The following is a 72,089-nucleotide window of genomic DNA, read 5'->3' as shown; positions in this document are numbered from 1 at the left end:
TGGGCCTGTTTAGTGGGCTTTTTAAACTTAACAATTTTTTCAATTTTTTGTTTGATTTTTCAACTTAATGGGCTTTGATATTTCAACTTAATGGGCTTTGATATTTCAACTTAGGGTTTCTTATTTTTTTTAAAAAGATTATTTAATATTAATAATTATTAAATATAATATAATTTATAAATTATAATTTAATATTTCGGTTTAAACCGAAATACCGAATTCCAAAATAACATGTACCGAAAACCGAACCGAAATGCCGAAAATACAAAAAATTAAACCGAATACCGAACCGAAAACCGAAATACCGAAACCGAAATTCTGAAAAATTTCGGTTCGGTTCGGTGTTTCGATTTTCCGATTTTTATGCCCACCCCTATATTAAATACTATTATATAAATATCGTTGTTATTTATAAAGTCGTTTTATAAATCATTCAATGATAAGGCTAAGCGAGTAAAAAAAAATATTTGTATGCCATTAATTAATTATGTTGAAGGACGAGCTTGATAGCTAGGTATTTTCCTGTGTAGCATGATGTTATACATAGAGAAAGAATGATTAGAATTAGGCAAAAGACAAAAATTTTACATTCAACTTGTATCGAAAAGTCAGTTACACGCTTAAACTATTAAGGTGACCTATTACACACCTAATTTTGTTCAAAGTGATATTAAGAACGTGGCATGAAAAAAAAAGTGTTTTCACCTTCCTTAAGGTGCGTGAGAAGAAAAAAATATATGTTAGAATGAAAATTTTGAACACATGGCACTATTTTATTGGTCATTTTACAATTTTGTATTACAATTTTTAATATATCAATTATTTCAATTTTCTTTCTTTTTTAATCTTTTTACTGGCGGACCCAATTTTTTTAAAGTGTTTACATTTTTTTTAATTTTGGAGTTTTTCTTCTTAAGAATCACTAGATTTGTCACCATTGATTGTTTGAAGGAAGCACATCCAACACTTTACCCTCAAAAAGAAACTTATAAAAAGAAATAGAAAGGAGTGAAGAATATGATGACTTCAAAAAAAAAAGTTAATAATTTTCAACATAAAAATCATGATTTTTCGTTCGAACTTGCCGGAGGATTCACCGGAGAAGATTACCGAAAATAATTACGAGAAAGATAATGATTTTTATTGAAAATCTTATAACATTTATGCATAAAATTCATGATTATATGGCCTTAATTTATCAAAAATTCATCAAAGAAAGTGATTTCTCCATTTTTGTCTTCTCTATTCTTGCTGGAGCAATACCTACAATCACCACAATGTCATTTTTATGTCTCAAATCATCAATAGACTCTCCATAGCTATGGTTTGATAATTACAATTCGTAACTACATGTTAAAGGGAGGAGAGATGAGCGAGACTGGAGAGAGAGGAGAGAGGAGAGAGAAAGCAAAAAGTGGAAGAGAAATGAATTGTATATGTATATTGGTTAGATAATTGTATATTATACACATGTATTTGTATATATGGCAAGCGAGATTGGGAGAGAGGAGAGAGGCGAGCAAGAATGGGAGAGGGAGGAGAGAGGCGAGCGAGAGAGGGCTGAGAGTGGGAGAGAGGTGAATTGTATATGTATATTGGTTAGATAATTGTATATTATACACATGTATTTGTATATATGGCAAGCGAGATTGGGAGAGAGGAGAGAGGCGAGCAAGAATGGGAGAGGGAGGAGAGAGGCGAGCGAGAGAGGGCTGAGAGTGGGAGAGAGGTGAATTGTATATGTATATTGGTTAGATAATTGTATATTATACATATGCATTTGTATAAAAAGCAAGCGAGATTGAGAGAGGGAGGAGAGAGGAGAGAGAGAGGGCAGAGAGTGAGAGAGATGTGAATTGAATATATATATTGATTAGATAATTTTATATTATACATATGTATTTGTATATTCTGGCGAATTATACAGATGCAAATGTGGCTAATTATACAAATTAGAAGTCAGTTCACATAATTAATGTATAATATTAGTTGTGGATGATAGTTATAGCAAAAAGGCTATGATGAGTAATTAAATAGCACAAATTTGTTTAACCACATAATTTTTCCCTTCATTATCTTATACTATACATTTTTTTTTAATTAAAGGATTTGTTCTCGTCTTGTCAGAGTTGTTATCAAGTGTTAAGAGAAGGATGTATGCTAGACATATATAAAGTAACTGACATATGAATTAGAAAAATAAAAGAACGAACTAACAAACAACTAAGCATACACTATTAGCAACTTTCTCAACAATGAGAAATCAACAGCGTACTCCTTATGGCCTGACCTCAAAGAAATTTCCACTGCACACAGATTAAAATTTGTTAATGAGGGACAATACAAAACACACACTCTAATAAATGAGATTCAAATCATGCATACATATATAGAATCATGAATACACTTTAAACTACGAAATTAAAAAAATAAAAGAAATCACTGAACTCTTAGTGTAGTGAATTAGGGCATTTTCAAACCGCGAATCTACACCCCTTTGGCAAACAGAAATAACACTAACTTGAACAAGTTAAAAGATGCAAGATCTTTATTGTGGTTAGTTCCAATAAAGACAAATAGAACAAAAATAAATTTATACTTTGACAAAAAAAATTTATAAGAATATTGAGGTCTAGAAATGATAACAGGGGTATCAATTAGTTAACAAAACTCAAGAGATATGGTAACATGAAACTTTTTAAAATTCAAAAATTTTGTAGCCTGAAAAGTCACAAATAAGAGTTGGTAAATGGTAATGGTAAGAACAAGGCAATAATAATGATTGTTACTTTCACCAAAATATCAAGGCTAATATGCAGCCTAGGAAAGAAAAAGATAAATTAAGGGAAAATGATGGATTTTAAAATCTGGTCAAAATCACGTGTAAGAAACAGTATTTGGGTTAATAGTTTGATTTAAAATAGAGAACTTTCACATATAGCCACTTAAAAATAGTTTAATTATTCTCTATAGTTATAGTTTAATAATTACAATTCGTAACTACATGTTATAAGGAGAAGAGAGGAGAGTGAGACGGTTAAATAATTATATATTATGCATGTTATTTGTATATTTGGCAAGCGAGACTGGAAGGAGGAGAGAGGCAAGCGAGAGAGGTGAATTGTATATGTATATAATTATATATTATACATATCCATTTTGTATATATGGCAAGTGAGATAGGGAGAGGGAGGAGAGAGGCTAGCAATATAGGGCATAGAGTGAGAGAGAGGTGAGTTGTATATGTATTTTAGTTAAATAATTGTATATTATACATATATATTTGTATATTCTGCGAATTTTACATATACAAATGTAACTAGTTATACAAACTCAAACTCAGAACATGTAATTAATGTATAATGTTGTCGCGAGTGGTAATTATTACAAATTATAACTTTGATGAGTAATTAAATAATATAAATTTACTTAACCACGTAATTTTTCCATTTAAAAAATAATGATTATTAGATTATTAATTTTGATGACTAGAAAGACTTTTAGAATTGAATTGGGGGATGGATTCGATTTTTTGGGGGATATTGGACCAAGGATGGGTTTGGTTTGGATCAAAACTAAGTTGGCCAAAAATGTTGGACTTTTTTTTTTTAAAAAAAAAGTAAAAATTAAGGAATCTCATAATGAAATATAACAATTACAACCTGTCTCGACTAATTTAATATTTACAAAAATCCTTAAAAATGTCATCGCGTGATACATTAGTACATTGTGATACATGGTAAATGATACACAGTAATTTAATAACTGTTGAGATAAAAAGGGAGAAAAATGAAATATTTAAGTTTGTTAATTAATTCAGCTTAAGTTACGGTAACAAAGCATTAAGAAACAATAATTCAGCACGTAATTGAATCACACTTTCGAATTTTGAAAACTCAAGATTATATCATCTAGGTTGAAGACAATTTTATGAACATCCAATGAAAAGGCGAAAAATACGAATTAGATTTCTGTTATTTTGGATGATACATGATGAATACATCAAATACATCAATTTTGATGAGGCATTCAGGAATTTGGGTGAGCGAATTGCAGTATGAAAGTTATAAAATCGACGGAATTATTGTTGGAGATTCAATTTTATTTTCGAATCTCAAAGCAGCAATTGCAGTCGAGTTGGATATCGATGTATCAAGAAAAGATATTGAACTTCGTTACATTGTAGAAGGTAACTCCTGTCCAATGAAGGTTAAGAACGATATGGGTGTTAAACTATATTTAGAACTGAAAAAATGAGCCAGGATTTCCAATGTATCCATTATGTATTGACACAATTGAAAAGATTGGTGGTACTGTACATAACTTTGATGGAACAAGTGGAGAAATTACATCTGTAGAAGGCAGAACACATGATACAGAAGCTTTGGCAATGGTTGAATCTAGTTTATTTGATTCGTATGAAAAATCAGAATTTGGAGTTACAAATGTTATAATCGATTCAAAGAGTGTAAAGGTGAAGACAGGTCAGTTATATAAGGATAAAGCAACACTTATAGATGTGATGACGAAATATAAGATAAAGAACAACTTCAATTGCAAAGTAAAGAGATATGATTAACAAAGGTCTGATAGTGTTTGGAATTTATATATATTTACATGCTGATAAAATTAGTACATGAAACATTACTGTTTTCTATAGAAACCTCAATTTATCATTACTTCGTTGATATTTTGAGTTAAATCTTTTTTAATCTATGATTCACAATTTTGTTAAGTTTATTGATACATTGAATTAACTATATTTATACTTTAATATACTACTGCTGATATATTAAGGATTATATCAATTTAAACAAGTATAGCAAAAAGTTCTGATACGTGTAAAAATAATTTTCTTCGAAAATGATAGATACTTTCGTGTAATTCATTGTTTGATTACTTTAAACATTATTGTTGTATATATTATATGATGTAATTGCTATAAGTATTAATATGAGGAAAAAATGTACGCAGCTATGTGTTGGTATGCTTTTCAGACAATTGTGGTTGGACTATGAAGGTGTCCTGCGGGAAAAAATATGATATTTTCATTTTTAGAAGTTTCAATAGTGAACATACGTGTCCAGTAAGGGAGAGTTTATTAACCAAAGTCCAAGCAACAGTCGAATTTGTAAGTGGAGTTACTGCTCCAAAATTGGTCAATCATTAACGAATTTATACTCCGAAAGATATAATTAATGATATTAGAGAATTCTATGAGGTTCAAATATCTTACCAGCAAGCATGGAGTGCTAAAAAAAGTGCACTCTTCATGATTAGGAGAAAACCATCTGCAAGATATAGACGGTTGCCGCAATACATGCACATGTTAAATACCGTGCATCCAAATTCTTATATAAGAACGCAGAAGACTGAGGAGGATGAATTTATGTATCTGTTTGTCGCCTTAAGATCATTTATTAGGGTATTCAATTACTATCATTCATTAGGAAATTCAATTACTGCAGGCCAATAGTTGTTGTAGATGGTGCACATCTATGGCTGATAGTGGTACCGGTACTGGGAAACCGGTAAAATTAGTAATGTTTCATCCTGGTCCGGAAGAGAACGGTAGTAAACCGGAACGGTAACCGGGACGAACCGGTATTTTAAAAAAATATTTTTTTTAATTGAATCTAATTTTTATTATAATAATTAAGCAATTAAAAATTTAAATTTCAAACTTTAAAGTTATAAATTTAAATTTTCAAACTTTTAAAGTTTGAAAATTTTAAATTAAAATTTTAAAGTTATAAAATTTAAATTTCAAACTTTAAAGTTATAAAATTTAAATTTCAAACTCTTAAATTTTGAAAATTTTAAATTCAAACTTTAAAGATTTAATTTAAAATTTTCAAAATTTTAAAGTTTCAAATTTAAATTTTCAAACTTTAAATTCAAACTTTTAAAGTTTGAAAATTTTAAATTCAAATTTTAAAGTTATAAAATTTAAATTTCAAACTCTTAAAGTTTGAAATTTTTGAATTTAAACTTTAAAGTTATAAAATTTAAAATTGACTATATTAAAAATTAAATTCAATATAATAATGTTAAAAAACAAATTAAGGCGAGTAGCCTATATTTTTATTAATATATATTTGATATTACAATTACATTTACAAAAATATTAGTTTGAATTAAATCTCGAATTATCATACTTTTACTAATAGTTGGTGCCACCATATAAATCCTTTCGTAAATCATTCAACATTTCTTTAGTAACATGTTCGGGAATAGGTTGAATAGAAAGATCTTCCATTGCTTCAATCCCGTCGTCACTATAATCCTGCATTACTTCATCAACGTCATCTTGAAATTTGGTCGGTAGTGGTTCACGATCCAAATTTCTTCTCTCGGCATTAATCCAATCTCAAAATGATACCGATATCTCCAAGTTGTCGGCTGCTAGTGAATGCCTATGTTCTCTAAGTTGAAACCTTGCTGCACTAAAGACGCCTTCCGAAGCTACCGACGATGCTTGCATTGCTTATATATCTCAAACCATCGGTACTAGTTTTGGAAATCCTTTGGTGCGATCTCTCCACCATTTGAGAATATCTTCAGTAGGTTCTATAATTTTATTAATATATGCATCAAAATCATTTCTATTATCGTGAGAAAGTTCAAGATAATCCTCTAAATAATTATCAATATTATTTTCATCAAATCTAACCCTAGAGCTTTCAGGTTCATTTTCACTTGATAAATTTATATTAGCATTATATAAATCATACAATTTTCTAGCTTCAATTTTTATGTTATCTTTAACTTGTTGATAGCTAGGAATTTCTTCTAATTCATCATTAATATCTAAGTTAAAATATATTTTTTCAACCATTCTTGATGAACCGAAATCTTTATACTTAGGGTGTAACAAACATGCAGTTAAATAAATTTGAGGAATAGAAATATAATATTTTTTAAATTTTATAATCATTTTTTCAATGGTTTGTTGAAATCTTGGTTTATTTTTAAATTTATATAATTTAGAAGAAATCATACAAATATCAGGCAAAACAATACAAATTGATGGACTATAAAGTACATAAATTCTTTTTGTAGTTAAGTAAAAAACTTTTAGGAAATCTATAAGTTCATTTATATCACGCCAATCATTATCATCTAGTCTATATGTCATATCAGAATTATGAGCATTCCAAACCATTTGTAAGGGTATTCGATATTCATAAGCGACTACAAGCATTTCATATAAAGTATTTCATCTAGTAGCCACTGTTTTTGGAATTTTTCTAGGTGAAAGATTATTTTCAAAACAGCGATTTTGAAAATTTTTACGCCGAGACTTAACTTGACATTTAAATATAAAATGACATGCATTTTCAACTTTCGTACATCCGTTATCATACATATTTACACCATCTCTAACCATCAAATTATGTATATGTGCACTACACCTAATATGATAATTATCACCATAGAAAGGACAAACTGTAGTTTTTAAATATTGAACAGCAGAATTATTACTTGAAGCATTATCTAAGGTTATACTACTTATTTTATCACATATTCCATAACTTTGTAAAATATCTAAAATAGTTTGAGCAATATAACTACCGGTTTTTTGCATTTGACAACATTTATAACCTAAAATTCTTTTTTGCATATACCAATTTTCATCAATCCAATGTGCAGTAACAGTCAAATAATCGTTACCATTTACACTACGACCCATATCAGAAGTAATAGCTATTTTACAAGTATTATAATAAAATAAACAACGAAGATATTGAAAATGTTGTGCATGATAATCGAATACAACCTTTTTTATTGTATTTCTAGCAAAACCTTTAAAATTTGGATTATATACAATTTGAATATAATGTATAAAACCGGGATTTTCAGCAAAACTAAATGGCAAACGCATAACACATATCATTTTAGCTAGTTCTTCAAGGTCTTTTTCTCTACTATATGAAGGTAGTAAACTAGAGCCAGAAACATTAGACGGATTTAATTGTGTTTGTACCATTTTAGAGCCGCCTACTCCTACATTTTCAGGAAGGGGGGTACCGTTTTTTTTAGCTTCCGCTACCGCTTTAGCATGCAAAAATTCATCTTTACAATAAGACATTAAATGACTACTCAAATGTCCCGTTCCGCCAGATTTGCCAACAGTTTTATGATTTAATATATGTGTACATTTGTTACAAATAGCTTGTGTTTTATCTTCGTTTTGTGTCATAAATTGCCAAACAACTGATTTTTTTAACACGTTCTACCTTAGGCCTAGGATGTACTGGGGGAACTGGGGCAGGACAACGAAAGGGAGCGGGACTGGGAGTATTAGTAGTCGTAGGTGGCTCAGTTTCATCATAATCATCATCAAAAGTAGGCGTATCAGTATAATTATCAATATCATTATCATTATCATTATCACTAGGCAAATCCTCATCAAAATTACCAAAGCGACGTTGTAAATGTTCATGATAAGGATCTAATCCTGAATTACTATCAATATTAAAAACTGTATCATCAACATGTGTATAATCATCCGTATTTATTCTTAATATAGTAGATTTTTTAGTTTTTGATTTAGAAGAATTACCGGTTTTTGCATTATCGGAGGATGTAAAGTTACAAATATTTCTTATACGCTCTAATGCACTTTTTCTCCCTTTCCTTTTTGAACAATATTTTTGCCGAAATCCATATTAAAAAATTAAACGTGAGATTAAATATAATATGAAAAATGTTATGCAATTATGCAAATAATAAATCACAAAATAAATAAATAATTATTTAAATATAAATGAAATGTAAAATAAAAGTTAGAACGCATGTACCGAACGTCTACTTAAAAAAGTAAACGTTTATGACCGCCGAAAGCCGAACGTGGAAAGTTGAAAATTGAATTTTGAAGCTCCAAATCTAATTTCCAAAGACCAAGTAAGGCAACACCGGAATTTAAAATATTATATATTATAGAATTAAAGATTAGAGATAGAGAGTAGACAGTTGAGAGAGTAGAAGATGAATAGATGATTTTGTGATTTAAATAAATGAAATATAGGGGTACTTATAAGTAAAAAAATGGGTTAAAGTGTAATTTTTAAAATTTTAGGGTATTAAAAAAGTTAGGGATGGGGTAGGGCTCCTATTGGATGAAATTGTACTCAAATAGCCGTTGGGGGCCCACTAGTCATTACCCAACGGCTAGTAACGTATCTATTTTTTTTTAAAAATTAACCGGACCGGTAATTACCGGAACCGATAAATTCCGGTACTTATCGATTTCCGTCCTGGTATCTGTTTCGAAACCAAAAATTATCGGTCCTAAACGGTACTAACAGGTACCGAACCGGACCGGAACGGACCGGACTGGGACGGAATCCGGTAGGTACCGATTCCGTTGCCAGGCTTATGCACATCTAAGTGGAGCTTACAAAGGGACATTTGTATCAACAAGCACACTTGATGGCGCAGGTATGTATTTTTTTGTAGTTGTGATGGTTTGTATATGTTATGTATCAAATGATATAATGTGTGTCTGTAATCAGGTTGCATATTTCCATTGGCATATGGTGTTGTTGACACCGAAAATGATTGTTCGTGGACATGGTTTTTCGAACAATTTAAATATGCATTGGGCGAGAGAAAAGATATGTGTGTCGTTTCAGATAGGAATGAGAGTATTATGAAGACTGTGAGGATTGTGTTGCCAAATGTACCTCCTTATGTATGCATATGGCATCTTTGGAAGAATGTATGTGGCAACTTCAAAAGGAGCAGAAAGGCGATAAGTGATCTATTCTACTCTATGGCCAAGACATATAGAAAGAAAGATTTTGATAAGTTGATGACTAAGGTTGATAGAATTGATCACAGGGTTAAGGAGTACCTTGAAGATGCAGGTTACGAAAAGTGGTCAAGAGTTCATGCAACAGTAAATAGAGGTAGAATGATGACTTCGAACATTACAGAATGTATAAATGGTTGTCTTGTTGAAGCACGTCAATCAACTATATTAGAATTCTTGGAAGAAGTTAGAATTCTATTTGGTTCTTGGCATTGAAAAACAGAAAAGTAGCCTCAGATACAAAAGACACATTGGAAAAAAATTTGAGGAGTTGTTGATTATAAACGCGGCTAAAAGTTCAAAGATGAAGGTATGTATCATTATATAATATATTATATTATATATATCTAATTCATTGTATCATTCTGCAGTTTGAACATGATTTATTTTGAAAAAATTATATATTTAAAATTTTTAATGTACACAGGTTGTCCATCATCTGAATTTATTTTCTCGATTTATGAAGCTAGAAGAAGATGTATTGTCTGTCTTGAGCGGAAAGTATGTTCTTGTGGTAGATTTCAACTAGATGAGACCTTGTGCACATGAAATTGGTGTATTTAAAGAAAAGAATGTCATAGATATGCATTCATATTGCTCTGATATTACAAGCCTGATGCATTCGCAAAAACATATGAAATTCCAATGGTACCAATGCCAGATAAGGAAAATTGGTCATATCTTAATAATGTGGTAGCTGAAACTGTTTATTCACCTTGATACAGAAGATTATCTGGACGATCAAGAAAATGAAGAACAAAGAATGCAGATGAAAAGATTTCAGTGAACACAAATTGTTATGGACAAGAAGGACACAACAGAAGAACTTGTACTTTCTTCCCAAAAGAGAAGTGAATTAGTCGTAATGTTTCTAAGATATTAATATTTTTTTTGAATAATATATAACGTAAACATTTATCATTTTCAGTATTCATTTCAGTAGCAATTTAAACACTTTTGATTTTGATATATATACTTATAAATAACCTGTGTTAATTAAAGTTTTAAGTTGCGCTTTCAATTATAAATATTTTTTTATTATTTGTGTTGAAAAATATACTTGTGTCAATATTTATTTTTTATATAAATTTTGTAATTTTTATGTTACACTATGGGATATAATTCAGGGATTATTGGGTAACATATCACACATGATACATATGTTTTAGCCAATGTATCGTGTACTTTTAATTCAAAATACAAATGTGTATTTTGGATAACGCAATACACATGTATTATGTGCTTTGCCCAATGTATCATCTACATTTAATTAAAAAAATACTTATTGAGGTTACTGTGTACATTACAATGACTTAAATCACGTATCATGTAATTTATATTATTTAACTTGTGTAATGCTTTATTTTATATACTTTTACTTGAATATACAGTAAATAACTTTACTTTTACAGAACTATCACACTTCACACAACTATAATATTCATTATAGCTAAATATCATGTAAATTTAGTTTTCAAATAAACTTTTTATTACTAACTATGTTTAATTAAAGACTTTGACTACACTTTATTAAGCCTTGTGACGCCATAATACGTCTGATATTTATGTTTTCTAAGTAAAAATACTTGTTCCATAATGTAACAACAAAAAAATCTTCAAGGAAATTGACAAAATTATTAAAATAACATTAAAAACATCAAATACTTGTTCAATAACGTATCAAAACAATAAATATAACATTAAAACATTGTTAATGCATAGATGCTACACTATGTGAACCAGATCTTCTTCTGGTGGTGGTGTGACTATGCCTTTAGATTTTGGTGGATCATCATTCTCACTAACGTATCCACACTTAGCTTTCTCGCTGCCATAACTCCACAGCAATGCTCCATATCTTTGACGTAGGTATTCAGGACGAATATCAGCATATGATATATTTATTTGGTCACTCATATACTCGGAAAATGCAGTAACATATAACTCACAGTCTCTACAAAAAATGCAGAATATAAATTAAAAACTTAATGATACATGATTAAGAACAAACGAATGAAATTCTTGATATTTACAGGCTATCACTATTCTGTTGAGCAATGTCTTGTGCAAATTCAATCATGAAAGGAACTTGAGGCTCCAAAAATGAACCAGTAATGTTGTCCTTGTACGCATGACAATCACCAAATTTTGTTCGCTCAGTTTTTTCAAAGAATCCACTGTCCAGTAGGTAAGAAGGAAGCATTTTAGAAAACATTTTTATCTCATGAGGAATTACTTTTTTCCTTGTGCATATTAATGAGTCAAAAACTCTTATCATCATGTTTTTCAACTAAACAATTGTCAGCACCCAATGGATTCTTGATCGCAGTTAATCGTGATGTAGACCTCATCTACAAGATGCCATGGTAAAGCAGCTGGAATTCCAAAACATTTTATGATGTTAATTATTGACCTCTCATATACAGATACAACTGAAGCGCGATCAACATGTTCTTGTGTACTAATACTATCATCATCATTATCCATGTAATACCTATCATAACAATTTTTTACATGTGACATGAACAAGCAGTGGGTTGTTGTGTATCTGTATTGATCCATGCTGCAGAGTTTTAATTTTTTACGAATGTAGTAAAAAATCACATCGATGTACTATTAAAAAATGATAACATAATAAAAAATTATATACATCTAAACAATATAGAACAATAAAATTATTAAATATTAATCATAAATTTTGCTAATTAAATATTATGATACTTCTACAGAATGTTATGTTATAATAATATGAGTGTAACTGATGCACATTTGATAATTAGTTTAAGAATTTTACCTCATCAGTCCAACAATTGTTTGGCTGTGACATGGCATAGAACCAACTCTTGTTCATTGGAAAAGCAATAATAAAGTCCATCATCGTAAATCCAAAAGAAGAAGATTTTGATCTGTATTTATCGTCTTATGAATTTCTGCATACATGATACATAATGTTTGAGTATATGTATATTATACATAAAAGTGACTTAATTACAAAAAATGTAGACAAAGTATCATGAATTAGTTATATCAAAAATAATTAACCCAAACACTTGCAAAAAAATTATATAGAACTTACTTATTGTTATGATTTTTTAGGAGCCCCCTTGACAATCAATTCATATAATCCCCAATAAGTTTTGGGGAAACTTGATCTGTAATGTCATATCCTTCGAATGGGAAATGAAGACGAGCCATATCCTTTAATTTCTCTTTTCCCTTCTCGCTTGACCCAAAAGAAGTACAATATGGAGATTGAATATTTCTCTAAGGTATTCTGTTTCTATGCGCAGGAGTGATTGAATCAGTTCTAACTCCAATCTTAGTTATTGAAATGTCAGTGGGTAATTGACTATTGATCAACAAGTACTGGATGCTAGTTATATTCTGTGGATTGTAAGAATACGATGGTCTAGCATTAGTAGGATCTTTCCCCAAATCTTTGATAAGTGCATCTATTGTTGCTTGAGTTGATGGTGATATTGTTGCTGAAGTGGAAGATTCTATATAATATGATGTAATGATTTTTTTAGTAAATTTGTGTGTAATGAAATTGTGTATCATAAAGCCAAATTGAAAAATCTACTGATGCATCCATTGTTGTTTTATCGGGCAAAATATGAGAAATGTTGTGTTAAACATTGTCATCACCATCTTGATCCATAATAGGTTCATTTAAATCTTGGTGCGATTGATGTGCGTCGCCATCCTGAATATGCAGTTTTTATGTGAAAATCGTTAATATAATTTGTGTTAATACATAACAGTGTTTATACTCGCATGATACATAACAAAATGAGTATATGTGCATGATACATGACATCAACTAAATTAAAAATCGTATACAATGTATCATAAAACATACCTTTGTAATAGCATTGACTTGTTGTTCACCCTCTTTAAAAGAAACACCAACACCATTCTCAGCGACATTCCCCGCATCGTCAGTGACTTAATTTTCACCATGGTTATCAGAAACACCAACACCATCCTCAGCTACACCACCCTATCAGAAATATCAATCCGTATTTGTGGAGATGTTTGTTTCTCAGACTGAAAAAATGTGTTTGTATTAGCCTCAACATTGATGTTTTCCTTGCGTCAAGATTGCATCAACTGGGAGTGATTTTCCTTTATCAATATAATCAGTTCCTCAAATTTCTTGTCAACCTGTAAATTATAAATACATTTAGGATAAAAATAAATTACATTTGATTAAAATTATCAAAATAATTAACTTATGTAATTTTTTAAATGTCCTTTCAACTTTTAATATCTGGAATTACATAGTTAACTTTCTAAGAATCTGCAGAACCATGTACATCAGCAATCGGGTTCAGAGACACGTCTGGAATAGAACCATGTACATCAGCAGCCGGAGTGGGAAGCAGATCTGGAATAGAAACATGTACATCATCATCCGGTGTCGAAGACATATTTGATTGATCAGGCTGACTCGATTCTGAAACTTTTTTTTATGTATAACCACTTTTTTTCTTGTTTTTGGGGGTGGTGGAAGGGATGTATCAGACACATTAAATAGTTAAGACATATCACAATGTATCACAAGACATAAATAACGATATTAAATAGACAAACTTGAAATAGTTTATTCTAACAGTAAAAATTGATTCAATTTTACCTCTTGAAAAGTGTTAGACATAAGCATTTCAAATTTTGTCTTATCAAACACAACTCTTCAATTGCACATTCTTGGGATGACATTTCGTTCTTTGACAACAATTTAAGGATTTAACTGGGATGAACATTCGTATATCCATATGTTAAGTTCATACGGCAGCCTATATAATCAATATAATTTTTTGCTAACATTAAAATCCTGTCTAAGTGAACCAATGAGTTTTGAGAATGATAGTTGATCCCAAGGATAATCTTGATATCTACCATCTTACACCATTAGAAAATCCACAATGGATATAGTTGTATTATCAAGAGTAGCCAATACAAATGTATGAATAAAGAACAATATAGACATTTGGAGTGAATCCTGATCGTTCTCCCAGTTACCCATCTTAAATCGTTGAACTAGTTGATACTTGGTAACACTATTCACTTCACCAGGAAAATACTTTTGGAATAGCATACAATTAGTTGATTTTGGGTATTGGAAATCATTGGTATTGCCTTTGACTTTAAGTCCAATTAATATTCAAATTCATCTATATCAAATTTCAGGATACACCCATTTATATGTCTAATATGCAACACATTAGGGTTGTCTTGTTTCAACTCTAACAACAGCAAGCACTTAGTGATTTGGCCCTAAAAATTACATTTAGTAATATCTAAAAATGGTCCAAAATTGTATCCCTAAATAGTTGAATTACATTCTCTATATATTGTTCAAAATCTTTCAAAAAAGTGTTGTTAAAATTGACAGAAAACCTTATGGGATGCGTTGGTATCTTTTTTATCTTGTACTTGAGTGGCTGCAATTTGAAAAAAAAAATTAACGATATTGAATATAAATCTTATACTAAATAAACAACTAATTCCTTACTGATACATGATACCAGTTTTCAAAAAGTTCATACTATATAAAAAACATATGATATACATCTAATTCATGTATCAATACATCGACTAAACACTATAACACACTGAGTCGATATGTATTAAACTTATTGTCTGATATATGATAACAATTTTTAAATACTCATTATACATTGAAAATCATCTAACACACAATTAATTCTTGTATCATGAAATCGAATAAACATTATAACACATTATAACAATGTTTATCAAATGTACTATAACTTCAAAAACAATTTTAAAAGAAGTATAAAAAAAGACATACCCGAAGTAATGTTGGCCTGGCAATAATGGTTGTTGATGCTTTTCTATTTTGTTTGTGTATTTGTGCAACCTTTGATTTAGAGGATTCCGGAATATCTTTGTTTGAATCCTTCCGAACATCCAAAGGATCATGTAAAGACTTTTTTCTATTTTCTTTTCAATTTTCATCGTCCAAATCATAAATTCTCCGATTCGTAAAAGGATCCATTAATATGATCTAATATAATGATGAACAAGAAAAAAAGAAGAATAAAAGAACAACGGATGATGGAGTAAGAAGAAGAAAAAGAACCAAAGAACAATGGTAGTTCCAATTTTCACAAATTTCATATTTTTGAATTTTGAAATTCAAAATTGCATAGTAAATGTTGTGAAACATGTTTGATTAAAAGTAATAATTCAAAATTCAAAAAGTGATTCAGAAGATTGAGTGTTTTAGTGGAGAAAAAATAGGCATGATATTGGGAAAACGTGTATCATAGAAGAGAGAACGTTATGTATCTCTAAACTTCTATTAAAATTTAAAAAAAAAAGAGAGAATTATGTAATTCATTAAAAAATAAATAAGAGAATAATAAACTTATAATTGTGTATTTAAGTTATTTGTACTTTAAAAATGGGTTGGACCTTTTCCTTCTTTGTTTGTGTATTTATTTGGCTAGAATATTGTTTAGTTACGTAATATAATAAGGGAAAACATGCAAATACACTATAAAAGCAAAATAATCATAAATATATGTTTTTTTATATTTATACCTCACTAAATAATTACACTATATACTCTTTCAATTAATTTTGTTTAACTCATACTAAATCAAATACCGTATGTATCAAAAGTTTTTTGTTTAAAAATTTCTCATTAGTTAATAATATTATAATGGTATAAATATATTTTTTTGGTATCATTAAGATTTCTTGTTCACACCCTACTCACTAGTCAATGATTTTATATATATATATATATATATATATATATATATATATATATATATATATATATATATATATATATATATATATATATCGGAAAATCATATTGTAAAAATATATATTACCAAATGTATCTCTAATGCTCACAAATTCAAAAGTGAACGTGATGACACTTGTCTTTTCTCACCAAGACAAGTCAGTTTCGATCCAACGAAAACGAAAAAAAATTAGAAAACAATAAAAACAAGAACAAGTTAACACGAAAAAAAATTCTTTTATTAGAACTCTTCAAATCTACTTGTTACGTGTACAAATCTTTAGAGACATAACTATAAAATTAAAAAATAAATATAAGTCTCATTTTTTTTTATTTTTTTTAAAGCTAACAATTGATGGAGACTGGACTATATCGGGGACCTAAATACCGATAAGATTTCTCACTATTAGACATGTTCCTTCCCACCATAAGGCTATGAAGTGATTACACCATCCATTTCTTCTCTCTGAATTGTTGCTATGTGATACTCAACGTCAATTTGACAGGAGATGTTACCTTATGGCTGCCTAACAACCCATATTGAAATATTAAATTAAATTGTCTTGATATTAATTAATTAGCTAAATATTTGAATTAGACATAATTAGCTAGGTTTAAGTATCATTAAGTTGTATAAATATATGGTATGAAAAGTTATTTAGATGGGTATCTTTTAATAATTAATTACGATTTTAGCGATATTTTTTTATTTAATATCATTTATAATAATATTATGTTAAATTTGCAATATTTTTAAAAGTGAATTAAATATGAAATATATATGTATTATAACTATTTTTAAAGGTATATTCTGCTTTGGTCAGAAATTGATCACATTCTATCGTAAGTGTATTATATGATAAATGTATTATCTATCAATAAAACTTGTATTATATGTGAATAATAAATTATTCTTTGTAATATAAATTACTTCCTCTATTTCAAAAAGATTGACCCTATTTCCTTTTTAGTTTGTTTAAAAAAGAATGACTCCTTTCTCTTTTTTTTTGGCAACATTTTAACTTTAACTTTCAATGTGACATGTTTAAGACCACAACATTAAAGAACATTTTGGTACATTTGACATAATTTTAATTTAAAATCACAAGATTAAAAAGTCATCTTACTTTTCTTAAACTCCGTTCCAAGTCAAACTAAGTCATCTTTTTTTAAATGGAAGAGTAAGATTTATTATAAATATATTAAATTGATCAAGTGAAAAAATATTATTACTATAAATGATAAATATTTTTAATTTATAGTATATTTATGTAAGTTTTCATGTATTGTATTGTTCTAGCAAGTAGTTTCTTTATTTTAAAAAAGAACGACCTTTTTTTGGTCTGTTTAAAAAGAATGGTCTCTTTTTTTATAACATTTTAATTTCATCTTTTTACATGATATATATAAAACCAGAAGATTAAATGACAACACTGTTATTTGATATAACTTTAATTTTAAGATTACAAAATTTAAAATTTTTTTTATTTTCTTAAATTCCGAGTCAACTCAAATTAGATCATTTTTTTAAGGAAACAACGAGAGTATTTAAAAGAAAAAATTGTCACAATTCTTTCCGAGAGTATGGGCAAATTAGGAAAAACAGAGAAAGAGGAGAGATTCTTTATTGAGTTATTCAAAATGTCCATGACAGCAAAGACATGCGTTAATCATCACCAAATTCACGCCTATATTTTCCCACTCTCACTAAGAGAGAGAAGAAAATCAAACAGATATTCTGGGCCCAATTAAATTACATCAACTATAGAAAATGATTCAGAATCATAAAGGGGCTTTAGCTCACCGGACTCATACTTGTTCTTACAGTTATTCCTGATGGCCGTTAGCTTATACGGCGAAACATCAGTGCCCAGCCACTGATTCACGGTGAACAACTGCTGGTTGCATTGTTTTTTAGCTCCGGTAACGGTGACTTCCACGTAGTTACAGTACCATCCATGGTGTGGTCCAGTACCATCTGAAGTCAAATTCATTTTACAGATCGGTCCATTCACACAAGGACCTTTCCCACTGAAGATATCCAAGTTTCCTCTTTCAAAGTAGTTGTAACCTGGACCCATAAGTCCACCCCAGGCCTCTATGTTTTTTATTCGAAGTCCATAGCCATTGGCATCGTAGAGAGTCAACGAAATGTTTGAATCGGTACCAGCTTTTATGATTGAACCAGTGCGAATGTAAGCTGTGTAAACACAATCTTCCTGCATTTCCCCTCATCGAATAAGCAATTGCAAAGTAAAAGTAAAATAGAATAGATCTAGCACAATTGTATGAAGAGTAGAGTAACTTACAGCAGAAATAGAAGAAATAGAGACGAAGAAGAGGACGATCATGAGATTGAACCACATTTGGTTAACTTGAGCTGCTACTCCCATGGCGCCTTGTGCTCTTTCTCTAGAAAATGAAAGGATAAAGGAAAATTGATATTGTGATAATAGTTGTATGATATTGATATAGGAGTAGTTTTTTTATTTAAAAAAAGATATAGTAGTAGTTTTTTTATTTAAAAAAGATATAGTAGTACTTTATTTATAGATGGGATCAAGCTACAGTGGACCCCTTATATATATATTATAAAGTACTTGCTTTTAACTTGAAATATTCTCTAGTAAGTAGTCCACTTCAACAATAACTAAATTGATAGATTTTCTCTTAGCCAATTATATTCAAATTTCAAGAAAGTTATTAAAATTTTCTTTCATTTTACTTTTTCTACTTGATAATTTTAACGAAGTTAATTGTTCATATTATAATTTAATTTAAACTATTTATTTTTTAAAAAATAGTTTGATATTAAGAAAAAGAGAGTTAAATTCATGTCCTATTTTTTTTGTTCTTATTAGGTTTATATTTAACAATTCAGTTAATATAAAATATATGAAATGAAGAAAATTTAAAAAATCACAATTTACTATATCACTATTCGATTATAACAACTTTAATGTTTTGAAGTTAATCAACATAACTTAATTAATAAAGTAATAAAAATAAATTAGAAATTATTTCTTTGACTTTTTAAATTAAATGAAGAAAGAAGTAGATGGGAATAGGAACGCCTATACGTGAAACAGGCGTTATAATAAAGTAGGAGTAGATGAATAAATAATAGCTGAACGTGCTTAATAATTTCGAGGTGCTTTTCCCATTACTCTAATTAATAATTTAAGCACTATGCCTTTCGGATCTTTCAACCTACCACAATTGTCAATTAAAACCTGCCAGATCTTAAGCATTAAACACGGGGATCTGATATTAAAAAATTCATCTCAATCTCTTCAGCAAAAAGCATAAAGTATAAAAATATTTTTAAGAGAAAATTAAACATTTTTAGTATAAGATTTTGGGCGTGTTATAATTGAATTTGGTGAAATTGAGTATAATTATATTATTTATTGTGTTTACTTGGACATGTAACTAGTTAGTATTCAGATAATTTGTGTAACTGGCAGGAGATAATTACACTGTCCAATTTATAAGGAGAAATTATTAATATTAGCTAATTACTTTTTAATTTCTTTTTTTTTTTAGTTTTACTTCTTTGTTTTAACTTTTTTATTTCTATTATTTTTTAAAAAAAATTAATTCTCTAAAAATTCTAAAAGTGTTATAAACATACTTGTATCATAGTGAATGTCTAATTATGTGGAGTCCTTTTAGGATATGGTTAGAAATTCTACCTGGAGATCTAGTTAGGTTTCCCCTATAAATAAAGAGATATTCCTTCATTGTAAATAAGATTTGAGAAAGATCTATGAAACTTTGAATATATTTCAAGATGAATAAGAAATCTTTTCTCTTCTCCCTACTTTATTCTTCTTCTAAATTCATATAGTTTCATAACACGTTATTTGTACGATTATTTTATTCTTAAAGAATGATAACAAAGAAGACGGGAAAAGTGCAAAATAGATCTTGCATAAGTTATGCAATAATGTTATTATATCTTCAAGGTATGATTTATCTTTATGTTATAATTATTTATGTGACAGATCTGGACGTACCATCTAAAGTAAGTATTTAAAGAGACTTGTCGACTTTCTATACGTTTAATTTTAACCGATTGGGAAGAGAATTCCTTAATTTATTTCAATAATTAAATAAGCACAATTTAGTGAAAGATATATTTTCAACCTTTATAAGAGGTACGTGATCTATAAAGCTATGTCTATTAACTATTAATATTTTTTTTTATTATTGGAATTAACTATTAATATTGATTATAATAAATCAATAATCTCAATTTTGTGTGTAATTATAATGTACGATCATATTGATGATCATCAAAAGTGATAAAGTTACTATTATTTTGAAGGCTTGAGGTTGAGCCTCATTGTGGATAAGACGGTGAATTTAATTTCTATCGCACCAAAAACATAAGACGATGGATTCATGTCCAATTGCATCAAGAGGGTAAGACATCATGAGTCTTGATGCTCTGTGATGAAAGATGTTGCGTTCAAGTCCCTCACTGATTTATGACATAAGACGTTGAGTTTGAGTCTCAATGCACCATATTGATTATATAATGATGACTAAGGCAAATAATGAGTTTTTGATAGAAATTAGTCATGAAAAATATATCTCGTTGAAGAAGATTCATTTTTCGAAGTGAATGTAGCAGTGCATAAATGTCTAAAAGAAAACAATTGATTAAATGATGCACATGAATATGGAATGAGGTACTAAGTTATCAAAATTTGATGTTTAGATGATTGTGTTCTATTCATGAAGAATGAGAGCTTTTAACAAATGGTAAAAATACAGATCCCAACCAGTCTTTAAAGTGAATGAGGTGTAAGGCATCATGCTAGGAGTGAAAAAGATCGCAATCTTTGATTGTAGATGTGGTATCTCCAAGATTGTCTCTTGGCAGACATATGTTAAAGAAAAGTTTCATACTTTGTCTTTTGACTTTTATTGGATAGTAATTAGTGCAATTGAGGCACATTCTAATACAAATTTCAATACTGTTTTACTTTTGCATGATTGTATGGGACATCATGAGTCTATAATGATAAGGTGAATTATAAATAATTTGAATAGACATCCACTAAATAACTTACAGATTCTTTTAAATGGTGAATTTACTTGTACTATTTGTTATCAAGGCAAGTTGAGAAGAAATAAATCCAAAAATTACTCTCACAGTAATAAAATTAAAATTTACTCCTATAATAGTGAATTAGAAATTTACTAAAGCAAAAGGCATTGCCACAGTAAACTTTGAGTTTACAAGTACTAATATTTTTATTCGTCGACATGAATAATTGATAATACCAAAGTTGTGCATACACGGTGATGGACATACATTAGAGAATTTGAAATTCTTCAAGAATTCTATATGTTACTTGTACTTGTGATAAGTTGATTTGATCAACTAATGTTAGAACTAAATCCCTGAATTCTGAAAAGTATAAAAGGTGAATATGGGTTTGTTCACCTATCATGTGACATAATAAAAAGATGCATCTATAAGATAATCACATGTGCGTTTGTTGTCAACCTGTAGTTTGACATTCACAAAATTGTTTGAGCAAAAATAATTGAGTTAAGAGCACAATTTCAGAATATGTAATCAAGACAATTTATCTTGATAATATTGATAAATACTGAAGATGTTGTGACATTTAATGTCTGAGATAGTGAAATCATTGCTTATGAAAATAAAGCTCCATGTGTTGATCTGAAATATGATACCGCATACAAAATTAATTGTATGCATTAAACCAACAAATTACGATCAGATTTTATTTCAATTGATTTGTGGTCAGGGAACAAATATTTTTCATCTGATTATTTTGAGATGTAGTATATAATCAACGAATATACAATGATGCACAAAGATAGATTCTCCAAAAATTGTGATATATGTTAGTTTGTCTAACATAAGGGGGAGACTAGAAGCAACACAAGAGTTGTAAATACATCTATGGAATGTCCCTTAAGGATAAAGTCGAGTTCGAAGCCTAAAGGGTAAAAAATGTTAACAAAAATTCTAAAACGATATATGAAATTTCTTTTAAACCAAAAGGGCAAAATCGCTCGCGAGGGAGCAATTTTCAATTTTCAAATTTTTTTTTATACCTTTTTAAGTAAGTCGCTGCTTATGCAGCGACATTACCTTAATTTTTTATTTTTTTTTTTTGCTTTTTTTATTTAAAAAAGTTTAAATGAAAAAAATATTTTTTTAAAATTACATTGCTGCAATTTTTAATTATTTCTTTTTTAATTTTTAAAAATTAAATCACTAAAAAAATGGCAGCGATTTATTTATTTATTTTTTTTAAAAAAATTAATTAAAAATCATTGCTTTGGCAGCTATTTGATTTAAAAAATTGATTTAAACTTTTTTTATAAAAAAAAAACAAAAAATATTAATTAAAAAAAATTATACACAAGTCGCTGCCTAAGCAGCGACATATCAAAAAATATTTAAAAAAAGATTTTTATTTTGAAAATCGCTTCCGAGGGAGCGATTTTGTTATAATTTTTTTTTAAAAAAAAAAACAAATTTAACAAATCGCTGCTATAGCAGCGATTTTACTTTTTTCAGTGGACAAAATCGCTACTTCGCGAGCGATTTTGCCCTTTTGGTTAAAAAGAAATTTCATATATCGTTTTGGAATTTTTGTTAACATTTTTTACCCTTTAGGCTCCGGATATGACATGCATGAAGCATGATAGAATAATCAACTCTAAATAAAATAATACTTGAAAAAGGGGAAGGATCAAAGAATCAAAATGATCATAATAAGGAGATAATGTGCTCTTGGAGAGCCTACGACACAACACTTTATGAAACCTCATGAGAGGGGTAGCTACCTAATAATAATAAAGTGATGAGATCTCAAGAAGTTATGTCGTACTGAGAATCGATACAAAATGATATATCGTTGACGATATCTTTGATACCATGACGTGCAATATTGTAAAATATTACGATGATATGAATTCTATATCTATTTAAGCATGCTGATGTAGAAATAATTATCAAGTGAAAAGTGGAATGATGCATCTTGGTAAGCGTAAAATTTATTTGACTTGCAATTTAGGCACTAGAAGATGACATACATCTAATATTGAATGTTGTCACTTGACAAAATTGATATGAAAATATGCAATGTGTTCAAAATCTAAATCATATACAAGTTTTTTGGAAATTTCTCTATCATCCTTATAAGGATTAAATAGATTCAAAATGCATAGAGCATATACAAGTATTGTTATGCAAGTTGATAACTATAATTGAAACTCTTAAAGAGTTTTCAAAAGGGAATATATTATTTGTTTAAAGAAGTTAAAGTAAGGAACTTGAAGAAATCTTTGAACCTGAAGGGAAGATTCATAAAAGGAGATAGAAGGAAACATATTTCATCAAGGTTTTTAACACTCATGAGCTCCCAAGAATGGTGATATCAACATGCAAGAGGTTTGTTCAAGTAATATTACTGTTGATTTATTCACCAAGTCTATACCAACTACAACTTTCAAGAAGATGGTGCACAAGCTGAAAAACAAAGATTCTAGTCTCTAAATTGATGTTGTCAGTAGGGGGAGTTAATACGCGATGTACTCTTTTTTTCTCACAAGGTTTTGTCCTCCTGAGTTTTCCTTGTAAGGTTTTTAATGAGCCATCCATAATTCGTATTATTAGATATGTGTACTCTTTTTCTTTCACTAGATATTTTTTCCACTGGGTTTTATCTAGTAACGTTTTAACGACGCACATAATCTACCGACATTCAAGGGGAAGTGTTATAAACATATTTATATTATAGTGAATGTCTAATTATGTGGAGTCCTTTTAGGATATGGTTAGCAATCTACTTGAAGACCAAGTTAGGTTTTCCCTATAAAGAAAGGGATATTTCTTCATTGTAAATAAGATTTGAGAAAGATCTACGAAACCTTGAATATACTTCAAGATGAATAAGAAGTCTTTTCTCTTCTTCCTACTTTATTCTTCTTCTAAATTCATATAGTTTCATAACAAAAAACTTATTTTTTTTATTTTATATTATTATATTTCATTTTGTTCTCATTCTTAACCTTCCTTCACGTGATTTTATATAATTTTTTTGTATTATCTATTTATTTATGTCATACTTGTTTTCTCATTAGCATAGTTTTATTAGCATTCTAATTTTTAAATTAAATAGAATTTATAGTTAAGTAAGGTTATAGACTTACATTTTTTAATATAAAAATAGTAATAACTAAATCATATTTATGTATACTTTATTAAAATTTGCAATAAGAGTATCATGTTAATTTTTTTGTTTCGAATTTATGACTTATGTTATATTTTCAATTTAATTTGTTTTAGTAATATTAAGTTCACATTGCAAGTCATTTTCTAATTAGATTATCTTTTGTCAAATACTTTAGCAATTTATGACATTTTCTTATATATTATTATTTTTATCAAACATGCATTTTATGATGTTCGTAGAAACTTCATACTTTTAGTTTTATGATCAATTCAATTGAAATATATTCATTTGAAAAATAGAAATCAGTTATTTTTCATAATTAATTAAAATTATATGCTTATTAATTATGATATATCTTGAATATTTAATTTAATATCATTTATAAAGTTTCTTAATTATCTAGTATACATTTTAAATAATTAATCTTTAATTTTAAAATTTAAATTATGATTACAGTATAACTATTAGACTATGTAATTGGTAGGATGATAATTACTATCCTAATAGTTAGACCAACTTTCAATTATCAGATTACTTTTCAAACAGACCCAAAATATTAGCTTAATAGTTGAGAGGGTCCAAATTTACTTTAAAATTTTTAGTTCAAACTTTAAGCATCACTTCTTATTTTTTATAAGTTTTTTTCAGTAAAAATTATAAATCCATAAATTTATACTTTAAAATTTTTAGTTCAAACTTTAAGCACCACTTCTTATTTTTTATAAGTTTTTTCCAGTAAAAATTATAAATCCATAAATTTATGAAAATAGACAAGTCAACATCGTGGTGGGGTGTGCTTTTGCTGCATTCTAGTGTTCCCTCTGCCTAAAATCATTTTGCTTGTTTTCCTTTTACACTTCTCTAAAATATATGAATAAGAATGGATTTTGATTATTCTACGACCATAAGTCATGTTTGAATAGCAAAATTTCATATAATATCTTTTTTACTCAGGGGCGTATTTAGGCCCATTCAAAATAGTCACGTGACACGACTTCTTCAAAAAAATTTATCGAATATACCTATATTAAAAAAAACAAAAAAAAAACTAAAGTATAAAAGAATATACAATACACTCTTTGTAATATAATTTGGTTGGCTCAAATGGTAGATGCAACATATTTTTGGGGTCGACTCCTTAAATCTTTGTATTAGTATATTTGACTCGTGAGTTTGTTCAATTTTTTCCTTTTTTTTCATCAATCATTGTTATTCGACATCTCGAATTTTCATATCAGGGTAGTATTTTTTACTATTTAGGTTTTTTTAATTAGGGGCTTGAATTTTTATTTTTATTTGTTCATCATAATAAATTTATTTTGTACTATCTACTTGTTACAATGAAATAATTTAGTATTCATTAAGTTGATCAAAATTGTCTGCAATCCTCTATTATTTGATACTCAATTACTTATTGTGTAGATCAAATCATATTAGCTTAAATTTTTAATGGAGATTTATTATTCTAAAAAAAAAGTTCAAATGTTCAAAGTCAACTTTAATTAACGACTCAAGCTTCAACTTACTTGAATGAACAAGCTAATGAGTTAATAAAGATACCGGCGAAGTGAAGGAGTTGATTTAAATTCATTGTTGATTTATTTAATAACATGAAAATGTGAATGATTTTTAAATTTTTACAATATCATCTAATTAAAAGGGACCTCAAATATTCGGAAACTTAAAATAAGACTTCTTCGATTTTCTTCTTGAGCTATTTTTGTCCTTGTGACACCGCTTAGAATGTTTTTTGCGTACACCACTGGTTTTACTGCCTCTCCCTATTTATTTGTCTATTTTTTTTATTTGGCACACTTATTAAGAAAATAATAATTGACATATTAAGTTTACTATTTTATTTTTATTAATCATAAAATTCCAAAATCAATTTACTCATTAAAAATGTTCTAGCTTTTTCAAAAATATTAGCTCTCTAAATAAATTGAGGACATAATAGATAAATAAATATTATCTTTTTTTTGATTTGTCAAAATTGAACAAGTAAAAAGGGATCAGTGGAGTATTAAAGTGTTTATAAATCTTTCAAAATAATTCTGTTAATGACTAAGAAATAAATATCTTCGAACTTCTAAAATGAAAATAATTTGAGGTACTAAAATTTTTTATTTAAAAAAAATAATTTAAGATGGAGTAAGTTAGAGTAAGTATGTCAGAGCCAACTTGGTGTGAGGGAGTTTATCCAAGCACCTTTCGATGGAAAATTATTCTATTCATATAAAATTAAAATCATTTTTCATATATATATATATATATATATATATATATATATATATTAGATATCGAATCACTTCGACTAGTTCATGAATTGACTTCTGCAAGTTAACTTTAATCTTCTTAGTGAAAATCTTAATTCTATTACTTGAGAAGTACTTCCTCTATTCCATAAAAAGTGAATTTATGAGACAATGCATACATATTAAGAGAAATATTTATGAATATAATTGACTTAAGTGATCGGCAGCCACTTAAAGTTGTCCGCATAATTCACTTAGATACTTTAACTAATAGTTGTACCTATTGAACATATAAGTTATTCAAAATAAGTACCTATTGAACACCTTTCGATGACATGGCACGAAAAGTGTATAACACCGTTACTTAGCGCGTGAACATATCTTCTTCAAAAATGTACCTCTTTATTTTCCTTTTTTCTTTGACCATATCTTCTTCCTACAGGGCTACACCATTATCAGTTCAACCGTGCACCTCGCTGGCACCATTTCCACCGCGCTAGCGCCACCACCACCAATTCTTCTCTTTTCTGTTAAGCTCAAATCAAACAATTTTTAAATTCTTCAAGTAATTTCTTCCAAAAAAAAAAAATTCCACCATTAACTTGATGAGAAAAGGAATAGAAATGAATAAATCGATGAACTTTAAACAAATAGTTTCAGAACCTCTTATTTGGAGTTAGAAAATCTCTGCACAAACACTTCCATTCCACCATTAATGGTTGAATTTCCTTTAACTTTCTTTTGCATTAGAGAAGAAAAATGAAGAAACTAAAGAAGAGTACGTAGTTTGTTATTTCAAATATTCTTTTTCTGTAGACCACATATTTGAATTTATTTTTAGTTGAATTAATAAAAATAAAGATGATGGATTGACAACTGAAGGCGGCGACAATAGGTGGATGAAACACTTTGAAATTTGAATAGAGGAGGTAGCAGGGTCGAAGGTCATGGAGAGGACATAACCTTTTCCATTTTTTTCTTTTTGATTTCTTAATAAAATTTAATTATTATTTAAACTCAAATTGCCACGTGTATGTCATTAATTTGTTAGCTTGCCACGTCATAGCGAGTGTGTTACACACATTTCGTACTTTTAGCTGATTGTTAAAAAAGTGTTCAAATGATTTAAATTCAAATTGGTAGAGATGTTCAATAGGTATATGGTTAGGTTGAGGTGTTCAAGTAAATTATATGAACAACTTTAAGTGGCTGCCGATGACTTAAGCCAATATAATTTAAATTTTTTTTCATTATTTCCCATTGTGAAATCATGAATATAACTTCATCAGTAGTGTGATTATCTTTTCGAAAATACTTAGAAAACTTTATGAAAGGAAAATCAAATATAAAAAAAATAATCAAATATTCATCTTGAATTTTGAACAATTCAATTATGTAACTTATTTCCAACAAAAACTTTACATGAAATTTTTAAAATTAACATATGTAAGACCAATTATTACTAGTTATGGCATTATTCATTATGTTTCAAGTTTTAACACTCAACGATGATGGGTTATAACATCTGTTAAAATAAGAAAAGGTATAAGAATGGAATATATATTAACAAACAAATCAATAATAGTAATGAATTAATAATAGACATAAGATGCAATTAAATGCAGTGTTCTTTTTAAGGGAAAACTTGTTATTCCTTTATATCTCTAGAAATTAGTTTCTATCGCTTCTCTCTAGAATACCCTGCTTTATTTTCAAGCTTCACCCCCCTCCCACATGTTGTCTAATTCTCCAGAATTACCAAGAACACAAATTCCCCCTGATAAATGTGTTCTTACTTCCTGAAAAGATAGTTTTAAAGAAAAATTATTAGCAGGATAATACATCTCCGACGTAGACATGTATGACTACAATAATACAAGTTATTTGAATTCCTTAAACGTACCTAAGGAAGTCATGTCAGAGAATAACCTCTCTAGCAATATAAAAACAATTACTCTTTCCCAGGATGAAAGTGAAAGGGTCTGGGACCCGTGGAAAAATTCTGTCATAATTGAACTTATCGATAAAAGAATCGCCCAGCAATACTTAAAAGCAGAAAATCCAAGCTCTCTGGCGGCTACCCGAAAATTTTTCAATCATTGATCTAGGTCAGATTTTTTCACGGTAAAACTAGCAGACGAGGATAACGCTCTTATGTCCAGCAAAATGGCCCGTGGTTCATTAATGGTCATTTCTTATCAATTCAAAGATGGGTTCCTAATTTCAACCCAGAAAAATCCAAATTAACTTACACGGCTGTTTGGGTGCGTCTACCGCAACTTCCTATAGAGTTTTATGATTGTATACTATTAAGACGTATTGGCAACTCTATCGGTACATTCGTGAAAATAGATGCCTGTACAAGTGCTACTCTGCGAGGGAGATACGCAAGACTATGTGTACAGATTCCAATGGAAGAATCGGTCACTACATCCATTCAAATAGGAGGGCATAAACAGGATATTGCCTAAGAAGGAGAAGGTTTCCTATGCAAGAACCGTGGGAGACTGGGACATACTATCCCTATATGTCCCTACAACTCATCATTAAGTTTCGATAAAAAGGAACAGAGTGGGAAACATTTGGTGACTGGTATATCAAACAAGTCGAAAACAACATTGTACACTGAAGGACACCATGTCAAGTCAATGGCTTACAGTAAAGTTCCCTCGCAAAAAGCGTCAAATACAAAATCTTACGAAGAATGCAATCGACCCTGCTAATATAAGCAACCCAGGTAAAAACGTCAAATTTATGTATACAGGAATAGGTAAATTCTTTAGTTCCCATGATTTCCTCTGATCAATGCTCCTCCAGTCCTAAACAATTTGCTACTACTGTTGTTTTGCAAAATTCTGATAATTTTAGAAACTCCCCAGTTATTCAGAACTACTCTCAGACTCTTCTAAGGATTGATAAGCAAAATTTTGACAGTTCCTCGATAAACAAATTCGACATCTTGAAAAATATGGAGGAAGAAAATATTAATAATGAATTCAGAAAAGATTCAATTACTTTACCCCTACTAATGATCCCGACTCTCTAGATTCTGAGGCGACATGCTCTAGGCAAAACTTTTCAATTCATCCTACAAATTGCAACGACGTGTCGACTTCTCAATTAGAAAAATTATTAAATTCTAATTTTACCCCTAATACTAGTAGGGTTGACATAAATACTAAGGGTGCCCCTACTCAGGTTATACACTTGGCTAAGATAACTGAACAAGTGGATATAGATAATAACGTTACAAATTTTCCAAAATTTTCCTGTGCTATCGACACGCCAATGATGACCAATCCCCCGTCTATTATATCTTCCATTGTTGATACTCAATAATTTCCCAACTCTCTTAACTCTAATATCAAAATAAATCTTATTAAGAATGTTCAGAGCTCCAATTCCTATTCATCAGAAAGTTCGTCTCCTTCCCATCTCTCGCTCATCGAGAAACCCATTCTCTGCGATGAGCAATCCTTACTTACTCCCCAATACCCCAGAGACCCTCTAAGCTCCCCTTGTATTCGCCATTCGCCACTCAACCAATTCACCCTCTCCATCATCCCCAGTCATGGGTGGAGACAGCTCTCCCATGCCATGCAGCTCTCTTCTCCATGGACATCAATGGAGTAAAGACGATAATAATTCTACAAAACTCAAACTTTCTGGCGCAGTTAGTCACGGAGGGAATGAAGTTAGCCATGGAGAACTTTGTAAGCCAGATGCGGGTGACCAATGCAATGGATCTTCTTACGCTAGCCGCAACTCCGGAGTTCTTCAGCACCATGCAAGCACTTTGGAATTTACCCCATCATCTAAGCAGTTTTTCAAACATGGAAAGTATGGTGCAGATTCCCTTCTTCACCCAATAGACATAATAAACTCTACTCACTGTTTTTCCCCTGACAACCAATGCTAGTAATTCAAGGTCAACCTATATGAATCCCGGATCCAACTCCCATGAACTCTCCGTCTCAACGAACCCAAATGCCAAACGAGGGAGGGGGAGACACAATGTCGGGGGGCTCGTTCACAAAAATGCTAATTTCATCAAAGTTAGATAATTGGTGATTTAGTATAAATAGGTGTAAGGCTTAAAAGCAAGTTGACAGTGTCGATTGAGATATCTTAAGCAACATAACAAATACCTGAATGTGTCAACATATGGGAACTGGTGCAACATCTGTAATGCAAGCTAACATCAAACACAAGTTAGATTATATCCGCTCATGTGGACTACATGTTTATGAGTCTTTTTTATGACTAAAACATGTACATTGCATACAAATGACTAAACCTAAATATTGAGCACTCCTTCTTCCCTTGTCTTCCTTCTCCAACTTCATTCGCTACTCGAAATTCAAAGCTTGAAGATGATGAATTAATTAAAGTTGAGGATTGTCTATACATATAAAAATAAATCTGAAACAAACTTATTTGTACAACTATCAATTACTCGTGTATGACTTTCTTCTTCATCCCTACTGAAAAATATATTGTAGGAAACTTATTCATTTCACACTCAAAAAATACCAGCTAATTCCTCAATGCAAAAATTTTGCATTAATGCTTTTAGATAGATTTTCAGCTAAGATATTGCTTGAAAACTAAATAAAACCCTTCTTTAATGCAATAGTTGGTCTCTTTCTGCCTCACAAAAAAGTAAAGTATCATATGCATATAGAAAGCGTAAGCACAATTTCTTCCTCTCCATTCTTGCCAATGCATAGGCCCTTAAACTATCCCAAACTCTCTACCATTTTGAATGTTAAGCTTGGATTTTCATCACGAAGACAAAGAGATATAGGATAAATGATCACCCATCCTTAAACCCCTTCTAGACTTGAAGAATCCTTAAGGATCACCAACTATCAATATGGAAAATCTGACTAAAGAAATGCAGAATCTGACCCACTCTTTTTCAGTTATAATCATTTTCACCAGCACAAACAAAAATAAAAAGCATAGACGCAAAGTAAAAGATAATGATAATGTAAAACCTTATCTCATTAAGAGATCAAAATATTTTCTGTTAAAAGTTGAAATTCCTTACTAACCTGACGAAGCGCTTTAACTCAACTTCTATATGTGTAGAGCACATAACCCATTTCCTTCCCCTCTTGTGTAAGTGTGTTGTGTGAACAATTTCAGCAGCATAATGATGATACAATTTCTTAACACATACCAATTAGTTAATATCTTAAGTGTTTTCAGATAAATAAAACCTAAATGCAACCACATTACTGTACTCTGCCAAATTCATTTTGGAACGTTAAAAGTAGTAAAATGAACACTTTTCAAGTAGTTAAGATACTACTTGAGGTAGTTTGATTTCATGGTGGGCTATACTTCCAGAAAGGAAGACCTACAAGGAACATTCACAAGGACTTGCTCAAAGGGAAGATCAAGCAACTGAATTACCAATTACAAAGAAATGGAGGAAAAACTGAATTAGAACCGAAAACCTAAAATAAATGTAAAAGTGATATGTTACCGATTGGACTAATAGTTGCACCTCTTTTAGCTGAAACCCAAAACACCGAGCCTTGTACCTCTGCTTGATCATCCTGAAATTATAACGACAAAGGAAGAAATTCATCAATTAGGAAAACATGCTCACTAAAAACAATTGAATTTTCAAAACAGTGTTAATAGAGTTTGTTATCTCTAGAGAAAATATGGATAGTGCAGTTGTGGCTTCTTCGATCGGAACTGCCATTTGATGTGAGAGAGATTGAATGTGTTTTACATGGGGAACTGGTGCAACATCTGCAATGTAAGCTACTCAGGTTTATCAGAAAATTAAAAATTAAAGCATATCCCTTCAACTTAACATAAATGGGCCTTCAGCATCTCAAATAATAGGTAAAACTTAATATTGATTGAATAATAAATAGATACAAACTCCAAAAATCAAATTTGAATATATAGACTCAGTTTTGAAATTTAGCATCCTGATCAAAGTAAAACAACGAAACTCATGAATTCAATTCGAGGTATCTCAAACTCCATTAGAAACATGCAAGTAAAAAGTTAGATCAAAATTAGAAAATTAACAAAAATTTTGAGTCGAATTGCTAAAAAAAAATTTAGATCTTGAAAGAGAGTGAGTTGGGAGAGATTGAGAACTATAAATCTAAGTTGAAAACTTTGAATTACCTTAAATCTGTGAAGCATCCAATAGTTGTTGGGTTTATTTATTTGAATTTTTCTACATAATTTTATTTGAGAGAGATGTGAGGATTCGGAAAGGAAGAGGAAGAATGAGGAAGATGAAGAAGAGGGTAAAGAAAGAAAAATGTTGACTCCGATATAACACGTGTTTAACATTTACTTAACTCATTTGGAACCTCTGCAATTGCAGGTAAAATACCTAAATATCCCTCTTTTATTACAATTCGCCTTGGATTGTGTCCAATAGGGTTATGCAGTAACAATAAATGAAAATGGAGGTGGATAACAGTTGTATCCCACATAGCTAGTAAGAATACTAAAACACCCATCTAGAAAAGGTGTACGCCTGGTGAATTTTAGGAAATTGCTAGTACAAATACTATTTCCTTGGGTACAACAACATGATACATTGTTGGTCCTTTAGAAGTGTCACTTCTAAATAAGGAGGACAAGAATGAAGACGTTGGAAGAGAAAGTGAGATTCATGTGGGTTAAAAAAGAAATCGTCGTGTGTATGTAGGAGTGGGGGTGGGGTGTTGCAAGTGATGGGTTAAATAATCACTTCAAAGATGTACTTGATAATTATAAACGTATTCTCTCTCATAAAATTTTCTTTCTCTGACCTATTAACATTATATAAATTTATAAATATAATTGATTAATAAATTAAACCTGATTTTTAGTACTTGTAATTAAAATTTTATAAATAGTTAAAAAAATATATAAAGATAATATATTAACCCGTAAATAGATGCGTGAGGTGATTTTTTTTTTCAATTTTAAATAATTGTGAAATCATTTTAATCATGAACCAAAAATATGGTCCCAAAATCATTCTAAGGACTAGTTCAATAATGTTCGCGAAACAATTTAAGGACCAATTTCACATTTCATTCTTAAGGACCTAGTAAGCATTCAAGCTCACAACTTCATTGAAGAACCTTTATAGAGAAAGCTAGAACATGAAGATGAGAGAAGAGGAAATTTTGTATTGATCTGTTAAACTCCTTACATGTGAAATCCTTTCACTTCTTATATAGCAATCAGAAACAGAGAAAGGATGTACAAAATATCTACTAACTAATTCTTATTAGCACGATAAACGAGGCAACAAACTACTTTAACTAGTAATCTGAAAATTACAAAACAGAGCTACTAACTAACTTTTGAATTGTTAGTTATTTAACTAACTAATATTCATTAACTGTTTTTAACACGCCCCCTCAAGCTGATGAGTACATAACATTGATCTCTCTAAGCTTGCCTAAAAGATGCACATGTTGAACTTGACTCAATCTTTTTGTCAATATGTCTGCAAGTTGTTGTTGTGTATGTACATAAGCAGTGTCAACCTCGCCTGCTTTAATCCTATCCGGGATAAAATGACAATCTATCTCAATGTGTTTTGTTCTTTCATGTAACACTGGATTATCTGCTAACTGTATAGCTGATTTGCTGTCACTGAAGATAATAATAGGTAACTGAACATCCACTCCTAATTCTTTGAACAAGCTTAGAAGCCATGTGATTTTTGAGACTGTTGAAGCCATACTTTTGTACTCAGCTTCAGCTGAGCTTCTTGAAACGGATTGTTTTGATTTCCAAGAAACTAAGGACTCTCCAAACTTAATGACATATCTTGTGATGGATCTTCTTGTGTTAGGACAAGCAGCCCAATCAGAATAACACCAACAAGTAAGTATGTTAGCAGGTTCAGAATGTAGCCAAACACCTTGACCAACTGATCCTTTCAAATATCTAATCACTCTAGTAGCTGCTTCCATATGTGATTTCTTGGGAGATTGCATGAACTGGCTGAGTGTTTGCACTGCATAACTTATATCTGGTCTAGTGATAGTAGCATACAACAATTTACCAACCAATCTTTGATATGGAGTAATGTCATGCAGCACAACGTCTGCAGTGTAGCCATTTGCTTGATCATGCTCTACTGAAGTCAATCTCAAATTGTACTCCATTGGTGTGGATGCAGGTTTGGCACCGGTCAGGCCTGCATCAACAATAAGTTCCAATATATATTTCCTTTGATTCAAAATAGTTCCTTCAGAGGACCTCAATACTTCAATGCCTAACAAGAACTTAAGTTCACATAGATCCTTCAATTTGAACTGTCTGTGTAGACATGCCTTAACTTTTGTAATCAATTGTGTTTTACTTCCTGTGATCAATAGATAATCTACATAGACTATAACAATGACAAGATCTTCCCCTTTTTTAGTGTGAATAATGAGTAATAATGAGCACTCTGAGTAAAACCTATGGCTTGTAATGCCTTTGTAAGTTTTAGGTTCCATTATCTTGAAGCTTGTTTAAGTCCATACAAAGACTTGAGTAACTTGTATACTTTGTTTTCACCTGGTCTTGCAAAACTTCAGGTATCTCCATATAGACCTCTTAATCTAAATCACCTTGCAAGAAAGCATTATAGACATCCATTTGGTATAATGTCCAGCCTTTTGATAGTGCTCATGCAATGACAGATCTGACTGTCACCATCTTGGCAACTGGAGAAAAAGTGTCATGGTAATCAATCCTTCTTGCTGACAGTATCCTTTTGAAACGAGTCTTGATTTAAACCTTTCTATCTCACCATTTGCCTTGTATTTTACTTTATATATCCACTTAGAACCAACTGTATGCATGCCTTCTGGTAAGTCAACCACTAGCCAAGTATTATTTTGTTCAAGAGCTTTGATTTCCTGCTGCATAGCTTGTATCCACCTTTCATCTTTTGCAGCCTGACTAAAATTATTAGGTTCCACACATTCTGAAAGCTTACTTACAAAACTTCTGTACTCAGGTTTTAATTTGTCATAATTTAGAAAATTATCCATAGGATGTTTGGTGTTACTATGTCTCTTAGTAATGGCATAATCTTTCATCCAAATTGCCTCTTTGGTGCTTCTTGAATTTCTTCTAATATGAGAGTCAACTTGTGATGGTACTGCATGAATATTTTCAGAAACTTCCACTGTTGGACTAGGCTCAGGCATCTGATCTACTCAAGAATTCTCAATCTGAACATTCTGATTATCTTCATTGACTGTGATAGTATCTGCAGGCTCCCTATTATCTTCATTATCAATCTTATCCTCAACAACTTGACTTTCTACTTTCTCTAAAGGTGAACCATGCACAACAACTGAGGAATCAAGTTGAGGTATCACCTTAGAAAATGGAAAAACTTCTTCATGAAAGATACATCTCTATTCACATACACCTTAGTATAATGGATGTCCAATAATATATAACCCTTATGTAGTTCTGAATACCCTAAGAGAATAGCAACATTAGCTCTTGCTGAGAATTTATCCCCTTTAGGCACTGTTGTAGCATGGCAAAGACAACTTATGACTCTTAGATGAGACAAACTTGGTTGTTTACAATGAAGTAATTCATAGGGACTGTTGTTAGAAATAGCTGATGAAAGTAATCTATTAATTAAGTACACTGCAACCTTGATGCAATAACCCCAAAATCTGATAGGCAAATGAGCTTAGAATCTGATAGCTCTAGCAATATTAAAGAAGTGTATGTGCTTTCTCTTAACCACACCATTTTGTTGTGGTGTGTGAGGACAACTACTTTGATGCAATACTCCTAGATGATTGAACAAATCTCTACATTTTGAATTAAGAAACTCTGTGCCATTGTCAGATCTCACAATTTTGACATGAGAATCAAACTGAGTCTTAATCACTGAAAATAAATTTTTGATAGCCACAATGGTTTCAGATTTTAACTACAACAAATGAACCCATACAAATCTACTATAGTCATCTACTACTGTCAAGAAGTAATGCTTTCTATCTATAGTAGGGGTCTTATAAGGTCCCCATAGATCCATATGAACAACATCAAACATCATGGATGCTCTAGTAGTACTAATAGGAAAAGTAAGTCTAGTTTGCTTGGCTAAAGGACAAACAGGACAATGTGTATATACTTCATCACCTTTACTGCTTGTACATAATTCGATATGTCTCAATATTTGTTGAGATGGATGTCCTAACCTTCTATGTCATAGATTTGTGTCGTGTATTTTAGCTCCTGCAACTACTATTTCCTGAGCACACCTTATTTCCTCCTTCTGTTTAGATGTAAAGTCAGCCTTAAAACTGTATAATCCTCCTTCTTCTCTACCAATCCCCTTCACCCTGCCACTGCAGAGGTCCTGAAACACACAAAAGTCAGGATAAAATGATACAAAGCAGTTTAGTTCCCTTGTAATCTTTGACACTGATAACAAACTGAATTGAAATCTGGTACATGCAAGACACTTCTAGTCACTTCACTGTCAAATATAGGTGTTTCACCAATATGACTAACTGTAACCTTGTCACCTGTTGGAAGATGAACTTGATTCTTTTGTGACTTGGTGAATTCATGTCTCCTAGTCAGTAATTGTTTGTTTGCATTGATATGATGAGTTGCACCTGAATCAACAATCCAATCTTGAATAATAGAATTTGTCATTAAGCAAGTAGTAATACCTGTCATATTTGACTTGTTTTGTCTCTTGCACATCCCTGTTTAACATCTCCATTATTTGTTTGTACTCCTTCTCAGTAAATGTTTTTCCCATTGGCACCTTTGGCAGGTTGCTGTTTTCCACCTGACTAGTTGATGCAGTATTAGGATGATCACAGTGGTCATTAGAGATATTGTTTGCTGACTGATATCCTCTTCCGTATCCACCAGTATTTCTTGAACTTTGTCCTTTATAGCCATTGAATTGATTTGTCTTGTACCATTTCTCATGTTTCCATTCCCATTTCCATAGCCTTGTTTCTTCCTTTGTTTCCAGTCACTTGGATATCCAATCAACTTGTAGCAGTTATCCTTGGTGTGGCCAAGGAAATGATAGTAATCACACTTCTTCCCTTTGTAGTGTTCCTTTCCAGTTCCCTGATTCCTGTTTACATTCATCGTCATAAAACTTGGCTTCTCAATTCCATTAGCCATATAACTTGAGTGTTGGATCTCAGCATCTATAATCATAACATAAGCTTGATTCATAGATGGTGTAGTCCCTTTAAGTAGTATTTGTCTGCGAGCCTGATCATATGATTCATTTAGGCCACTCAGAAATTGAATCAATCTTATCTGCTCCAGATGATCATTATATACCTTCGATTGAGGATAAGCACCACATGGATTTGGAACTATAGCATCGTATTCATTCCACAGTATTTTTAAGTTTGAGAAGTAATGAGATATAGTATTTGTAACTTGTGAAAGAGTGGTGATATCTCTATGTAATTGATAGATCCTTACTCGATTTACCGTGTCAAATCTTTCCTTGAGATCATTCCACACTGAGAAAGAATTTGTGGCATAGACGATACCACTAAGAAGATCTTCACTAACTGTGTTCATCAGCAAAGACAACACAATCGCATTGCAAGTTTTCCATTGCTCATGCAGTTCTTCTCTGTACAAAGCTCTGGTACATGCACCAGTTACAAAACCATACTTTCTCTTCCCTAGTAGTGCAATCCTCATCGCCCTACTCCAAACTCCCTAATTCTCAGATCCAATCAACTTAATTGGAAACACAACACTTGAATTGTCTGAATTTCCAATGTATAAAGGATCATTCTGATCTATCTTCACTCCCACCATTTCTACAGATCTTTAAGCTACGAATTTCACCAACTAGTAGAGATCTAAACTCAACTAACTCCACATACTACTTTGCTCTGATACCATGAACAAAAGGTAGTGAGCATTCAAGCTCACAATTCCATTAAAGAACCTTTAGAGAGAAAGCTAGAACATGAAGAAGAGAGAAGAAGAAATTTTGTATTGATCTGTTAAACTCCTTACATATTCACTGCTTATATAGCAATCAGAAGCAGAAAAAGGATACTAACTAATTTTTATCAGCACGATAAACGAGGCAACAAACTAGTTTAACTACTAATCTGGAAAATACAAAATAGACTTACTAACTAACTTTTGAAGTGTTAGTTATTTAACTAACTAATATTCATTAACTGCTTTTAACACCTTCCGTGGTAGAGGCTACATAAATGGGATGATGATTAATTTTTTTTGGTCGCTATTGTCTTTTAGGGATTAGAAAATCATTTTCTAGGGATTGATTTTTCTCTTTGCTATAGAGTTTTTCATTAAAATATAAAATAAAATAAGATGGATGTATAACCGATACACAAATCATTTGTACATAAATTTGAAAAAGTGTACGAAAGGGGATTAGTAATAGAGCGTTAGTTGTTCTTTTAACATGCAACTTTTTTCATGTATTGATATTGTATAAATGTGTATAAATATGTATCGATATTGTATAGATTAATTATGTAACGAACTAATATTCCATAAATGGTGTATAAACGTGAATCAATATTATATAAATGTGTATTAATGTTGTATAGATAATTATGTGATGTATCGACATTATATATATGATGTATAAATGCAAATTAATATTATATAAATATGTATTGATATTGTATAATTAGACATGTAGTATCTCGATATTGTATAAATGGTGTATAATTGTGTCTTAGTATTATACATATAATATGTCTATATTAATTTATTATCATGTTCCTCTTTAATAAATTAAAAAGATGACATAAATCTTCTTTTTTTCCCCCCAAAAAAAATGTAATTATAAAAAGAATTTTTTTATTGAAAAAAAAAAGCAACAAGAAAATAATGCAAACAGTTTTTTTTAAAATAACAGAGCCAAAGAAAAAGAAATGAAAGATCAAAAAAAGAAGACCAAATGGCCAAATATGTCGACTAGCCATTTTTTAAACCAAATAGCCGAGCAGATACTTTTTGTGTAATTAATTTTTTTCAATGGACACTTTTGCATAATTTTTCATTCGGTAGAGTTCAAAAATACCCTTTTTAACATATTAGAATTATTAAGAAATATAGTTTTTTCACTAATTTGGTTTTAAAAAAACTTAATATTTAGAAATGATTCAAAAATGTCTTTCCTTCTACTTGTTGACTTAAATACATTTAGGAGTCGTTTGGTACAATAAGGATTAATGCATGGATTAGTAATGCAGGGATTAGTAATGCGGGAATTAGCAATGCAGAGATTATTTTTTATCCAATGTTTGGTTTATTGCTTATTCAAATCTTGTGTTTGGCTTAAAACTCCAAAAAATAATTTTTTTCCAATTTTACCCTTGAGTTATTATGTTATCTATTTCATGTAATTACCATATCTATTACGTTTACAACTTGAATATGAAGTGCTCAACAAACTTAATTCACTTGAGGGAACCTCAAGTCATAAATGAGAAGGCGTTATTTTAAGTATCCCGACAAATGCGTACCTCCCTCTTCTCTTAAGAAAACAAGAAAATATAAAATAAAACTAAAGTTCAAGTAAGGTGGACAACAACAGAAGTTTCTGATGCTAAAAGAAATATAGTTTGATCACAACTTCATATAAAGTTAGCAAAATTAAGCAACCAGAGAAAGCCACCTGAAGCTTTCCTGCTACATTGTCTCTAACTCAAATATTGAACACTGTAAAACTTCATTTGTCATAAACCAAATCAGCCTTTAAAATTTGATGGATAACAAATATGCAAGTCCCAATTCTTCTCCTAGTTCTTAAGTTGCATGGAATTAACATCTTGTAAGTGCCAGTAATAACTATCTTTAAGCAAATTTGGCGAAGTTTGTAATGAAATTCAAGCTTATTCCTAAAATAGACCAGAAGCATCATACAATAGTAAGGGAGGAAGGCTACTGATATGACTTGAATACGAACGCATCGTATCACTTTGATGAAAGCAGAACAAATGGCCGGTAGTAAGAAGTTGCAAGCCTGTATAAAATTTTAATAATTTTCTTTGCTATTCTATCATAGACAATGGTGCAAAAATAAAAAACGAACCCCTTTTTGCAGGTTTGAGGTTTCTTTCAGCAGTTTCAAGATGAATCCAAAGTCTATTTTGGCTGCACGTCAAAGTGTCAGTTTTGTCCGAAGGGAGAAGCTTGAGAAGGAGTTCTTGTCTTCAGTGCAGAATCCTCCTGATTTTCCCTGTTCGCTTAACCCAAACGCAGAAAGCAGAAAAAGTACTATCAGTATTGCTCTACTTCGAATTACTCTCATCGTTGTTGTGAATTTCAATTCCTTCTTCTTAAGCCAAAAAAAAATGCGCTTTTGTCCTTTATACTACTATTATTATTACCTTCTCTATTGCTTTCATCGAAAGACTCTTCCTGTATCTTTGCTCTTAAGATATCTGAAAATCACTTTTTTTGACTTGAGAAAGTGATCGACACGAACATCGTTGCTTCGTGACACGTAGCCAACGCGTGTTAATTAGGGGTGTGCATTCGGTTATATACTAGAGCTAAATGGAAATTAAATAACCACTCAAAATAAGTGCAGTGAGCAAATGCAGAAGGCCAAACAACTCATGCTCACTTATATCAGCTTGACTTTGAAGTGAATAACAACAACGGAAAAGAACGAACAAAGTACAACACAAAAGAAGGAATATATATATCCAACATCCATTCACAACACATTTTACATTTCAGTATATACTGAGAAAAAGAGAAAAAGAGAAGCAAGAATCATATACATCAATTGACAAAAGCAAGTCAAATAAACACATTTACATACATCATTTTGAGTTTATTACAAGTTACACCACATTCAAGTGTTTCCATAGATTCTAGTTACACAAAAGCTACTGTCCTCGTGTCCGTCTTACGCCTATCATTTCCAATATAGGACATAATTCGAGGTATCAAAAATTGACACTACACTCAAATATTTAAAGGTCTTTAATTAAGCAAAACTAGCAAAATGAACTTTCCACTTATCTTGAAGTCTACCATACTTCAAAGTTTATCATTGATCATCATAAACATCATAGTTTGACACTCAAGTTCACCCCTGCGTATAAATAATTCCATCTTTTTGACGTCATCACAAAGAATCATCGTTGCTTTGATGCGTTGCTCTATGGAGTACAACTCAAACATAGGGGATTCAATGATGGAATAAATTTGATCACGAAGATCAGATTGGTCACGATTTCCAATCTTGTCAATCAAGGCACCCATTTGTTTGTCTTGGCTGTCAGTAAAGTTTTTTAAAACCTCAACCATACCCTTAAGAAATACCTCAGTATCATTCTCCGAAATCCTTTTTCTTTTCTTGCTTTTTTTCCTTTTCATTGACATTAGACGACCTTTTGGTATACTCACCTTATTTATTGGTTTGTTGAGATCCAGCTTCTTCAGGTTCAAATGCTTCAGCACTTTTATTTTGAGATGCTTCAGGAAATGTAGTAGCTCCAGTAGCATTTTCAGCTTCTCCCTTAGTCACATTAGGTCTATGACTAGAACCAGCTTCTTCATCGCCATCAAGATCAATAGGAAATCCCAAACTCATATCGTTAAACATTACTAAGGATTGACTCCTTTGAATATCCTCAACAGCATCTAATGGGCCTTCTGCAAATTCCCCTATTGCTCTATCCTTGCCAAAGATTTCCTCCCAATCCACAAACATCGGCCATTTTTTCGTATTCATGTTTTTGGTATTTGGATCAACCTAGAAAACAATCACAAAATAAAACAAACCAACATAGTATAACTCAGTTAATAACTCTTTCAGAACACATATATAAATACATAACTATAATCATGAACAACTAATATCTCTCGCTATGTTTGGGTTGACACGAATGCACAAATACTTATACTAATAATAACTTTAATAAAGTATTAATTACCTTTATGAAGTCATCCCAAAATTTTGGATCATCAACTATTATAGCTCCATCACTGTATTGAAATCTCAATCCACTTCGGCTCTTTAGCATAGCTATACTTGCGTGACATTTCTTCCAATATCTTATTTTAGATAAGACATGTGGTTCACCTTTTAATCCGCTGTTAGGATGATGTTCACATAAATAACATTCTAATTCCTTTAGGTATCCAGGCTTGAAGGTTCCATTATCACCTCTCCAACCATTAACACATAACTCTTTTAATCCATTTATAAGAGTTCGTTCTTCTGCTACAATCCATGTCCTTCTAGTCGGAGGAGTTGAATTTCTTGATCTTTTTGATGTGTGGGCAGATGTTTGACTGCTCATTTGGCCTTTATATTCTTGGGAATAGATTATAAAAATGAATAGGAAGAAAACACTAATGATAATAACTATAATCCACACATAGAATAGTTGAACAAATATATAACCTTGTCATGAAATCAAGAACCGTTTCTAGAAAACTTTATATATAAAAAAACAAAATATAGGAGAAACTGATATATTCCGAAAGCATTAGGCTCTCCATATTAGAAGCTTAAAAGATATTGCATTCAACAGATGTTCATGCAAACATTCACAAGTGGAATTAGACCGAGAAACGGACTAGCTTCAAGTAGATAAATTTTCTACAATACATAGGTAAATTCCTTTCTCTATAGTCTTGCATGTAGACATTATCAATTTGTTCCTTTCTCTAATGACCATCTTCATGGTTGCTGCAAATCAAAGATAGGAAGAACAATACTAATTCTTTTCTATACATATGCATACTCATCATTTAGTTTTCATTTCCTCTATCAACTTTCAGAAATTATAATCTGCACTAGTGTTGCAGGGTTCTTTTAGTTTTAGGAGATTGGAGTTGTAAAATAAAGTCAAAGTTTACTATTAGAGGAAGTGATGAAGAGTAACAATTATAACATATTAAGAAAATCACAAATTTCATAACAACAGATTCCAAAAGTTACAAAAAGGATTCAAGATTCTTAATTAACTAGTATAAAATCTAAAACATAAAGGCTGACCTTAAAGCCCAAGCTAGCTAAATTCATCCAAAAAAAAAACAAAAAAAACTTAACATGTCATCACAGATTAGATCTTGCATTCCACATTGATTGAGCCAACTCATCCCTCCAAGTGGTCCACTCTTCAGACGATTCAACAAGATCAATATGTTCAGGTTGATTCTCAACTTGTTCTTCCATATCCATGTCTAAAAGATCCACATCCATCTCACTACGGATGTAGTTGTGAATCAAACAACAAGCACTTATAATTCTGTTATGAACTTTAACAGAGTACCACGAAGAACTCCTAAGAATTCCCCAACGCCCTTTTAAGAGAACAAACGCCCTTTCGATAACATCACGAGCCCTAGCATGTTTCATATTAAAAAGTTCTTCTCGACATCGAGGTGGGGGGTTGTCACCTTACCAATCCCTTAACCAATATCTATATCCTCGGTAAGGTGAAAGAAAACCTTTTCCATTTGTATATCCTCCATCACATAAATAATAATTACCTATAATATAAACATAAAATTTATTTACTTTTCTATTCTTTTCATGTACAGTTACCTTCTCAAAAAATTAAACACATCATTCTTTTTATGTTCTTATATGCATATGTACATGGAATACCCTCGGGAATTTTTAAACCATTGCGCCGCACTACAGCGTCTCGTAATACACGACCATCAGCAGCTAATCCTTCCCAACCAGGTAACACATAAGTAAAATTGAGATTTCTATCACAAACTCCCAATACATTAGTAGCTATATCTCCCTTCCTTGTCCTGTATCTTGGTTTGTACACAGATGGAACTCTAATGTGAATGTAAGTACCATCTAGTGCACCTAAACAACCCTATAAAAAATATAGAGTTACCTCATACTAGAATGAATTCTTAGTAAATTACATTATTCAATCATAAATAAATACTAAAATTAATCTCACCTACCTTAAACCATTTCCATCGATCTTCAATCTCATTTTCAAGGATCGGTTTAGGATTGACAAGGAACAGTGGAGTTAGTTTGAGTATAGCTCTCAAGCACTCATTAAAAGCTTGACTTACGCTCCATCCGGATCTAATATAATCGACCTTGATAGATCTATTCTTCTCGTGATGAGCCAAGATGTTTAAGAACATTGCTAGCTTTTCACTTCTTGACATATACTTACCATCAGTCAAACCTCCGACATCCTTAGTTAATAGAACTAAATTATGAAAGGCATTTCTATCCATTCTTAACTTGTCAATACATACAATATCACTATCATTTATAATACAATTTAAGTGAGAAATTACTTTTGGTAATCGGACACTCATATGATACCTAATCTCATGCACATTTCTGTATTGCCTTGTTAGTGAATGACTATGAATAGCCATAAAAAGGCAAATAAGGACTACAAGAAACTGTTGGCACATTATCTCCTCAAGAATAATATAATCAGTACTCGAAAGACGTTGAAGATCCATAACAACACCTAAGTTTTTCATAAAAATTAGACAAAATCAATACACACAATATGAAAAGAAACCTTTAAATTTTAAGCATAAATACTAATGGTGACGATGTTTTTCAGAAACTTTCAACCTACAAAATACTAATTAATTTGCAAGGACATTTAAATTCACCTATTTACAACCATTTAGGACAAGAACAAAAGAAAAGAAGAAAAGAAAAAAGTTCAAACCTGTATAAACCTTACAAAACTAATAGTGATGATGTCGTTCAGAAATTAACCCTACACGCTATGCCTTCTCCATAACCAAAGACGAAAAAAGACCGCGAAAGAAAAAAGAAAGGCGCCAAAAAGTAGAGTAGCGTGAATTATTTACCAATTCTAAAGGATATATAGAGAAATTGAGGGGCAATTCAGTCATTTCGTTTCCTTGTCCAAGTATCAGTAAACCTTGGATTAGTAATCCCTAGGTATCCTTGGTATTAGATAAGACCACATATGATGTATTAAGTTATCCATGTATTAGTATGTTTGAGTTGAATTGGGTAACCAAACATTGTATTAGGGGGGTTAAATTTTAATCTAAGGACTATTTTAATTAATACATCCTACCAAACGGCTCCTTAATGTATAGAAATAGTTCAATAATGGCCTTTTTTACCTATTGGATAAAAATATCTATTAAAAATGGTGTAATTTTATCCTCTTTCTGCCTAAAAATATATTTATCAAATATTAAATACTATTTAATATGCCCATATTTCGTGCTATCTTAATATATTATATTAATAAATATAACATTTCTACATTGTCAAAAAAAAATTAAATTTTCTTTTTAGCCTTAAAATTTGATAAATTAATAGATTAAAAGTCAACTTTGTAATTTATTTTTACTTCTATTAGCATCTTAGTTATATATTGTTTCCCATTATCTAACAATTTAAACCTTTTAAATCTGACAAGATTTTTGTATAAAATAAAAATGTTAAATGATATCGTATTTACACTTTCTAGACAATATTTTTTTATAGAACATAAATTTAGAATAAATTCTCCTGATAATTCATATATTTCTTAAAGCAAATACTTCTACAAGTAAGCCAATCATATAAGAAAATATTTTTGGATCATTTCTAACATGTTAAAGGGAACTTTTATATAATAGGAATGATTTCAATCATTTCTAATAGGTTAAGAAAATTTTACTCCAATAGACGAAAGAAAATTATTTTTTGAATTATTTCTAGTATCTCCGGTAGGTAGAGAATGAAGACATTCTGTTCGTTATGGGTGTTTGTTATCTTGGAAGACTTCCATTAACAATATATATATATATATATATATATATATATATATATATATATATATATGTATATATATATATATATGTATATATATATGTATATATATATATATATATATATATACATAACTTTTTCAATAACAATATATAACAATTTAATTTAATTTCACACATAATTTTCTCATGAAGAGAAAAGGGAGGGAGTACAATTTATTACAAAGTAAAGAGTAATATTCATGGAGTTTTTATCCATGCTTAGTTGGGGCGACTCTGAAATAAAATAATCCCTTTTCAAAATGTCACTTAAGTTGGAAAAAACTTAATGCCGCTGCGCGAAAAAGGGGTGTGACAATATGTAGAAATGATTTAAAAATGTCTTTCCTTCTACATATTGACTTAAATAAATTTAATGTATAGAAATAGTTCAATAATGGCCTCTTTTACCGATTGGATAAAAATATCTATGAAAAATTGTTTAATTTTATCCTTGCTTAAAAGTATCTTCATCAAATATTAAATACTATTTAATATGCTCATATTTCGTGCTATCTTAATATATTATATTAATAAATATAACATTTCTACATTGTCAAAAAAAAATAATTCTTTTTTGCCTTCAAATTTGATAAATTAATAAATTAAAAGTCAACTTTTTAATTTATTTTTACTTCTATTAGCATCTTAGTTATATCTTGTTTCCCATTATCTAATAATTTAAACCTTTTAAATCTGACAAGATTTTTGTATAAAATAAAAATGTTAAATGATCTCATATTTACACTTCCAAGACAATATTTTTTTATAAAACATAAACTTAGAATATATTCTCCTGATAATTCATATATTTCTTAAAGCAAATACTTCTACAAGTAAGCCAATTATATTAGAAAATATTTTTGGATCATTTCTAACATGTTAAAGGGAACTTTTATATAATAGGAATGATTTCAATCATTTCTAATAGGTTAAGAACATTTTACTCCAATAGACGAAAGAAAATTATTTTTTGAATTATTTCTAGTATCTCCGGTAGGTAGAGAATGAAGACATTATGTTCGTTATGGGTGTTTGTTATCTTGGAAGACTTCCATTAACAACATTTATTTATATATATATATATATATATATAACTTTTCAATAACAACATGCAACAACATATGAACAATGTAAAATCACACATAATTTTCTCATGAAGAGAAAAGGGAGGGAGTACAATTTATTACAAAGTAAAGAGTAATATTCATGGAGTTTTTATCCATGCTTAGTTGGGGCGAAGGATATTAAGGAGAGACTTGAGCAAATGTTGGGCAGCATCTGTTGATGCAACAATCCTCATAGAGTGGCCTAACATCACAGTAAGAGCAGCTTTCCCAGCAATACTCAGAGCAAGATTCTGCATTTGCACAGACCGTCATGAATATGAATACTAGCATCATCATTAATATTACAATCAACATATTGTTATTTTTCTTCATCATGTCTCTCTTTTCTATGTCTTTTCTTCTTTAATTTGTGCTTTATACTTTGTTAGTGGAAGGGCTATATATAGTAGTTCCTAGTTGACGAAAAAAAATAAAGTACTCCTCCCTTCAATTTGTTCTTTTCTATTTTCCTTTTTTATCCATTTGAAAAAGACGGTACAACATCACACAATTTGAAGTTTTTTAATATAAAATTATAATATTTTATTATTTTTTTGAAAAAATGACAAAAATCTCATATTTAAGTTCTCTAATTACCATTATTCCTTAATAGTTTAAATTTTTTCAAAATATCTCAATTTCGCGCATTAGATTAATGTATCTCGCGCATCACATTAGTGTATCATGTATAAAATGTAATGTATCTTACTTAACGATTAATGTATCTCGCCATCAAATTAATGTATCAGCGCCAATATTATTGTATTAGTTTGAAGGATTTCTATAATTATAAGCTTATAATGGACAAATGGTTATATAGTTTCTGTCCTTTGCCTTATTTTTTTATTTCTTCAATGCAAATCAAAAAAGATAAAACAAATTAAAACAGGAAAAATATTTCTCTCAAGATTTATAGACATAGTAAATTTTAATCTGATTAATTTTGAGATAAATTTAGAATTTAAACGAAGATTCTTAGGATTAAACATTTAAATATAGGCTCAAAAGTTCAATATAAGTGGTTATATACATGAATGTAATTTCGTCAGGCTCGAAAAACTTTAGCCGCCTCTAAAAGTCTCATTTAGCTGCCACTAAGACCAAAAAGAAAAACACATAAAATATATGTCAACTAGTCTATATTGTATTTCATGATGAAGAAAATAATCTTTTTTTTATGTTTAGTATTTTATATTTGCTAAAGGACAATTATTGAGTAATAAAATTCAACGATAATTGAAGGAAGAGTGTTTGTAAGTTCTTAACAAGAAAGTCAAATTGCTTGCTCAATTTTTGAGAAATAGTCATTCTTCTTCTTTTTATCTAGTTGCCTTTCTAAATATTTATTTTATTCTTACATGTATTACCAATTTCTATCTTCTGTTTTTATACTTCTTTAAAATTATATTAATTCATCTTAGAAAGCAAACTATTTGATTGAGTAAATAAACTATTTTTTTTCTATAATGATTTTAATAGAATTTGTAACGTTAACGTGATAATCTTTTAAACATATATTGATACAAATAATACAAATATATATACGTAGCGACATGGTGTCCGGTCCTTCTTAATGTAGAATGCATCTGTAATATATATTTTTAAAAGCAATTAACACTCTTTTTATATTCCTAAAGCCTTTAGCGACATTTGTTCTAATGACGCTTAACTAATGCCGATAAAGATTTTAACACTCTTTATTAATGTCAATATTTATTTAATTATCACGTTCCACTTTATTAATTAAAAAGATGACATAAATCTTTTTTTCCCAAAAAAATGTAATTATAAAAGACTTTTTTTTTTTAAAAAAAAAGCAACAAGAAAAAAATGCAAACAACAATTTATATTAAATATAAATAACAGAGCCAAAAAAAACAAAGAAATGAAAGATTAAAATAGAAGACCAAATGGCCAAATATGTCGACTAGCCATTTTTTAAACCAAATAGCCGAGCGGCTACTTTTTGTGTAATTAATTTTTTTCAATGGCCACTTTGCATAATTTTTCATTCGGTAGAGTTCAAAAATACCCTTTTTAACATATTAGAATTATTATGAAATATAGTTTTTTCACTAATTTGGTTTTAAAAAAAACTTAATATTTTGAAATGGTCTAAAAATGTGTTTCCTTCTACATATTGACTTAAATAAATTTAATGTATACAAATAGTTCAATAATGGACTCTTTACCTATTGGATAAAAATATCTATTAAAATGGTTTAATTTTATCCTTTTTTTGCCTAAAAATATCTTTATCAAATACTATTTAATATGCTCATATTTCGTGCTATCTTAATATATTATATTAATAAATATAACATTTCTGTTATAAAATCAAGCTCATAAGACTATAATCATAAAAAGAAGAAGACGAGAGAAATAGATAGAAGAAGAGAATTTTTCCTTCTTATTCAAGTATATGTAAGTCTCATTTGTATGTCATACAATAGTGAATGAACAACCCTATAAATCGATACATTCTTATCCAAAAAAGTTCATGAAACCTACTAAATATGGATAGTTGTTCATGTACTTACTTTATGGACTATCCACTCATTCAATGGATTTATAACACTCCTCCTTGGATGTCTATATATATTGTGCCTCGTTAAAAGACTTACTAGAAAAAACCCTGTGGGAAAAAATTCTAGTGAAGGAAAAGGAGTACACATATATTTTGATACGCATTATTTGTTGCCTCATTAAAAACCTTGCCAGGAAAACCCAGTGGGAAAAAACCTCGGTCAAGAAAAAAAGAGTGCAACGCGTATTATACTCCCCCTGATTTAAACATCACTTAATTTCTTGTGATGATGTCTCCAATCTTCGTACATTGTGGTTGGTATATTCTTTTTCAAAGAAAAACCACACATTTCTTGAATATGGTGTGTCATTTATCTCAACCAGACGCACTTTCGACTTATTTCATGGACGACTTTTATTTTTGTGTAGCAACATTTGCTTTATTTATTGCCAAGATATTATTGTGCCTCCACATGAAAATAAATAGCGTGTTTGAGATCGTGCTTTTTGCGGATCAGATAAATATTCTACATCTGCATAAACAATCAATTTTGTCTTGGATTCCTGGGAATAGGATAAACATATAACTATGGTCCTTCAAGGATATTCAATCATGTGCTCAACACCATTTCAATGTCCTTTTATCGGGGAGAAACTGAACCTTTCCAGTAAATTTACTGCAAAACAAATATCTGGTCAAATATTGTTAGTAAGATGCACTAGTGCCGTGATTGCACCAAGATATAGAGTTTCATCACCAAGAAACTCTTCATCTTTCTTTTGAGATCAAACTGAATCATCATTTATGTCAAGTGATCTCATAATCATTAGGGTACTTAATGATGGATTAAAAACTTTTCAGTGTATGTGCACTGTCAGACAAATATTTCATTTGTCAAATTATCAATCTATAGGTCAAGACAAAATTTTGTTTTACCAAGATCTTTTCATAAAAATACAAGGACAATTAGGGTCATTCTTTTGTACCCTTTTTTTCCTTGACTATTTCAATCCATATAAGGATTCTTGAAGCTTTATTGAAAAAGTTTCTTTCAAACTCTTATATGCTTCAGACACCTCGATTGTTTCAAGGATTTTCATATAACCTTCATTTTCTAGCTAGACATTACAATTATTCATTACATGCATTCAAGTTTTTCATATGTTGCCAGATCAAAACAAACCTCATTGCATCCACCAAAGCAGAAAACATCTCCAATAATGTCAGGATTTTTGCAATAAACCTTTAAGCCCCAAGGCACAAACCGTATTTGATATCTTACGGTTATACTATCACATAATAATTTATTTGTACCCCACTGACATTATACCTTGATTTATATACTACCAGTCCAAAATGTCACTTTTCTAAGTGAAACAAAATATACTTGAATTGTGCATTTTACTTGGCCAACCATTTATCTGTCCACACTATATGACAGATTTGAATTAAAGATCCTCGTCACAATTTATATCATTGAGTGCTACCTCATATCAAAGATATGGTCGACGGTTATTTGATATCGATTCCAATAAGACATAACTTATCGAGATCTCTTCATTTTTCAGGTACCTAAACCTTTTTCAAGATTTTATGAAGTGTTATGTAAATGTGCTCTTTTATAGCACTTGCCTCATTATCATGACCATATTGATCATTTTCTCCCTTCTTCTTCAAGGAATTTTATATTTGAAATCGATTGGTCTATTACGCTTTCGGCGTATCATAGACTCTGTCCTTCAAGGACTTCACATTGGAGCATTTGCAGCTGAATTATATCATAGGGTTAGTTCATTCATCTGGCAAATGATTTGCAACATTATGCAACTGAATTATCCCTTGAACTTTAAGTTCACCTATTTATTTAATAAGGATCTAGATAATTCATAATTAACCTCACACATAATTTTCAGCTATCAATCATCTCTCCCCCTAATGTTAGAAAATCTAATATTTATTCCAACCTTATTTGGAAGTTCATCTTTGTGCGTGGTGGAGTAATTAAAATCATAACCGCATATTTCAATATTTTTGATGAAAATTATATAGTTCCTGACCCTGAACCAATTTTAATGAGGAAACCTTGTTGGTTTGATGCATACATGTGTTGCTACATGTTAAATAAAATTATCTCATACCAAATCTTATTTGAGAGTTAATTTTTTCTCATAACCATGATTTAGCTATAATTGGAGGCATACAATTTCTGCTAAATCAACCAGCATTATCAATATAATTTCATAGTTTGGAACTGTGCTCTTAATTTTAACAATTCGAGCAAACAAACTTACAAAAATCAATTTGTAAGTTGACAACAAAATACATGTGACCATCGCATAGATGCATCGATCATATAGTTACAAATGATCCACATGGCAGGTGAACAGACCCATATTCACCCTTTTATATGTTCCAAAAATTTTGGGGGATTACAATTCCAATCTTAGCTGGTACAATGATCATTTTATCAAGAGGACAAGCAACACAAGAGAATTCTTGAAGAATCTTTATTTCTTCATCATATAAATCACCTGAATTCTCAATCACGTTTGCATCACATTTATGCCAACTGATCTTTATTTTAGTACACTTATAATTTACTTTTACATGTGATTTCATCAATATAAACATGTTTGTATGGAACAAACAAGAGGAAAAGTGGGGTAATCTTTTGCATAAATATATATAAGACTATAATCATAAAGAGAAATAGATAGAAGAAGAGGATTTTTCCTTCTTATTCAAGTATATGTAAGTCTCATTTGTATGTCATGCAATAATGAATGAACAACCCTATTTATAGGTTGAGAAATCACTCCAAAAGTCACCATATTAAGTATCATAAAAAATAGATACATTCTTATCCAAAAAGGTTCATCAAAACCTACTGAATATGGATAGTTGTTCATGTACTTACTTTATGGACTATCCACTCCTTCGTTGGATTTATAACAATTTCTACAATGTCAAAAAAAAATTTAAAATTTCTTTTTAGCCTTCAAATTTGATAAACTAATAAATTAAAAGTCAACTTTTTAATTGATTTTTACTTCTATTAGCATCTTAGTTATATATTGTTTCCCATTATCTAACAATTCAAATCTTTTAAATCTGACAAGATTTTTATATAAAATAAAAATGTAAAATGATATCGTATTTAAAATTCCACGACAATATATTTTTTATAGAACATAAACTTTGATTAATTCTCTTGATAGTTCATATATTTCTTAAAGCAAATACATGTACAAGAAAGCCAATCATATTAGAAAATATTTTCGGATCATTTCTAATATGTTAAAGGGATCTTTTATATAATAGGTAGAAGGAAGGACAAATTTAAATCATTTCTAATAGGTTAAGAACATTTTACTCCAATAGACGAAAGAAAATTATTTTTTGAATCATTTCTAATATCTCCGGTAGGTAGAGAATAAAGACATTATGATCGTTGAGGGTGTTTGTAATCTTTTAAGACTTGCATTAACAACATTTATTTATATATATAACTTTTTCAACAACAACATGCAACAACATATGAACAATGTAATTCCACATATAAATTTTCTCATGAAGAGAAAAGGGAGGGAGTACAATTTATTACAAAGTAAAGAATAATATTCATGGAGTTTTTATCCATGCTTAGTTGGGGCGAAGGATATTAAGGAGAGACTGAGCAAATGTTGGGCAGCATCTGTTGACGCAACAATCCTCATAGAGTGGCCTAACGTCACAATAAGAGCAGCTGTTCCAGCAATACTCAGAGCAAGACTCTGCATTTGCACAGTCTGCATTTGCACAGTCTGTCATGAATATGAAGTACTCCTCCCTTCAATTTGTTCTTTTCTATTTTCCTTTTTTATCTGTTTGAAAAAGACGGTACAACATCAGACAATTTGCAGTTTTTTAATTTAAAATTATAAGATTTATATTTTTTTTTTGAAAAAATGACAGAAATCTCATCTTTAAGTTCTCTAATTACCATTATTCCTTATTAGTTTAAAAATTTCCAAAATCCTCATTTTCGCGCAACAAATTGATATATCAGCACATTCGATAAACGTATCTCCCGCATCAGATTAGCGCATCATGTATAAAATGTATATCAGATTAGCGTATCATGTATAAAATGTAATTTATCTTACTTAACGATAAATGTATCTCGTCATCAAATTAATGTATCAGCGCCAATATTATTGTATTAGTTTGAAGGATTTCTATAATTATAAGCTTATAAAGGACAAATGGTTATATAATTTCTGTCCTTTGCCCTATTATTTTTATTTCTTCAGTGCAAATCATAAAAAAAAAATAGGAAAAATGCTTCTCTCATGATTTATAGACATAGTAAATTTCAATCTGTTTGATTTTGTGATAAATTTAGAATTTAAATAAAGATTCTTTGATTAAACATTTAAATATGGGCTCAAAAGTTCAATATAAGTGGTTATATATATGAATATAATTTCGTCAGGGTCGAAAAATTTTAGCCGCCTCTAGAAGTCTCGTTTAGTCGCCATAAAGACCAAAAAGAAGAACACATAAAATATATGTCAACTAGTCTATATTGTATTTCATGATGAAGAAAATAATCTTTTTTTTATGTTTTGTATTTTATATTTGCTAAAGGACAATTATTGAGTAATAAAATTCAACAATGATTGAAGGAAGAGTGTTTGTAAGTTCTTATCAGAAAATCAAATTGCTTCCTCAATTTTTGAGAAATAGTCATTCTTCTTCTTTTTATCTAGTTGTCTTTCTAAATATTTATTTTATTCTTACATGCATTACCGATTTCTATCTTCTTTTTTATTCTTCTTTAAAATTATATAAATTCATCTTAGAAAGCAAACTATTTGATTGAGTATATCAACTATTTTTTTTCTATAATGATTTTAATAGAATTTTTAACGTTAACGTGACAATCTTGTAAATATATATTGATACAAATAATACAAATATATATACATAGCGACATGGTGTCCAGTCCTTCCTAATATAACATATATCTGTAATATATATTTTTAGCAGCAATTAACACTGTTTGTAAATGGATTTTGTATGTCACGCATTACATCAAAATCTTCACCAGTTTTCAAATTTAAATCAACAAAATACCATATGGACTATCTTCAACTATGTTTTGTCTCTATATTAATAATTGCCTAGGCAATGAGATAATTGTGCTGATTGTTTTGTTAGAAATATCACTTATTTTGAAACAAGGAAATATAAGACGCACCATTCCTCTTAGGTTTTATTTGCCCAAACTTTCTTATCATTAATAGGTTTTTCTTTTAGGAAAATATTTTTATAGTATTTTACTAGTCCTATTTTTTGTAGGAAAATGTTTAGAGCTCTATAAATATAGACTTGATCCTTCTAACTTAATTAGCATTCATAATGTAGTCCTAAGATTTTGAGAGTTTTAATTATGTGACAGAATTTGTGAACCTCTTTTTATTCCGAGTGAATTGGTTGAGATTATTTAATTCTCTCCATATTTTGAGCTCTTGTATTCATAACCTCATGTTTGTGGTTGTTCATTGATAACTAATGCATTCTGTTAAAGAAATTTTAGGATCAGAAAACTCTTTAGGAAAAAAATATATACATATCTAATAATATATAATTGTTGTCATCTTATTAAAAACCTTATCAGAATCGTCTAATAAAATATAACTTTCACTATATCATTTTCGGTCTACAGCAACACCATGTAAGTGTAGCCTAAACTAGCAAAAAGTGTGGCCTTTGATAAAAGGCTACACTATTGGACATTCAGCAACACTTTTTAGGGGCTGTCCAAAAGAAGCGTAACATTTGACATTAGACAACACTTTTTAAATGTTGCCATCTTTGGCTACACTTATAAAGTGTAGCCAAATAGGTATAAGGGCACACTTTGAAGACGTGCATTAGCAACACCTTTTTTTTTGTTAGACTACACTTAAAAGCGTTAGCCTTTTCAGATTTATTGGTCACACTTAAAAACTGTTGCCTTTTATTGGTCATTTATTGCAACATTTATAAAGTGTAACTTTATATCTCATCTATTGCAACACTTATAAGGTGATACTTTATATCTCAACTATAGCAACACTTATAAAGTGTTACTTTATATCTCATCTATAGAAACACTTATAAAGTGTTGATTTTATATCTCATCTAGAGCAACACTTACAAAGTATAACTCTATATCTACCTAGAGCAACACTTACAAAGTGTAACTTTTTATCTACCTAGAGCAACACTTACAAAGTGTAACTTCAATATTCATAAGCCTACATGTAGCACAAATATATATAACATATTTACATACATACAAGTAACCTAAAACACAAAATGAACTAATCATTAAATTGAAGCTATATATTTCAAATAAACTTCGAGAAATATTTCATGTACAACCAAAACTTAGAAAGTGATTGCTTAAAGATCTCTAATATCAACAAGTTCCAAAAAACTAAGTGTCATTCAAACGTATATGACAATAGTACAAAAATTTCTTCATCTTTTGCCACAATAAATTGAGTTTACTTCTGGCCAAATTCAAATTCAATTACCTGCATTTTCCTGTGCATTTAAAATAAAATTATATGTTTGTGAATTAATTGTGGAAGTGCATAATCAGAGAGAATTCACTGTAAGACAACCAATCCAAATCTAAATACAATTTCAATGTAAAAATTACAAATTATAAGGACTACAACATTTGTGCAGTCTTTTGTTTTTGACTCTCAAAAATTAAACTTCAAAAGTTTAATTTGTGCAGTCTTCTTTTGTAAACTTAAATGTAAAAATTACACACAAGTAGTTCAAACAAACCAGAGATGACCACTGGAAACAAGGTTCATAACATAGTTTAGAATGACCACAAAAATCAATACATAACAACATGAACATGATATTTTCAAAGAACTGCAGCATAGGGCAAGGTTCATCATCAGACTGCATCTCTAGTGCATACATGGAAGAGCCAAAATATTCTAAAGGTTCAGTAAATGTAGGTACTCCATTTCCTAAGCCCTTAGATAATATTGTTGTTTAGGAAGTTTCTTATGGCTGGAAAGGACACTACTAATTTGCAGGAAAAGAAATCTACAGGGAGGGATGAAATGACTCTTGTTTTGCAGGAGGTTAGGATATCCTTTTTCACTATAATGAAGCCCATGTTACTGTTATTTCAAGTTCAAAAAATACAGATAGTGAACAAAAAAGACACAAACAAAAAACACAGACAGGAGAAATGTTTAGTAAGAAGAGAAGGAATGCTATAAAAAGACACAAACAAAATCTTGAACAAGGTAAAGATTTAAGAGACAGTGAACAAAAAATAGAGGACCAGGCTGCAAGAAAATCCCTTGCAGATTTTCCTCTCCAATTTTCTCTGCCTTGTCTGTAGTTTAACATAGCCACAACCTCCTCACGAAGAAAGAAATCAACTTTCTTTATGATCTTGTATCGCGAAAATACCCCTGCAATATTCTTGCTTTCAGGCTTGAAACACAATACTCTTCTCAAATTTCAACAATCAATAGGGGTTATTCACTGTCTTTCTTGAGGGCAGCCCCGCGAAAATCAAACTTTATAACTCCACGAGTAATGTTGATAGTACTCGAATTCACAAAGTCAAGTATCAAACAATTGCTAGAGATGCATACAAGATTTGACCAAACCAGAAAGACTGCTACATCAAGAAAGTGCAAATTTATGTCACTTGTTACAAATGTTCCCAAGGAAGTGTATGAAGTAAAGTGGGATTTGGTGATTTTTGATGGACCAAAAGTGGTTTTCTGGGATTTTAACATACTAGTAAAACCAAATGCAACAACATTTTGTCCTGCATAATTGAACATATATTAGTCTGCTATTGTAGAAAAATTCTTTTGTTTGCTCTTAGATCTAGGCACACAACTTATGTTTATTTCATTACTATAATCTTCCCTTTATTATCTTGAGAACACATCTTAATTATCTCTTTGTAAATTAGCTCCCTTATATACATGTTTTAACATCAAGGATGCCTCCATTCATTGATATTTTCAATCATTAGGTTGAATCTATCCATTTGAATGTTAAATAGTATACATTTCCAAAATGGAGAAGATGAAGGATATGGTACACAAGAAATTAGGGATGTCAAATTGGTGGACTAAACTTAGACAAGTAAAAATAAGTTTTGAATTTCATTACCAAGAACACCAACTAAACTAGAAGAAAAACAATATTGACACTATTAACAAAAAATTTAAAATACAAAATACCTTTTGAAGAACCAAATGTTGAGCTAACCCCGAAGAATATGGAAGATTTGTGCCTCTTACAACTTGTGCTGTACTTGCATTAATAGGTGAAGCAAGGTTAGATCCAACACACCCTGGTATATCTTAAAAATTCAATCCGGGGTTGTTTTGCAGCAATTGAGTGAATAAATGTTGCATTTCTTCTCTCAATTCTTCCTTTAGAGAAGTGATTTCATTGGCATGATTTTGTTTTAGATTGTTAATTTCCTCATCTTTCTTCAAAGAACTTGTTGTCACTGATCTACCATAGCACCTAACTGGACCAGGCTGCTCCTTTGCAAATACTGCCCTAAATGCATCATCAGTTGTTTCCCCAGAATTTTGGCGATTTTGAAGTTCAGCCTATTGAATAAAATTGGAATCCATAGTGAATTGTAAGTACAATTTCATTTCCAATCCTATGATAGCGATCAAGAATTAAAACATTATGAAAACTTTTCGTAAAAAATAATTAAACAATGTCAACAAATAATTGATATCTCCTCGAACTTGCACAAGAAGAAGAAGAAGAAGAAGGCATACGTGATTAAAATTTAATATAGTCAAACTCCCCACAATATAAATGTTAAGTCTGAATAAAGTTCACTAATAATCCTCTTTGAAAAACCTACTATTGCAACTTGGGTATCAGCCTGGATTTCCTTTCCCGTCTTGGTACGAGTTGCAATAAATAATTCAGGCTTTGATGGTTCTTCGTTGTTGTCTTTGGCTGCACGCTACAGATTATATCAAAAGAAATTTTAAAAAATCAATAAGTTCTTATAAAGTATAAAAAAATGAAAATCAAATTTTGTATGAAATGTCAGCTAAGTATTACCAATACCACGCGTACTCTAGAAAAATTAATAGGTCCCATTCGATGTCTCCACGTTTGTTTTTTCCTGTTTTGAGAATTCATCTCGCATATAGCCTATTGTTAAAAACAAAGAGATAATTGAATTGATATGTATAAAAAGAATAGATATGATGCAGAATTAGTCGATGAGAGGAAATGCACCATGTTAACCTTACTTGAATAGTTGGGTGTTTCCAATACTCGATCAATTGGCGGAATTGATTATGTGGAATGCCATCAGGACATTTTGCAAGCATATCCTCAAGGGTATTGTTTTTATAAAAAAAAATCTTTTTAATTTTTGGCTTGTGTCGCCTCCAAGCATCACGAAGACCAGTCATCACCCACTTCTTTCCTTCTACTGGAAGTAGAAATCTGGACTATGCAAAATAAAATATATTTAGTTTCAGTAAGTAAAAAAAAATATGAATTCTTAAGAGTGGTTGTTTTTACATTGATGTATTTCCACGTGCGCTTTTTAGTATCCTTTGGCACCACATGCCAACTAGTGTACATCAAGCTGATGAATATAAAGATTCCTTGCAATTGTTCCTATAAAGTTGCTTAATTGTGACACTATCTTATTAGTTGGTCCCACCGCTTGTCCTTTATCAAATGCCACCTCCTTTGTTTCTTTAAAATTTCTTGCATGAATATCCTTACATGTTGTATGTCCTCAAACTTTTTTTGGCTTCGACATTTCTAGATTGATGTAACAGACATGAAATAAGATATTTCTTTTATAATGAGTTCTAAATCTTACAAGGTTTAATACATACTTTTTATCTTACAATCAATGTCAATTTCCTCTTCGACATCATATTTATCTTTACTGAATTCTTCTTGTTCCACACGATTATCCAATCCTTTGTTATGTTCATTAATAATAGGAGTATGCATAAATTCGACATCACTTGTTGTGTTGTTGTCACGTTTTGTTTCATCATCTTTGTGTATCCCTTGATCTTTTAGAAACTGATCAAAAGTACTAGTTGGTATGACCAGCTTCCTCTTTACCTGTTTGCAACTCGGTAGATTAAGAATATCATGTCGTGCCTCTCCATTACCTAGTATTGTTCCACTCACATGTGCTGAAGCAGTAACATCTTTCTTGAATGACGTATAGAACCTAGAGTTATTCATAGGAAGTTTAGTTCCATTATCTTGAATGGACTCTTCAAATTGAAATAACCTCTGTTTAGTTTGTCCTTTCCCTGCAATCATACATGAGGTTCTAAGCTCTTCCCTTGAAGACGATTGAATGACTGATTTGTGCCCAAGCAATTTACTCTTTCCTTGATGTGGAATGAAATCCTCATAATTCTTTCTTTTATGTGGTATTGATGCCTGCTCTTTCTTAGCTTTATCATTGCGTTCATTTGCAAGTTGTTCTCTCTTAATCTTGAATTTGTTGGCCAATTCAGCACTTGATCGATATTGTATATCAACATCCAGATTCTTCAATGGACTTTGAGATTTGTTTGGATTCAAACCCTTTTTCTTTAGCATTTTTGATCGATTCATTCTTTTCGCTTTGTTTAAATCTCTTCAATTTGTTTCCCAATAGTTAGTAAACCTACAAAATAATAAGATTGTTTAAGTGAAAGAAGTAGCAGCAATGTAATTTTGATATAAGGTTGACAGATGGATAGCTTATTATAGTAGATTGCAACATTTGAGTTTCTAAAATTTTCAACTTCCAAAATTTCCTGAATTTCGTGAATTTATACATTAAAGTACTGTATAATATTGCAGAACTTATACAAAACAGTAATGTAATTACAGAACTCATTTTAAATCACATAATAAGTCAAACACACATACACTAAATAATCAACACAACAATCTTTGTCTGAGGCTTCTGATGGCCCCTCTCTGTAACATACAGACATAACAGTACATTAGGGTTAAATGTTGAATGAAGACTCGTAACAGCTCAACAGTTGCATTCCTATTTTTTCAATAGTTTAAATTGAAAAATAGTTTGAGCATGAAATGACCATCCATGTTAATTACAGGCATTAATGTAATAAAATCATGAAATTGATTCAGTACTCACTGGCACAACGATTATCATAAGTAACCTTAGCCGTGATAATCTTACTAACATGTGCACATTGTTCCACTATGTCATTACCCTTAATTTAAGAGGAACAGTGTGCATAATACAATTGAGGAGCTACTTGGGTTAAAAATTACTTAACCGAATCATACTACACAAGTTGCTTGGGTTAAAAAATTAATCAAAAAAATTGTCATCAAGATACAGAGGGCAGTTTTGGTTTACTGTGACAACAACACAAACAGATCAACTTTTTTGAAGATGACTGGAACAAACTAAAATGAGACTCGGTTAACTTTAATAAAACAGATCTAATCGATCATAACAACTAAGAATCTGATATTCAACAATCTGTACATGTTCCTCATATAAATAATAATCAGATAAGAAACCAACATAAATCGTATCAAGTAAGACATTGTGAAACAAACAGACTCATTGTTGTGCACACTGTTCCATCATCTCATCACCATGTATTTAAGATAATTATAATCCTTTTGGTTTATACTATGCAGAGGATAAAAACAGAGAAAGTTGTCTAAGATGGTTTGCGCTATGTCATATGTGAACCTCCATACGTACAATAATCTAGGTGCAACACTATAATGAGTAAAAGTGCTAAAAGAAGAGGTAGACCTAAAATCATACACACAGAGTCAGTATCTCTCATATAAAGGATTCATATATGCAATACCAACTAACTGAAATAAAGCTTAATTGTTGATACACTTTAATTAAGTTTGGTATTTGTCATAAGACTCATTAGTCTGCATATAGACTTAGATAACAATGTGCATGTGGGATTTAGTGACTTTTTTGTAAGGCATAACTTAATATTGGAATGAAATGGGCTCTAATAAAGCAGAATGAATATTGAAGATTCATATAATTAATCCCAACTAGTTAGGGATTGAGGAGTAGTTGATTAAACATCTATTACACTACCAGTTAGATTGAGTAGAGCAACTTCTGCGATGACCAATGAAATATGCATAAAGAAGTCACTTGTGTCCTGTGAAAACTCTCACTCCCTCTATCCCTATTCAATAGTGACATGCTTTTCATTACTTCCCCTGATTTCCCCACTTGATGAAAATACAGAACAGATTAGTATTAGTAACTCCCAAATGGACCTTAAGAAATCTCTATTTATCAAATGCAAAATCAGCTACTCAAAGTGCAAACATCCTTGTGCCCTGTGTAGCTGAATAGCACAGTATAACAGGACGGATTCAAATTGGAAGAACTACATGAACAAATAGAAAAAATTGATAACACATAAAACAAGATATTTCAAACACCTGCAGACGCGACTGCATGATATTATTATTGATCCCTAGTTGAACAAGTTTGTTAGCTATTCGCGTCACATGCCCAATGTTTCCAATCCTGGGTGGGGTTCTTCCCTCAACAGAGGTCGTTGGCTGCATCCACATTTAAAAACTGGAGAGCTTCTTATTACTTAAATTAAAAAAAGGTAAAGAGTTGTACCTCTCTCGGAGCGACAAACTCGGGACAGCAACCAAACCAGAAGCAACTTCAAACTACAGAGTTGAATGCCTCTAATGCCAACTGCCTGATAATAAAATGAAACCAGAAAGAATATAAATAACAAACAACCAAATAAAGCAAAAATCAGCTAGAAGTATAGGTTCTTCAATAAAATAATAATCAGATAAGAAGGCAACATAAATTACTTAACAAAACAACAATTGGGCTCATGAAAAAAAACAACAAAATACTTAAACACTGTAGCGATCTAATATTAGATTCCACATATTAGATATATTAATGTGTTTTACCAAAAAAAACTATTATATTAAAAAAACAGTGAGTGAGCACTATATGATCATCACAACAATAATGAAAATCATGGTGTGTCTTCTCTAGACTCCACTTCATCATCAGACTCATCTTCATACTCATTTTCAAACTCGTCTTCAAACGCATCTGAAAACTCATCTTCATACTCATTTTCAGACTCATCTTCGAACTCATCTTCAAAATCCTCTTCATACTCGACTTCAAGTTGTCGATTGACAAATTCCTCCACAGGCACATCAATGATTGGTTCTTGTAAATCAATCCTTGTTAAGATGACTTCACCATTATCTTTTGGTATAGATGGACCCTTTGAATGTTCAGATGGCTTATTTTCATAACTTTGTGGGAGATTAGATTCAACTTCATCACCCATGTTAAACAAGTCTCTTGGAACAGTCTCCATAACATAATGTTTATCTTGATCATATGGATCTTGCACATAGAAACATTGGTGTACTTGAGATGCAAGCACAAAAGGCTCTTCCTGAGAGCATCTCTTGTTAAAATAGACATAAGTAAGGCCATAAACATTTTTTTCAACCTCATACCAATCACACTTAAATAAAACAACCTTAAAATGGTTGTAATAGTTTAATTCAACAATATCAACTATTCTACCATAATAAGTCAAATCTGCAGCAATCGAATTTTTATCCTTTGAGCTTGCAAAGCTTGTAGTTGAGGCAATCAGTGTAACACCACAATTTTTTTTACGCCTTGCTTCACGCTGCCTAACATGGAATCTATATCCATTTATGAGTACCCAAAATATCTTTTTTTCAACAGAATTTGGTCCTCTAGACAATTTTTTTTATCAAATCAGGCACATCCTCTTGCAAAGCACGAGTTTCAAACTATTGAGAGACCCCGTGACTGATTATTAACCTCTTGTTCATGCTCTCTAAAAAATATTTACTATATTTGTTAAAATAATAAATTAAATAAGATAAAAATTATATATACAAAAAGAATACTATATTCAAATTAAGGTACCTAATATATTCTTGAACATCGTCACAATTTCCCAATAAGTATGCATGTGCCTGACTTAGTGACTTGTCATCTAAAATGATTGGATCAATTTTCTTTGCTCCTAAAGGAACTCCTTTGTTAGAAAACAAACTCACATGTTCTGCGTCACTTGGGTCACATTCATCATTGTTTCACGCTCTTCTATTAAATCTAGTATGCACACCCCGATGCAGATTTTTAAGGATAAATTCATGCAATCTATTCCCACGCGTGTCTCTGCTATGCAACCTTCTTGAAAACGCCTATTGCGAATGTATGATTTGAATGTACCAATTTCTCTTTCACTGGAATACATCCATCGATTTTGCACTGGGCCGCCTAATCTCACTTCATTCGCCAACTGAATAGTCAAATGAATCATGATATCAAAAAATGAAGGAGGAAAAATTCGCTCCAACTAATTTACTGTTTCTATGATCTTTACTTCTAAGCAATCCAGTCCTCCAATGTGATTACTTTTTGGCACAAATGATGGAAGAAGGAACTTAGACGGATCAAAGGATTATCCACATGATCAGGAAGATTGCTTTTAATTGGTATTGGAAGCAAGTAATGTAACATGGAATGAGCATCATGCGTTTTATAATTAGACACCTTTCTTTTATCCAAGTGCACACACCTAGATATATTGGAGGCACTACCATCAAGTAGCTTGGTTGTCTTTAAAACACAACAAAAGATAGATTTCTCTCCATTTGTCATTGAGAAGCACGCCTTTGTAAACTTTGTTCTCTTACTATCTTCTGTATCTTGTGGATGAAGGTTCTTCCTGATTCCCATATCTTTCAAATCATACCGTGCTTTTGCATGATCCTTTGTTTTTCCTGAAATATTCAAAAGAATTCAAAGTATGCTATCAACTATGTTCTTCTCTAAGTGCATTACATCAAGGTTGTGACATAACAAGTTGTGCTGCCAGTAAGGTAATTCAAAAAAAATTGACCTTTTTTTTCCATGGGCCATCATTTGATCTCTTTCTCTTCTTGCCAAACATATTTTCAAAATCATGTAAGTTATTAAGAACATCACTTCCCTTTAAAGGAGCTGGAGGAGGCCTGAATTCAGTTTTTCCATTGAATGATCTTTTGTTTGATCTCCATGGATGATCCATCAGTAGAAAAATATGGTCATCCATATAGCACATTTTTCGACTATGTTTACGATAGCGAGAATTAGTGCCATAGTTACAACAAGGGCAAGCAAACTTTCCTTTTGTACTCCAACCAGATAACATAGCATATGCTGGAAAATCACTGATTGTCCACATAAGAGTTGCCTGCATTTGAAAAGTTTCATTTCTGGAAGCATCATATGTTTCAACCCCGGAATCCCATAGTAATTTTAACTCGTCTATCAATGGTTGTAAGTAAATATCAATGTCATTTCCAGGTGATCGCGGTCCAGGTATAAGTAAAGAAAGTATAGAATATTCAGATTTCATGCACATCCAAGGCGGCAGATTATAAACCATCAACATAACTGGCCATGTGCTATCTGATATACTCATGGTTCGAAATGGATTGAATCCATCACTTGACAAGCCAAGTCTCACATTGAGACAATCTTGTGCGAAATCTGGATGCACCCTATCAAAGTTTTTCCATGCTAGACCATCAGCGGGATGCCTTAACTTTCCATCTTTAGAACGTTCCTCTTCATGCCACCTCAAAGAATCTGCCGTCTTTGAGCACATAAATAGCCTTTTGAGTCTAGGAATTAATGGAAAGTGTCTTAAAGTCTTTGTTGAAACTCGATGTTGTTTTTTTGAAGGCTCAAGCTCAATATCAACTTTAGGAGATTGAATATATCGTGAAACTCCACAAGTATGACAAAATTCGTCATCCTTATGATTATTCCTGAACAACATGCAATCATTTGGACATGCATCAATTTTCTCATAATCCAGACCAAGATTCTTAACCATAGACTTGGTTTTATTGTAAGACTAAGGAATGTTCAACTTGGGCATCGCCTCTTTTAATAACTCTAGAAGAGAAGTGAATGATTCATCGCTCCATCCATGTAAACACTTCAACAAATATAAGCGAAGTGTGAATGATAATTTAGAGAAACCTATACAACCAGAATATAATTCTTGGTTTGCCTCTTCAAGTAAGCTATCGAATTTCTTGGCATCTTCATTTGGACCATTATAAACTCCTCCAGCCTGTGCAACATCTCTAAATTGATCATTCAACAACCCATCAATATCATCACGCGAGTAATCCATATCATCATCAACATTCAACTTGATATATCATTCCCCGTGATTGATCCATCTAGTATAGCCTTTAACGAATCCATGGCATATTAGATGATCATACACTACATTCCTTCCGTTCCAAAGAATATTACAACATTTCGCACATGGACGCTGAATTTTCTCTCCATGAAGATCTCCATAAGAGTAAGCAAAATCTAGAAATGATTAAATGCCATAAATATACTCTTTGCTATACCTTGCTATTCAATCCTTGGATGGGATATGTGAACTCCTAGAAGAAGATATCAATATTTAATCTTTCAGCAATAATCATTAACTAGTTAACAAATAAGTTTTAAAAGTCACGAGTAATCTATCAGAATCATGTGTTATGAGATGATAAAAGTTTTTTACCTAGTCATGAGTCTTTCGCTATGTCAAATCAAACCTTGAATCCTCCACAAATGTTTTTCAATGTTGATGATACTAAAATAAGTACAATTAATAGGATGTACATAATTAAGAAAGAAAATAAATAAATAGAATTCAAATGATTAAAAGTTAAAGTTTTGTAATTGAATTTGGAGCTTTAGTGCTTTTACAGTTAAAGCTTTAAAATCTCATTCTTGTGCACACCAAATCAGAGAAGTATCAAATATCTAATACCATGTTTAAACATTCAAGCAAACATTCTTATGATCCTATAATAGATATTCGATCAACGACTTATGAATGTCGCTTTGTATTAGTAATACAATAATTTTTATATTTGTTGTCTTATTAATAAAATAGTTTCCAAATTTCACTGTATTAGTGACACAACAAGTTTTTATATTTCTAAACTGTTGTATCAGTGATACATGAAGAAAGATCTTTTTTATCCTTACTTTTTGTGGTGAATGTTTTGTGAGTGTAATATTTTTTATAAATCATTCAAAGCATTTTTGAAATTCAACAAGTATTTCATCATGTTTTTCTGTTGTGCGAAATTCGAGATAATACGAGAAAATATAAACGCGAAAAACAAGACAACAAATTTACGTGGTTCACCAATAAATTGGCTACGTCCACGGGAAGAGAGGGAGCAGTTTTACTATGGAGAGCCCAAAACAGAATACAGAATAGGATTTGTCATAGCGTCTATATATAGTGCTAAGCTACGCCCTAACAGGCTTGGGCCCAACATACAGAATTGACAGATAATTAAGGGCCCAATGCAACAACATTGTATACCGTTGGGCCGGGGGCGTCTCCGCCCCTCCAGACCCCCAGGCCAGGGGGCGCGTCGCCCCCCTGGACCCCCCGACTCGCTGACCGGGCAGCGAGACCCCGTCCTTTCTGTTGTAACGGGTCCGATTCAAGGCATTCAACATTTTCTTCAACATTGATTTTTCATTACACCTGGTAGTACCCTTAGTGTTTAGAAAGAACATGGTTAAAACCACCGGTAAAGCCAACATTCTTGTGAAGCAATGATTCCTTATAAGTCCTACTTTATCAAGGATTAAGTCCACTAAATACCACATCAATTGAAACTAAGTATTTCCACATCCATAGAACAAGAAGTCAACAAAGGTGACTAGAAAAAATCAACAGAGAGACATGATTTTCAAATATTGCATGCTTATTTATTTGAAAACAACTTTTTACACAAACTTGACCAAATTTCTTAAGCTACAAATGTAGTTACTGGTGAACTTTACAAGTTTAGATAAAAATAAAAACTGGATATTTTCTTGAATCATGTAAAACAACCAAAGCATTTAGACCTGCACTTTTTTTAGTCATCTAAAACTATATAGACCAAGGCATTCCAATCAGCTTGTATTGTCTATTAGTTGGTTTATATAAATTGATAAAATTATTAGTCAGCAGGTGCAGGGTAGTCCACGTTGATCGTCAAACGTTTTTTTTTATTCTTTGTTTGCAAAAAAAAATGCAGAGAGGGGTAGGGACCATATGATCATGTGTTACATGAGAGACTGTTTAGTAGTGATAAGCTAAGCAAATGCCAAGTGGTCACTATATATAGTAATATCTAAGTTATACTGCTAGTTCTCATGTTTTACGTTACAACTTTTTGTAATTTCATATCTATGGATAAGAAATGAATGGGTCATAACTCATTATTGTTAGTCAAAAGAGATTCCACCTGACAAGGGGGAACAGTCTTCCATGGATTTGCCTTCTCCGATCACGAGGCAACCTGTATCAACTCTAAACTAAACACCCAATACTATTAACCCCTTGATCTCACCACCCCCACCTTTCGTCTGCACTCTCCCTGCCACCCCAATCATACTGGAAATTACATCATTTTTTCTCTCTTTTAAATTATTTCTCATTTTTCAAGTTTACAACAAAATTGATTATTTCTCCTGTCTTATTTTATATGAGTTATTTTTTTCAGTCAATGTAAAAAAGAAACAATACATTGTAAAGAAATGAAGAGGTTCTCTATGATTAGGAATGTAAAGAAGAGATCAACATTGTTTCCTAATGTTTATTCTTATATGTTAAAACTGTTTTTTTATTAAGTTTCATCACTAAGATGAATAGACTATAGTCTAAAAGATATGGTCACAAGTTTAAAACATGGAAGCATACAAATTACAACATGTTTATTCTTCAAAATTACAAAAGAATAAATATATTTTAAGATCTTTAGTAGTTTATTCGTGTTCATTACTAACTGGAATATCTACAGTTTGACACAGACTAAAGGGAAAGGCATCCGATCAACTGAAGTCAGAGAAAAAGTGTTGTTGGATACCACCATAGGTCCCCCTCCTAAGGCTCAAAAAATAGCCCACTTTGTGGAGCATGACAGAACCATTGAAGTCGATAGGAAGGAGAAACATAAAGTCAGTGAGAAAAAGGTTGATAATGAAGTTGTTAACTTCATTAAGAGGACAGACGTAGAAACAGACTTTAGCATCATCCATAAACAGTCTTATAGCACTTGACTATAGACTATCTTTACAGTTCTATTTACTTCTATTCTATATGCAAGAACTTTACATGTAATGAAATTAGAAAGTTACAAGCTATTTATCATTCGTTGCATCTAGCTTATCAAATAGGACAGACTTTAGCATCATACAAAACTTTCTCTCCATTTTATTTGCACTGACTTCTCCTAATTTTTCTAAAACATAGATGAAGCAAGCCTCACTTTCAACAATATCCAAAACTCAAGTTTGTCCATACTACAAAAACAAATCTTCTACTTCTATCTGTTATTGCTAGTAACAGTTAGCAGAAAAGAAAGAAAGCATAATCCTCAAGTTGAAAGTAGAATGTTACAAAAATTTGAGCTCCCAGAATGGCATTCTACTAATTTGGCCTTGGAAACATGTCTGAAAAACTAGGCAACCCCTCGGAGTTTCTTGTTTCACCTGGACAGCCTTGAAGGAAGCATGTCTAACACAAGACAACCTCAAAAAAAAAGGTGTAATCCTCATCAACAGATGCGTCTTGTGCAAGCAAACCAATGAGAGTGTTAATCACCTTTTTTTGCACTGCCCTGCAACAATTAGCTTATGGTATTATTTATACTCTATGTTTGGTCTACAATGGGTAATTCCCTACAACATGAAGGATGCTTATGCCAGCTGGATATTGTGGAAAGTTGACAAATCCATCAAAAAGATCTGGAGAATGATCCCAGTAGCCATTTTTTGGAGCATATGGAAAGAGAGAAACAACAAATGCTTTAATGGAATATCAACCTCTTTATGCACTCTTAAAGCCCAATGTCTAGTTAGTTTATTTAGCTGGCACTTTTATGCCAATGTAAACAGTGTGGATAACCTTTCGGATTTTGTTAGTTCCCTATATCTAGTACAGTAGAGTAGCAGGGTTCCCTATTGACTGTTTCACATGTTTTTGCCAAGCTAGCTCCATATTTTCTGTTTGCAGCAGCTTCTTTGCACAAGGTGCTTTTGTAACTTCGCATCTTCTTGATGCTTTCTAATATCATTTAATTACTTTATCAAAAAAAAGTTGAAAGTAGAAAAAGAACCAAAACAATTAAAGACGTAGAAACAATTGCTTTACTAAGGAATTAAGTTATATACATTAACAATTAAAGCATGTTACGCTATCATTGTAGTTTTACCAGTTATAGAAGGTAATAAAATGTGCGCCAGTCAAACTTATCATACACAGTTACTTGTTATTGTAAAAAAAAATAAGAAATTATGTACTGTCCAGCCACAAAAGTTAAGTCTATTACTATTTTTTTCTCTGATAGATCCCTTTATAGGTTGAAATTTTCTATTTGTCATAACTGTAATGCCAGCTCTTGTAAAACACTCTCACACAAGTTACTACTCTCTCTCTCTACCCCTTCTAGACTTGAAAAATATATCCTATATCGTCTATCTCTAAGGCATATGATTCATTTTCTATATAGTGCAACTCAAAATACAAAGAAAGTTTAGCAAATTCGTACTACGAGGTGATCCCAAAACAACTAAGAAATATTCAACTAAAGTTTCTGATGTACACTTGAAAATGCACTAGAGAAACAACAAAATGACTTCTAACACTTCAAGGCATGTAGTCGTAAAAAGAAAAATTTTACAAGCAAATAGCTACAAGACATAATCAATGTGATTAACAATGGAACAAACCAAGCTTAAGGTGAGCACAACTATGAACTCAGGAAGACTAAAAAAACAGTGACATTAAAACAGACATTAAAAACTTTTCAAATTCATGTAGAGTAGCTACTTACACTTGACAAAATCTATAGTAGGGACAAAATATCGTAGGTATCACCAGCTTCAACAATTTAGTTCTCGAAGAAAGACGACTTAGCTACAACTCAGTTCTTCATATAAAGGCGACTTAGCTTCAGCTTCTACATTCAACATTCAAGAGCAACAACTAGTGAGTCAAAGATAATCTGCCATTATACGTAATACAACTATAAACTAAACTCCCAAAATCAACAAAATTCGTATCAACAACACAAGAACACAAAAACCCTAACATCAATTTTTGACTGACACACAAGCATATCAAAATCTTAAAGCTATAATTTAGACTTTTGAAGGTAAAATCTCTTACCTGATAAACTCTATTCCAACAACCTAAAGCTTTAAGACATGAGGCAAGTTGATTTGTGAAGCATTTTCTTTCAATTTTCAAAAGAAAATCTGATGGAACAACAGTTTACCCAGAAATCTTTAAAGAAAATCGTCTTCTTCAGCTCTCCAATCTTGAACAATGAAGCTGAGAGGAAAATCGTCTTCTTCAGTTCATGTTCAGAGAAATCGCAGTGCTCTTTGATTTTTCAGC

General features: G+C 30.9%; 3 protein-coding genes, 1 long non-coding RNA gene and 2 pseudogenes across 8 annotated transcripts; 1 reads left to right on the top strand and 5 right to left on the bottom strand.

Moving 5' to 3' along the window:
• Positions 1-18,349: 18,349 nt before the first annotated feature.
• On the bottom strand, positions 18,350-18,994 carry LOC543932 (wound/stress protein). Its single transcript, NM_001247603.1, has 2 exons — positions 18,911-18,994; positions 18,350-18,820 (listed from the first exon to the last, which is right to left on the bottom strand). Exons 1-2 carry the CDS (start codon positions 18,992-18,994, stop codon positions 18,350-18,352), a joined length of 555 nt encoding a protein of 184 aa, NP_001234532.1.
• An 8,209-nt stretch (positions 18,995-27,203) lies between these two features.
• LOC101266006 (uncharacterized) lies at positions 27,204-33,487 on the bottom strand. Of its 5 annotated transcripts, none has more exons than XR_011220211.1 (3): positions 33,247-33,449; positions 32,582-32,654; positions 27,204-27,614 (listed from the first exon to the last, which is right to left on the bottom strand). It is a non-coding gene; the product is annotated as an uncharacterized lncRNA (long non-coding RNA). The 5 variants fall into 5 exon arrangements; XR_003246040.2 differs by having other exon boundaries at positions 31,236-32,856; positions 33,247-33,447; XR_003246038.2 differs by lacking the exon at positions 27,204-27,614 and adding an exon at positions 28,632-28,886 and having other exon boundaries at positions 33,247-33,487.
• Positions 33,488-34,484: 997 nt separating this feature from the next.
• On the bottom strand, positions 34,485-35,576 carry LOC138347686 (uncharacterized mitochondrial protein AtMg00810-like). Its single transcript, XM_069295989.1, has one exon. The coding sequence runs from the start codon at positions 35,574-35,576 to the stop codon at positions 34,485-34,487; it is 1,092 nt and encodes a 363-aa protein (XP_069152090.1).
• Positions 35,577-42,132: 6,556 nt separating this feature from the next.
• On the bottom strand, positions 42,133-46,249 carry LOC104646504 (uncharacterized; annotated as a pseudogene).
• On the bottom strand, positions 44,658-45,324 carry LOC101259419 (uncharacterized). The gene is made up of 2 exons (XM_004235413.2): positions 45,037-45,324; positions 44,658-44,942 (listed from the first exon to the last, which is right to left on the bottom strand). The coding sequence occupies exons 1-2, from the start codon at positions 45,322-45,324 to the stop codon at positions 44,658-44,660; spliced, it is 573 nt and encodes a 190-aa protein (XP_004235461.2).
• Positions 46,250-57,362: 11,113 nt separating the features above from the next.
• Positions 57,363-58,329, top strand: LOC138347770 (uncharacterized; annotated as a pseudogene).
• The last annotated feature ends 13,760 nt before the right edge of the window (positions 58,330-72,089 follow it).

Source organism: Solanum lycopersicum, chromosome 3 (genome assembly GCF_036512215.1).
Source record: "Solanum lycopersicum chromosome 3, SLM_r2.1".
Classification (NCBI taxonomy): Eukaryota; Viridiplantae; Streptophyta; class Magnoliopsida; order Solanales; family Solanaceae; genus Solanum; species Solanum lycopersicum.
Note: the sequence above shows the minus strand (reverse complement) of the source record. Positions and strands in the feature narration are given on the sequence as shown.

Coding starts and splice junctions, on each gene's coding strand:
- LOC543932 (NM_001247603.1), bottom strand. CDS start 18,994: ATGGGAGTAGCAGCTCAAGTTAACCAAATGTGGTTCAATCTCATGATC. Junction 18,821..18,910: donor CTATTTCTTCTATTTCTGCT/GTAAGTTACTCT, acceptor GGGGAAATGCAG/GAAGATTGTGTTTACACAGC.
- LOC101259419 (XM_004235413.2), bottom strand. CDS start 45,324: ATGGATAGAAATGCCTTTCATAATTTAGTTCTATTAACTAAGGATGTC. Junction 44,943..45,036: donor ATCGATGGAAATGGTTTAAG/GTAGGTGAGATT, acceptor TATTTTTTATAG/GGTTGTTTAGGTGCACTAGA.
- LOC138347686 (XM_069295989.1), bottom strand. CDS start 35,576: ATGGAACCTAAAACTTACAAAGGCATTACAAGCCATAGGTTTTACTCA.